Below are 72,089 nucleotides of genomic sequence, written 5' to 3'. Positions count from 1 at the left end.
TCAGGCGACAATTGTTCGCGACTGGTTTGAAGAACATTCTGGACAATTCGAGCGAATGATGTGGCCACCATACCACACGACACAAATCCAATCGAACATTTATGGGACATAATCAAAATGTACGTACGTGCACGAAATGCATCCATCACTGGGAATATTTTCGCAGTTACGGACGGCTATAGAGGCAGTATGTCCCAATATTTTTGTAATAGACTTTCAGTGACTTGAAACTTACTGGCAGATTAAACCTCTGCGCCACGTCCTGACAGATTTCTGCCACTACCTCGTCTCCCACCTTCGTGAGTCGTGCTTGAGTAGCTCAGATGGTAGAGCAGTTGCCCGCGAAAGGCAAAGGTCCCGAGCTCGAGTCTCGGTCCAGCGCACAGTTTTAATCTGCCAGGATGTTTCATATCGGCGCACACTCCGCTGCAGAGTGAATATCTCACTCTTTCAGTGACTTGTTGAGTTCATGCCACATCGACTTTATTGAGCTACACTTGGCATAAGGAGGTCCGACACGGTATTGAAATGTATCCCATGACTTTTGTCGCTTCAGTGTACTTCCATAGGCTCTGCCAAACCGTTAAAAGATTTACTACGCTGCTGTCAGGTTTTCCGCTACACAAACTTCGCAACAGCAACCGCACAGTGTCGCAGTGGATGGTAACGCACTTAATGCACCCATCAGTGAAATGATTAGCGGCGCGACCATCGCTTTCCACAGCGCAGACACACATCAAATGTGTTCCACCTGCTGATGCAACCACAACAGGAGACCTACAGCCCTCGTAGAAACGTCAATGGGATCGCATGGAGGAGGAAGGACACTATTACCAATGAGACAAAATGGAGAAAGTGTTACGTATCGGAGCCCACCCAAGGAGCAGCCATCACCCACCAACATGTAAGTGGGACTGCTAACTAACATGCAAGAAAAGGTCCTTTCATCTTATATATAGGAAGTAGAGACCGAAACATGGGAAGGCTCCAACCTCTGGCGCTAGGCAAACTTATTAGACGGGAATGTGAATCATTATTCAAGCACATGGTCAGCAATAGGGCGGCAGGAAAAAACCATGTGAAATTGCAAATGGCTTGGTTCAATATTTATTCTTAGGCAAGGCAAATCTGGAGGCATGTAGTCCGAAGCTTTTCGCTGATAAATAAGGCAACATCAATAATGTTATAACCTCCCTTACGGAGGAAGAAATGATATCGGAAAGGACTTCGTGTTGCGAATTTATTGACATTAGGCGTTTTGGTAAAAATATAAACTCGAACATGGGAAGGTAATAAAGTTTGTGTTGTGACATTTAGATCACATCGGCTCCCACACTTTGCACTCATGGAGTTCGCTGTCCAGTGGACGTTAATGTGTCTTCTGTCTTCCAATGTTATAATTGTTTGCGGTTTGGATGTAACCTCCCCCTCACTTATCGACCTTAATGACACTGAAAAATTAAACCGCGTGTACCTAATGGAAATTTGGGAAAAGCAATCGTCACCAAAGTTAATCTGTCGGTAAAGAGGGAGGAAATGGTTACATCTAAATGAAAGGAAAAATGAAAATGAAACTGGTGGAAATTAATTTTGAAAAGGGGTAAAGTTAACAAAGAAAGTCAATGTGTGGCCGTTACGTTAACGATTAACTGGCGGTCATTAGATATCTGAGATTTGGGGGAAATAACGGTCGCCAGTCCTATGGACAATTACTATAGTAACTGAAAAAGAAAGTTTATTACACATATAATTAGCACTAGAAGCGTATCAACTGAAGGTTGACACGTGTAGTTTGCAAACTGAAAGTTTGTCAGAAGTAATAAATTTCGCTACACTCTGACTTAATTTAGCAAAAGACTTAATAAAACCGGAAAATCGAAAGTTAATTTAGTGACTGAAGTTAATAGTAAGCTTTCTTTCTGAAGCACATCGAAATTCAGTAAAATACGGTTAGTCTTGGACTACCTCAACAATCATTTCAAAAGCTACTTGAATCCACGCAATTTAGAAATAAGAGATTTAACTTTGAACTTGAATTAAATGATTCTGAACAATTAACAATAGTAAAATTTAGTACGTACCAAGCTGAGCTGCAGTCACAGGTAAGCTAAAATACGGTAACAAAACTCGCACTCTTAATTTGTGCTTGTGTAATGTAAATATTGTAGCCAGGTATGAACACCTTAACTGAACTTTGAAATTAAAGCAGTGAAATCGAATGATGCTGGCGTTTGAATTTCAACGACAATCGGGTTCATTCCGGAAAAGGAAGGGACCCTGCTTGGTAATGCAATTGGGACAATGAGCGACAAATGTTCATGCTAAGTTGCTGTAATTATAGTTACGAAAATGGAACAGTTTGAAAAGCTGAGGTCTGCCATACAGTTCTAAAACTTTACGTGCTTCCATTCTTCCTTGTTGGTTGATTGAAGGTTTGAAGCCGTCGATCGAGGAGGTGGCGACAATCACTCATTGTCGGCCGTCGCTGTTGCAGAAGCTGGGTGTTGGCGCGCCTTCTTCTCGACACGGTCTCCAGCCGAAACGGGCTCTTGATGTGTGCCAGCTAACGCTTCCCGTCCGCGACACCATGTCAGAGTCTAACATAGCAAGTCGAGCGCAATTACATGCTGCCAAACCCCGAAAGCGCGGCAACTCGCGGGAGCGTCACACAACACACCTGTCCACTGCACTACCCCAGCCAGACTCTCTCTGCTCAGCCCGCGGTCCACGCGGCAGAGTTAACACTACCAAAGATCCTAAATACTTTCGTTCTCCACACGACCTATCGATGTATTCGTTCGATAGTATAGTTTTCCCTAGGCCAGACCCAGCGTATAAATACAAATAATATTCACAAAACAAACCAATTATACATCGACATAAATGCATGTATACACAAATAGTAAAACAATTACAATATACAAAGACACAGAAATGTTATATCTTCAGGTAACAAAATAAGGGAAAAATTTGCAGTGCAATAGATGGAAATAGGAGGATATGCATTTCCGGCGTTACATGGAGATGGCAGCAAACAGTGCAAAAGTGAGAAATGGTTTTAAGTTTTGTGTAGCCTGCTGGCCCACACAAAAGTGATGCTTGTGGTAGGGCCAGTCAACCATGCTGTATTCACTGTACCAGTGGTCACAGTGCCCTACCTCGAACCTGTTCAGTTTATCTCAAACACAAATAAATTCGGAAAATTATGTCTCTTAATTATATCACCATTTGACAAGCAGCAGCTGCGTCTTAGAACAGACCTTACGCAAATACAGTTACTTAACCCCCATACATTCCGATAGACTGTACAGACTTCTCTCCCCCTTCGACTCGACAGTGGCCAAATGTAAATATCAGCAACGCCACCTACGATCGGCAGTAACCCATGCCATGACGATAGTGCCCCAGACGTCAGCAAGGGTGACTCCAGTGGATTCACCGCTGATACCACCGCCCCCTCCTCTAATACAGCTTGCTCAACTACACCACCAGCAGCGTGTAAATTCTATGGAACATAGACGACCCCACCAAAGCGCAGTCCCCTGCGACGAGTTGTACCAACCAGAGCACTGCCTTCCTCTTGCTCCAAGGGTTCCTATCCCCGTCCAACACAATGTCACAGACTCGGCCAACAGAGTGATGTAGGGAACTAAGAAGCAAATAACATTATAAATATAATTACGACTTTGATGAATGATGTACTGTAACAGCCGGCTACTAATGGGCCCACTCCAGTACTACAAACAGCTACGATGCCAATGTCACTCCAAAATATGTTAACCCCCTTACACCGAAAAGTGGTCTATAAAATCATCCAATGGAATGCAAGGTCGCTAAAGGCAAACAAAGACAGCCTTAGACATTTTCTGCTCGAAACTGACGTACACACTTCTGCCATCACTGAAACATGGTTAAAAACGAAAGAACCGTTCGCACTCCAGGGATACTCTGTCAGTAGAGATGATGAGAAGATAGAGGTGATGGCTACGAAGGTGTAGTGTTGCTGGTGAAAGAAGACAGCCGGCAGCTGTGGCCGAGCAGTTCTAGGCGCTTCAGTCTAGAACCGCGCGACCGCTACGGTCGCACGTTCGAATCCTGCCTCGGGCATGGATGTTTGTGATGTCCTTAGGTTTAATTAGTTCTAAGTTCTAGGGGAGTGATGACCTCAGACACGGCCGCCTGTATTAGAGGCCGGAGTCGTCAAGCTGATAACGACGTAGCCTGTGACGTCAGTAGGCCGGCTAGCGTGACCAGCTAGGCCCAGACTGAAGTTTAGATTTCGTCGAATGGAGACGACGTGTCAGATATAAATACGCAATCACTTTTTTTTTGTAGATTTGGTCCCTATAAATAACACAGTAACCTAGAAAAGCTAATTTCTCGCAGTATTACGCCGACTTTATGTCGGAATTACGCATTTTATTCTCGCTTCCTTGCAAAGATCAACTTTTGAATAACTCACATGTTCTTCATATTATGACGTTTCTTACCCGAGATTTGGAGATACAAGTTCAGCAAACAAGTTTGTGAGTTGCCTACTAACATTATTTGCAGACTTGCAATTATTTCAGTCTGTTATTTGAAATGTATTATCATGTTCCTTCCTATATAAATGACAAACATGAGAAACACCTTCTTGGAGGCTGCACCGTGCTTAAATACGATGGTAACCCAGGGAATATTTTTGGCACAGCTTCTGGTAAAAGGTGGCCTTTGACCAGGAAACTCGTGACAGTTCCCATAAGAATCCTTGTAAATCTCCACTCTTGATACGTCACTTTCTTCAAAATGTTTAATCCAAACAACACTTCCATTTGATGGAGTCGAGTCCTTTCTGGGGATATTTCTTGTCCATCGTTTTCTGTTTTCCTCTTCAGTAGGGAATCTGAACACTGTTCATTACTGGATTTGAAGTTACTGTTGCAACCAGCAACACAACATTTTTCTGGCATCTGCAAATACAATGATGCATTAATTGCTAACATCTTAAATCAAAATACTATTATGTAAAAATAGCAAATGAGAATTTGAGTGGACTGGTATTTTTCTACTGCTTGGACATCACGAAACACAAGTCTACAATAGAATCAAATGTGTAGAAATATTCATAACATTAACACAAATCACTTAGGAGAAGATTCTGATACTAACCTTATGAATTCAAAACTTTATTTTCGAATTGTATCTAGAAAATAGTAGAACTTTTGTTGCAATTGTGTAGACGAAAGTCGTTCACGTAGCACACTTGCACATAAACAAGTAAAAACACTACAAACTTGACAGAATTGTATACTTACATTGTGTTATATCTTCTACTGTAGTCACAACTACCTGCTATAATTTTTGCAGAGTCCAGTATAGCATAATTACACTGTAATGTCGGATAAAACAGACACCGCGAAAGTACGTAAACAACTGCTTCCGTTCGCTACCTTGTAGCTACAGCCATGCGGTAGGCCTTAACATACCGTTGCCACAGTCCTCCGGCCTCTAATACAGGCGGCCGTGCCTCAGATGTTAAGTCCAATAGTGCTCAGAGCCATTTGAACCATTTGAACACTAATCGGGTCAACGTAGTAGCAAGCAATAGTCAATCTCTTGGCAATCAGTTCCCAAGCAGCTCCCAAGCCATGCTATCATCCAACCACATAGAAACGTATAAAATACTGCACGAGTTCGGTAACAGGGTCAAAACCCTGATACAGATCCCTGCGCTGCTAAACTTCTTCGCTTGGTAACTGGAATTCCAGGGAAAGACCGAACCACAGTAACTGACTTTATTCCCAGGTGCTGTTCAGCAGGAATGGAACTCTCAGCATGGCACCATGAACCTCCTATACGTAAGTGCCTGTACACTCGGGTATCGATATGTATGGCTGTAATACCCAAATCTGGTTCTTGTACACTTTTCTCATGATCTATCTACATAGTACTTACAGGTCTGCATACGTAACTAATATGGACTGAATAGGGGATATCCAAAATGTGTACCAACGGCGATTAATCATTTGTTATTGTGTTGCCAGCAGGATTTTTGAAGCATACTACCTCTGTGTATCCTGCGTTACATTTTCGTCTTCTTTACCCATTGCAGTATACTGTGGACGTAAAATTTATTTTACCTCGGAATCTGTCCTTTACTAAGCCTATGTAACTTTGTGCAGGGGACGACTTAATATACACTCTAAACTGTTACAACAAACAGTAGTATAGCATCTCCAGTGTTGACATGGCTATATGGGCACGTTCCGAAAGCCGATAAATCACAAAAGGAGTTAGAACTGTTGTATACCGACACCTTTCGAAACGCACTTTCAAAATCCTTTTAGGTGGATGCACTACTATACCCGTTTCCACGCCTGTTTTCTAATGCTTTTGAAACTCCTCTGAGTTCTTTTCACTTGGTTGAAAAGCACTTACAGTTCTCTGATCCAGTTATTCAACACTGATAAAGGAGTGCAGTACGCGACGATGTGAAAGTGATACCAAAATAAAAATCCTAAAGAACTCAGATAAGGTGATTCTGGAGGCTAATGTACCACGCCGTCTTCACCTATCCATAGTAGGTCATAATGGGCCCATGTAATTGTAACATAGAAGTATGAAAAGTAAGTCTGTAGTGTCTTGTCATAAAAACAAAAGTAAGTATACCAAATAAATCAGTATCGTTTCTTAAACACTATAATTTTCTTAACTACGACGACGTTCACAAATAACGAAAGTAATAAAATTAGCCGATGCTGGCAACAAAAACCTCGCAGTCATGTCGCAAACGAACTCACGTTTAACTAGATGTTTATACTGATTATCGAGTACTTTCAACTGTGTTAATTTTTGCTATTAATTAAGCTATATCCTGTATAATGAATGTATTATTTGAAAATCAAATGACAATCGCATATCCATAAAACATCTACTAATGATGTAGAAGGAACTTTCAAGCGAGAGTAAAGTGTTCTTATAAACGTATGATTCACTGAATTGGCAATTAACAGGCATACATTACCATAAAATTGAAGCAGACATACTGAATTTACAGTGTTATGGAAGCAACAAGAAACGGAATCGTTTTCGGTTGGTCAACAATTGCCGTCACACTAAGTTTACTTTCTCCTTGTACTTTCATATTGATCCCCGTGGTATACACCGGGCGTTTCGTTATCTATACGAGATCGACGTCTTACGTGCTACGTCCAATCACTGACTAACTTCCGTCTTTACGACTTTACGAATTTCTGTCTTGAATGCCATTAAGAAATTATTTTTTTGCCCCAGCCGAGTTTTCAAAAAATGGTTCGAATGGCTCTGAGCACTATGGGACTCAACATCTGTGGTCATCAGTGCCCTAGAACTTAGAACTACTTAAACCTAACTAACCTAAGGACATCACACACATCCATGCCCGAGGCAGCATTCGAACCTGCGACCGTAGTAGTCGCGCGGTTCCCGACTGAAACGCCTAGAACCGCTCGGCCACCAAGGCCGGCGGTTGTACGAAAGCTTATTATGAAGTAAGACCATTAGAAGCACTTCCCAGTGTTTCGTAACGATCCAAACCGTTTCATTACCGTAGGTAATAAACTGCGGCACCAATGAGGCTACCAACCACTTATTAAAGACGCTGATTCAGATTCTGACATCACAATGGTTAAACATGAAAATACACTCAAAAGTGTATTTACAGACAAACAAATCATTCGTTTCAGAAAATGTGGATTATTTATTCTAGAAAAAGGATTTCATAAATTGAGCGAGTCAACATCCGGTTTATCCACCTTTGGCTCTTATGGAAGTAGTTATTCGGCTTGGCGTTGATTGGTGGAGTTTTTGAATGTCCTTCTGAGGGATACAGTGCAAAAGTCTGAGCAATTGGCTCGTTAGATCGTCAAAATCCCGAGCTGGTTGGATGGCCTTGCGTATAATGTTCCAAACGTTCTCAATTGGAGAGAGATACGGCTAATTTGCCGGCCAAGGTAGAGATTGTCAAGCACGAGAACAATCAGCAGAAACTCTCGGAGTGTGCGGGCGGGCATTATCTTGCTGAAATGTAAGCCCAGGATGGCTTGCCATGAAGGGCAACAAAACCAGACGTAGAATATCGTCGACGTACCGCTGTTCTGTAAAAAGAACCTGCGACCGTAGCAGTCGCGCGGTTCCTGACTGAGCGCCTAGAACCGCTAGATCACCGCGGCCGGCTCCAGCCGAGTTTTACTGTGATGCTTGCAAGCGCGAGTTTACAACTACAGGTCTGTGAAGTGCTGGACATCTATCTTTCTTGGGCAGTGCGCCCCCGGTTACGTCACTTATGCAATAAGGGTCATTGCAAATTTTGGTGATAAACATCTTAGTAAATTAGCTTACTACGCCTATTTTCACTCATTGCTTGCATATCGCATCGTATTTTGGGGTAATTCATCACTGAGGAATAAAGTATTTATTGCACAAAAGCGTGTAATCAGAATAATAGCTGGAGTCCACCCAAGATCATCCTGCAGACATTTATTTAAGGATCTAGGGATATTCACAGTAGCTTCTCGGTATATGTACTCTCTTATGAAATTTGTTATTAACAACCAAACCCAATTCAAAAGTAATAGCAGTGTGCATAACTACAATACTAGGAGAAAGGATAATCTTCACTATTCAAGATTAAACCTAACTTTGGCACAGAAAGGGGTGAATTCTACTGCCACTAAAGTCTTTGGTCACTTACCAAATAGTATCAAAAGACTGACAGATAACCAACAAGTATTTAAGAAGAAATTAAAAGAATTTCTGAATGGCATCTCCTTCTACTCCATAGAGGAATTTTTAGATATAAATTAAGAAAAAAAAATTAAAAAAAAAAAACAAAAAAAAGTTGTTATATTAACTTAATTATGTTGTTAAATTAACTTAATTATGTCATGTATTGGAAAATTTGACTAGTTCCACATCATTACGAAATATCGTATTCATGATCCATGGAACTAGTATTAATCTAATCTAATCTAATCCACCCGAGTCTTTCTTGTACCGAAAAGATGGAGTGGGGGCGACGGGAAGTGGGGATTGGTGGAGGGGAAGGGATGGATGGATCTGTGAGAAGTTGGAACTTTGAGCAGTACTGGCGGCCTTACGCTTTATGAGACGGCACCTGATAGTTTCTGTGCCAAATGACGATTGCAGGAGCAAATCTTTAACCTTTCTAGTAGTCTAACCACTGATCCTCCTACGATTTTATCACATGTAACAGTCCTCGTGATTAAATACTGCATGATCTGTTATGATTACCTGCATCCATCGAGTGAAAACAGGATTGTAAGTATTGGGATTGTGGAGTGAAACAAATTAAGTTCGGTCCTTATTTGCATTCTTTGCATATCGTTACTGTAGGGAAATTCAAATGGGGCTGTAACAGGTGTAGAGAAGGGTGATGGGTAACATACTTCCATTTAAGTGGTAACGCCGTGTTAACCAACAGTCTGCTCAGAAACCTTCGTTGGAACTGTCGATAAAATTCTATACGTCTGTTATCATTCATGTACGTTACCATTACAGATGGAATGAAGGCGACACCAAACATGAAAATTGTCTTAATTTTAGACTCGTACAGCTGCCTTCAGTTCAGTTCTCCACACTTTTCCTCGTGCTGTGACGTGCCGCAGCAAGTTCTTTTGAACTCAGTCCTTATTTGCTCACCGGAGATGATGACGATGACATATCTGACAGTGGACAGTGTTAGATTTAGCCTCTATACTCGTCATGTTCGATGGACTTGTTCTTATGGTGTAACGTTCATTCCTCCCTTTCGCTGGCAACTTCAGACGCGTCCGTCTTATTGAAAATACACAAGTGGTCTGAAATGTGTATCTTCGACCAGTATATTTTTAGCAGAAGTCTTTATGATATTCCGTTCCTTAGCCAACGGTTACGACGTTGCCTCGTTATACGGTTCTACGAAAACGTATTATGAAATAAGACCATCAGAAGCTCTTCCCAATGTCTAGTAACGATCCAAATGGTTTCATTACCAGGGATAAGAAACTGTGGGACCAACGAGGCTACCAACCAGTCATTAAAGACGCTGACTTAGATTCTGACAGGCCGGCCGAAGTGGCCGTGCGGTTAAAGGCGCTGCAGTCTGGAACCGCAAGACCGCTACGGTCGCAGGTTCGAATCCTGCCTCGGGCATGGATGTTTGTGATGTCCTTAGGTTAGTTAGGTTTAACTAGTTCTAAGTTCTAGGGGACTAATGACCTCAGCTGTTGAGTCCCATAGTGCTCAGAGCCATTTTTTTTAGATTCTGACAACATTACAATGGAAACACAGAAAGATAACTCAAAAGTATGTTCACAGACAAACAAATCATTCGTTTCAGAAAAAGTGGATTATTTATTCTAGAAAAAGGGTTTCATAAATTGAGCAAGTCAGCATCCCGTTGGTCCACTTTTGGCTCCTATGGAAGTAGTTATTCGGCTTGGCATTGATTGATAGAATTGTTGAATGTCCTTCTGAGGGATACAGTGCAAACTTCTGAATAATTGGCGTGTTAGATCGCCAAAATAACGAGCTGGTAAAGAGAAGTGACACACCAGACCATCACTCCCGCCTGTCAGGATATAACACTCTTGTCCGCTACTGCTATACCAAAACCTTAAAGTTGGAGGCAGGTCGTGAAATAAAACTATCTTGTTAAAGCAGTTATGGTATAAAGCAACAGAGCAGTGTTACCCTCTGAGAGGAACTTTGTTGTGTTGACCGTGTTGTAGCTAACGGAGGTGGCTTATTGGAAGTGAAAGACAGAATTACGTAAATATTTGAACAGTAACAAACAATATTTTTGGCTAGCTATACTGTTTAAAGAATAAGGAAATCGGTCGCCAACCTAATTAGGCAAGAGAAAGATTAACGTTCTCGTTTAAGAAAGTAGGTATGAGTAACTATAACGGACAAACACAACCTAGTCTTGGCCACACGCGAGTGCAATGAACTCTGACACATACATATGTTTACGGTAAGATTGAAACTAACAGCTAGAGCAGCACAAATTATTGACAAAAATATAACAGATACCGAAACACACTATTACTTTCAGGGCTTGTTCAAACTGAATGGTCTTTATAACATTACTATTAACATTCACTGTAAGATCATAGATTGGACATAGGTTAAATATTATTTTTCAAACACTTTCCTAGTTGACATAAAATTATAAATGTTGTTCACTGCAAAATTATGAACTGGTCACAGGTTAAGTCTCTCTCAGTTAAATACTTTACTATTTAAAATGAAAGTTAATTGGATTCACTAACAGGTTACTTCTCACTGTCTTTTGAATAAAGAAATTATTGTTTTCATAAATAGTGGTAAAGGATAACCTGTGAATCGTATTACACTATTAATATGCACTTTCAATACCCGAAAGTAGCAAGAGCTTAGCAAGCATCCAACTTTCCACAACTGCAATTCACGACTTTTACTGAAGTGAGACACAATATTGACAAATTTGGAAGAAACTGACTCACCTTTTAAAATTTACTACAGGTAGCACTATGATCATTAACTAAGCAAAACTTTATAAGCCTCAGTTTTATGAACTTTTAATCTTTAAAAGAAACAGCAAATTGTCTTTATTACCACAGTCTCCTACTCTCAGATAAATGATTAAATTGGTGGTTTTAAAACTTTACAAAACTCTGGACTCGCATTCGGGAGGACGACGGTTCAATCCCGCGTCCGGCCATCCTGATTTAGGTTTTCCGTGATTTCCCTAAATCGCTCTAGGCAAATGCTGGGATGGTTCCTCTGAAAGGGCACGGCCGACTTCCTTCCCTGTCCTTCCCTAATCCGATGAGACCGTTGACCTCGCTGTTTGGTCTCTTCGCCCCCAAAAAAACCAACCAACCTTTACAAAACTACATTTACTGCTTCCCACAATTTCACCAAATCCACAGTAAACCTGAATATTCCCTTCTCATCAAAGATCAAACATTATGTAATTAACCGTCTAACTTTGAGGCTTTCATTTTTTCCACAAAATAGGACACTCGGTAAACATAGTTCAAATGGAGAGGAACCTGAGAGGAGTTGTGATAGGGAAAAAATGAAGGTAGGTACATAAATTCAGTTATAAGTTACCTTATATTTGTGCACACTAAAACACCCAATAAGCTGATGCTTGACTGTACATTATTATAGTACTCCTTTACAGTGATTGCGCAATGTGGTGGCAGCTGCATGTTGGTAGGTGGATTTGCAGACAAAATTGCTGGACTCTGGCCCTTCTTCGTGGCGATGATGAATACCAATTCCAGAATCGTTCCAGCTATTTATCCATCCATCCGAGGCATTGGAAAGTGGCAGTAAAAGCCTCTCTCGGAACCAGCACAATACACAACTTTTACATGGCAGTGCACAGATTGGTAGCTCGTCCCCGACTGACTCTTGTTCCACCTTTTCTACCTAGGCCAACCACAATTTGCGCGCGCTACATAGTTCCGTTGCCGAGGGGAACCATAACAACTTTTACATACAGAATAACTAAGAACCCTAAGTGAAGGTCAGCAATCTACATAACAGCAACCAACGCATTAAACAAAACAGAACATTTGCACATATTAACATTTCTACAAAAAAATTATTCACACAGAAATTACAGTTATATGTAGTAAGTTTTGTTCCCTCCAAATAGGACAAAGAATTTAAATGACAGATATACTACATTGCATAGAATCAAACCACGACATCAAAGTTTTAACAAAGAAAGGAGTATACAATTTTATGTTATCGATTCAAACACATTTACAGATACTCAATGTTATAACATTAAACCAAAGCAAAAGGCAAAATAAATCCGTACAGCATTAGAGCTATGGTGTTACAAGGACTTCGGCGGATGGTAGTCATGTTGGTATCCCATCTCTGCCCAGGGCGTCTCCGTATAGGCCTTCGTCCTGGAATCTTATTGACTGGAGTGGAATTGTCTTCAGTGTTGACTGACGCTTCGAACTGAGCCCCGATGATCAGCGAAAACGTGTCTCTTGAGGACCAGTACAGCGGGCGGATATCAACCTGACTGTCACCCGCTGTACGGACCAAGGTGGTCACTGCAGACCTCATGTTGTGACAAAGATGTTATGGTTCAAATGGCTCTGGGCACTATGGGACTCAACTGCTGAGGTCATTAGTCCCCTAGAACTTAGAACTAGTTAAACCTAACTAACCTAAGGACATCACAAACATCCATGCCCGAGGCAGGATTCGAACCTGCGACCGTAGCGGTCTTGCGGTTCCAGACTGCAGCGCCTTTAACCGCACGGCCACTTCGGCCGGCAAAGATGTTATGCATTTGATTCCTTGTATCGGGATGATATTCCCTCCATCTTGCCGTATTTTAAATTGGACTACCGATCTCTTGATGACTGAACATTTTTATCACAATTGGACAATTAACGTTGGGTCTTGTACTGGTTATCGTCCGAAATAAATTATGAAATAAATATGCGCCCCTGAAGATGTGCCTCTAAAGCTGCGAAACTAGCTGAATCGTAAATAAAGAATTGTCACACAGCTTAAGCGGCTTTTTCGTCATGGTACAATTCTACAGCTGTGGATGCTGGCAATACAAAATTTATGGAAACTCACAAATTGGCCTCCATGTGGCTAGTAACTCTTATTGGCTGGAAGAAAGAGATTTTACAATTATTAGGGACGTTTTTGGAGGTCATGTGCTGCCTGGGACAGCGCTTGTGTTTTAGAATGTATATCACGTCGGGCATCGACGAGTTAATGGTCCTTCGCGATGTGCGAGGTTGCTTTTGAAGTTCAGAGAGCGTCCAAATTGTTCGAATGTGCATTTCAGTGCGCGGGCGTCGAATTTTGCTGAGACACTTTTCTGTTTATCGTGGCGAAGGTCGCTGTGCAGCAAGCGTTGACACGGGTGATACAACGTAGCCTAATAGCAGAGCGCGGAACCAGCAGCTAGTTGGGCGGGAGTGAGGGTAAAAATGACAGACATAGCTAGTGTTAACTCGTGCTGATAAATTACATTTGTTTTCATGTAAATTTTAGTGCGTCGTTTTGGTGTGACTTTTTCCGTATTGTCTGTTCCTGTTTTGTTATTGTGGAGATTGTTGGCGGAAAGTGGTAGAAGCCAATTGGAGGCACTGCTTGTGAAACAAATCCGCTTTTTGCCTCGGTTTCATGATAATATTAAGATGACTCTGACGCGTATTTGTAATCAAAAGTACCGGACACCTATTAGTGGACATTAATATAGCGTTCCTACCTTCGACTTTGTGACGCCTTGAACTTTGCTGGGGACACTTTCAGTGAAGTTTTCTGGATGTCTGTGGAGGAATGGCAGTCCATTCCTCCTCAATATATGTAACCAGAGAAGGTGTGAGCTTATTTGTCCGTCGCTGACATTGAAAACCGCAAAACCTTCTTTCCTTCCCGTCTGGGCAAGCTGTGCAGTGACTAGAGTACGTGTAAAGTATACTGGGACAGGGTAAATGCTAGCTGCATTGAAGTCGATAATTCGATTGTAATACTGGCATTTTAATTAGATATCACCCACAACTGACAAAATTTACAAAAAAATGTGATTTTCCTTTTTCCACGCACACACTCCTGAGAATGGCACATTAACAGATTGTAATTTCGCGCCCATATTACCGGCAGCTGCGTTGATAAATACTCGGCACCTCTCAAGAATAACTACCAGACCAAGAATATTAGGTAAGTTGTTGGAAGTGGTTAAGCGTTGGTGAAAATCTCGCTTCTGAGCACACAAAGAGCTCTAACCGCAGAACTCTTCTCGGAAAGCGCGTTGGTGCAGTGCTGCGATAGAGCAATTTTCGCGTCTCCCACGCATACGAAAACGCGGCGGAAGAATACTCAGTTTCGGCCAATGTCGAACGCTCTATCATCGCCGAAATCCCCCTAACGGCATTTCTGAGATCTACCCAATGATCGAGTAGGTCGTAACGCCTCTAGGCAAACGAAATTCCCCCTTCGCCACTTTCTGCCCAGCACTGTTGGCTCCGGATGCCGTGCTAGCCCCAAAAGCCCCGTACTGTCCCGCGTTTTCTGTGAGCGCTACCTGCCGCCCACGGCGGCCCGGCGAGCTACGGCCATCTGCAGACTTTATACTCCACAATTCTCAGCTTCCGACACTTTTCACCAACGCCTTAAGGTAGTGACTTAATCATGCAGACATGCAGGGAATACTGCTCGAGAGTGCCTCATATTTATCATAATTCAATAAAGTCTTGATTTGATGCCCTTGCCTGTCCCTTTATTATTAATACTAATGTTGGTAAGCTAACGTGTAAATGCCCATGTCCTGCACCTTACAAAGGTATGGATGTTGGGCGCTTGTGACTCGAGCGAAATCGACGTTCTGTCTCATCCCAACGGTGTTCCGTTGGATTGACGTCGTGGCTTTGGGCTGGCTGGTCCATTTCAGTAGGCAGTGCGCAATGCTGTAAAGTATGTTCACATAATTCAGCGTTTAGAGTTTCTTAAGCGCAATACTGGGACCACACAGTAACAACCAGAAACACCCTGATACCGCAATACAACCTGATCCGTACTTTACTGTTGGGCCGGGCGCTATGGCCGAACGGTTATAGCCGCTGCAGTCCGGAACCGCACTGCTACTACGGTCGCAGGTTTGAATCCTGCCTCGGGGATGGATATGTGTGTGATGTCCTTAGGTTAGTTAGGTTTAAGAAGTTCTAAGTTCCAGGAGACTGATGACCTCAGATGTTTAGTCCCATAGTGCTCAGAGCCATTTGAACCATTACTGTTGGCACTGTACGTGATGGCAGGAAACTTTCTCCAGATATTCGCCAAACCCAAACCCTTCGAACGGACTGGCACAGGGCATAGTGTGAGTTGAGTCATAACTTCAAATCTCTCGTTTCTAGTCACATCCACCGTCCACTGACGTCACTCTCTACACCACCACCTCACACGTCGCTTAACAATGACGACAGAAATGTATGATTGATGAGGAACTGCTTGGCTTTGGTAGCCCATTCCTTTTAACTTCCCACGCACTGACGTTGTGGTAGATGGACAGCTGGTAGCACTCTGAAACCCAAGAATGATCCCTTCTGCTGGTTTAATGGGATTTCTTACAACCACCCCGCCCTATGCTCGACAGCCCCTCTTCGTCAGTACATGAAGTCTGATCTTGGTTCAGCTGTCGCCTTTCCTACGCGTTCCTTCTCCACAGTCACATCAACAAGTCATCTTGGGCAAATTCAGAAGGGTTGAAATATCCGTGATGGAAATGTTACTCAGGCTACATCCAATGACAACTTCACGTTCAAAATCACAATCTCTCCCGAACAATCCATTGTTACAGCGTCTCTAATGACAGCACAGTACTTCCCACCCGCTTTTACTCTGGCGATACTCGTGACATCTCTCAGTCAATTCTGTGTTACATAAGGATTACAGACATTTATGATCAGTTAGTATTATCAACATTTTTTGAGAGGACGCGGACAATTTTGATAAAATATGTCTTGCAACACTTCGTGTCTAAGGCAATGATAAATTTTTGTCTGTTACGAAGTCCACATTAACAGATTCGCATGGCGTTAATTAATGACGCTCAATGTATACTTGTTTGTAGTGCGAACGATTCATATTGAATTGAGTGAATGTACGAGGGTTGGAACTTTAATAGTGGCAACTATTTATTTACAGCTCGTGCAAAACAGATACGTGTTTCAAAGTTTTACTGACCTTCAAAGTGTGAGTAGCATTGTGTACAATCCGTTGCCAGCGATGTGAAAGTCGTAGGATACTCTTAGCAGTGCCAGTTGTGTTGACAGTTCGAGCGGCGCGGTCTATTGGCTCTGAGCACTATGGGACTTAACTGCTTAGGTCATTAGTCCCCTAGAACTTAGAACTAGTTAAACCTAACTAACCTAAGGACATCACACACATCCATGCCCGAGGCAGGATTCGAACCTGCGACCGTAGCGGTCTCGCGATTCCGGACTGCAGCGCCCTGAACCGCACGGCCACTTCGGCCGGCGGCGCGGTCTATTGCCCGACGAATTTGTAGCAGTTCTGAAGCGAATGCCGTGAAGTTTTTCTTTCAGTTTAGAAATCGAGTTGAACTCACGAGGGCTTAAGTCAGGGGAGTGCAGTGGGTGGTATAGAACTCAGCAGCCACATCAGTCAAACAAATCAGTAACTGCTTGATCATTGTCCTGCAAAATGATGGTCAGATCCTGCAGAAAGTGTCATCACTTCTGTGACTACGCTGTTCATTTTTGGAACACAACCCACGACCAGCTTAGAGACAGGAGTGATAACATTTTATGCACGACCTGACCATCATTTTGCAGGACAATGCTCAAGCACGTACAGTGCAAGCTGTTTCTGATTTGTTTGACTGGTGGGGCTGATAAGTACTATATCACCTACTGCACTCCCCTGACTTAAGCCCTCGTGAGTTCAAGTCGATTTCTAAACTGAAAGAAAAACTTCACGGCGTTGGCATCAGAACTGCTATAAATCCGTCGGGCAATAGACCGCGCCGCTCGAACTGTCAACACAACAGGCACTTCTAAGAGTATCCTACGACTTCCACATCGCTGGCGACGGTTTATACTCAGTGCTGGTGACTACTTCGAAGGTAAGTAAAACTTTGAAACACGTATCTCTTTTGCACGAGCTGTAAGTAAATAGTTGGCACTATTAAAGTTCCAACTCTCGTATAACAAATCTTTGTCAATACAGCTGTTTCCCCCAGCGATATTCTTTATTTTCCTGAAGGAAGTGCATTCTAACAGTTGCAGTAGCCGATGCTACGCTCCCATTCCTCGTTTAACGGTGTCATTTTGCAGAAATGTTTCGCACCTTCCGCAGCACTCTAAGTACTAATGTTAAATGATTTTCGGCTGGTTAGGGAATCCGGTGACAACAAGCAATAGCATAATCGTGTCCCCTCCGATAGTCTCTTCTTAAATATTCGATTAAGTCCGTTTTGCTCCAACTAACGGACGTTATTCTGTGTATGTGCTTGAGAAATTCTCATAGGTCCTAAAAATTGTACAGTGCATGACATGGAAGATTCAATCTGAGGAAGACTCCATTTACATTAAAGGATCCTAGCTGCATCTTTTGTAATTAATTTTTACGCTAAACAATCTTCCTTCTGCTTCATAATTACAGGCGATGCTTGGAGAACTATGTGCCTCTGCTCTTAATATTGTGGAAGTTACTGTTGTTGCCGCTTCATATCGTCTGATCCGTAACTGAATGGGCTTGCCAGGAAAGCGGTTTGAAGCAAATTCCATTTCAGTCATAAGTTAAACTATAGAGAGATGACTTTGGTATAGCCGTAGGCGCGGTATATATTTCAGTGTGGTAATCGGATCTCGGAACCTTTCCAGGAAGTACTTAGATGACTATAGGTGTTTTAATTATTGCCTATAGAGTTGTGAAAAGTTTAACCCTGTATCGCAGGTCAAAGTGTGGCTGGCGACCCTTACTAGACAGATTAGATAGTTTAACAGAGCAAATAATTAGCATGGGTCTGCCAATAAACATTTCCATCATACCTGCGAATTAGCGGATTTCGTTATTTGTCACGCGCGATGCGTTGCAAAGAGTGCATGGATTCTCACTGTTGCCGCGAACATGATTTCTTGCGACGCTACGGAAAGCTCGAAGTGCTAGCAAAAGTGCATAAGTTTACGTTTCGAGAGTCTGAAGAAAGCTGCGAATCTTCGCACGACTTTGAAACCTTACGAACTTATGTTTATTTTTGTAGCTAATCGTCAACACAAGATCTTGAAGATGATGTCAGCAGCGTTGTTGAAATAACGATCATGTACTCTCTTGATCATAAATTAAGAATAATGCAGGTACGTGGTGAAACAACGCTCTGGTGTGAGGTTTGCGGGTTTAAGTCACCTCGGGGTGTGACCATGCGGTGCATTTGACCTGCGGTCGTCGCACGGTGGCGCTGGCAGCAGTCCACATACGCAGAGGTGTGTTGGTGCATGTCAGAGTACGGTGCAGGTGGTAAGTGTGCAGACGTTTTAAGACGTGCTAATGGTGACTGTGTGTTGAAAACGTTTCAAAGAACACATATTGATGACGTTATGAAGGTTGAATACTAGGGCGACTGGAGGCTGGTCAAACACAGCAGCTCGTAGCACGGGCCCACCGTGTGGCACAAAGTGTGATCTGAAGATTAATGCAACGATTCCAGCAGACAGGAAACGTGTCGAGACGTACTGCAGGTAGCCATTCTCGGGACCTTGTGTCCAGTCTCAAGACGACTGAACAGACATTGTTTATTCGCCCGGAGACCTGAACGGTGCATTCCACTGAATCCTGGCCACAGGGGAGCCCGTAAAGGCTGGTGTCAAGAATATAGTACATGGTCATTGGAGGAGTGGTCCCAGGTTACGTTCACAGATGAGTCCAGGTATAGTCTGAATAGTGATTCTCGCCGGGTTTTCATCTGGCCTGAACCACGAAGCAGATACCAACCCCTTACGGTCCTTGAAAGGAACCTGTATGGATGTCGTTGTTTGATGGTGTGGGGTGGGATTATGATTGTGCAAGTACACACCTGCATGTCTTTGACAGAGGAACTGTAACAGGTCAGGTGTATCGGGACGTCATTTTGCATCAGTATGTCCGCCTTTTCAGGGGTGTAGTGGGTCCCACCTTCCTCTTGATGGATGATAACGCACGGCCCCACCGAGCTGCCATCGTGGAGGAGTACCTCGAAACAGAAGATATCAGGCGAATGGAGTGGCCTGCCTGTTCTTCATACCTAAGCCCCATGGAGCACGTCTGGGATGCTCTCGGTGGACGTACCGCTGCCTGTCTTCAAACCCCTATGACACTTCAGGAGCTCCAACAGGCACTGGTGCAAGAATGGGAGGCTGTACCCCAGCAGCTGTTCGACCACCTGATCCAGAGTATGCCAACCGGTTGTGCGGCCTGTGTACGTGTGCATGCTGATCGTATCCCATATTGATGGCAGGGTACATGCGCAGGAAACAGTGGCATTTTGTAGCACATGTGTTTCGGGACGGGTTTCTTAACTTATCAACGGTACAGTGGACGTACAGATCTGTGTCGTGTGTGTTCCCTATGTGCCTATGTTATTAGCGCCAGTTTTTTTGTAGTGCCTCGTTGTGTGGCACCACATTCTGCAATTATCCTTAATTTATGAGCAAGAGTGTAGAAGAAATGGAAGAGGAAAGTGGTGCGACGCTTCAGTGACAACGGGAGTATGTCGTAATAATTGGTACGGTGATAAGTATCTTCTGCCATGCACTTAACAGCAGCTTGATGAAATTTTATATTTAGCATTTGAGAAATGTTTCACGCAGGAGGATCGTACAAACATACCGCCGTTTGAGTCTCGTACAGATTCCCCTATGGAGGACAGTGATAGACATCCCTGGGGTTGTGAAGCAGCTGAATGGGTTGAAAATAAATAAATCGCCAGGTCCTGATGGGATTCCAATTCGGTTTTACAGAGAGTACTCTACTGCATTCACTCCTTGCATAGCTTGCATTTATCGCGAATCTCTGGCCCAACGTAAAGTCCCGAGGGACTGGAGAAAAGCGCAGGTGACGCCTGTATATAAGAAGGGTAGAAGGACGAATCCTCAAAATTACAGACCAATATCCTTAACATCGGTTTGTTGCAGGATTCTCGAACATATTCGCAGTTCGAATGTAATGAATTTCCTTGAGACAGAGAGTTGCTGTCCATGCATCAGCACGGCTTTAGAAAGCATCGCTCCTGCGAATCGTAATTCGCCCTTTTTTCACATGATATTTTGCGAACCATGGATGAAGGGTATCAGACGAATGCCACATTCCTCGACTTCCGGAAAGCGTTTGACTCGGTGCCCCACTGCAGACTCCTAACTAAGGTACGAGCATATGGGATTGGTTCCCAAGTATGTGAGTGGGTCGAAGACTTCTTAAGTAACAGAACCCAGTACGTTGTCCTCGATGGTGAGTGTTCATCGGAGGTGAGGGTATCATCTGGAGTGCCCCAGGGAAGTGTGGTAGGTCCGCTGTTGTTTTCTATCTACATAAATGATCTTTTGGATAGGGTGGATAGCAATGTGCGGCTGTTTGCTGATGATGCTGTGGTGTACGTGAAGGTCTCGTCGTTGAGTGACTGTAGGAGGATACAAGATGACTTGGACAGGATTTGTGATTGGTGTAAAGAATGGCAGCAAACTCTAAATATAGATAAATGTAAATTAATGCAGATTAATAGGAAAAAGAATCCTGTACTGTTTGAATATTCCATTAGTAGAGTAGCGCTTGACACAGTCACGTCGATTAAATATTTGGTCGTAACATTGCAGAGCGATATGAAGTGGGGCAAGCATCTAATGGCAGTTGTGGGGAAGGCGGATAGTCGTCGTCGGTTCATTGGTAGAATTTTGGGAAGATGTGGTTCATCTGTAAAGGAGACCGCTTATAATACACTAATACGACCTATTCTTGAGTACTGCTCGAGCGTTTAGGATCGCTATCAGGTCGAATTGAGGGAGGACATAGAAGCAATTCAGAGGCGGGCTGCTAGATTTGTTACTGGTAGGTATGATCATCACGCGAGTGTTACGGAAATGCTTCAGGAACTCGGGTGGGAGTCTCTAGAGGAAAGGAGGCATTCTTTTCGTGAATCGCTACTGAGGAAATTTAGAGAACCAGCATTTGAGGCTGACTGCATTACAATTTTACTGCCACCAACTTACATTTCACGGAAAGACCACAAAGATAAGAGAGATTAGGGCTCTTACAGACGCATATAGGCAGTCATTTTTCCCTCGTTCTGTTTGTGAGTGAAACAGGGAAAGAAGGTGCTAGTTGTGGTACGAGGTACCCTCCGCCGCGCACCGTATGGTGGATTGCGGGGCATGGATGTAGATGTAGATGAATGTACATGTAGATCTTGAAGTATTTATCTTCCCGCTACAGGTGTACCGAGGTGCAGATGGAAGCTCATTCTGACAGTTGTGTGTCAGTCGCGCTCCCTCTGGCTGGTCAGTGGACCCACGTACAGTGGTTGACCCCGCGACGCGGAGGCCGGCCTGCAGCGCAGGGTCCGCTGGCAGGCTGCCCGCCAAAGCGGGGGAAGGGGGGGGGGGGCGTGTCGTCAGCGGCGGTCGTGGGCGGCGGCAGGTGTCGCCCTGCCAGCCGCAAATAGAGGCCGCCGCGGGGTCTGCCAACACCTGCAGGTGGGGTGAGGGGAGGCGGCTGCGTGGCCCGTAGCGTGGGACAGACCGGCCGACCGCCGGCGCAGAGAAGTGGGTGGAGAGGGGCCGCGGGACAGACAGATAGGCCTGCAATGCTGGCGTCCAGCTGTCAGTGGGACAGACACCGCAGCGGAAAAACTGTATACAACACCCAATGACAGTTTTCCAACTCATTCAAAACGGATTACAAAAAAATGGCTCTGAGCACTATGGGACTTAACTGCTAAGGTCATCAGCATCAGTCCCCTACAACTTAGAACTACTTAAACCTAACCAACCTAAGGACATCACACACATCCATGCCCGAAGCAAGATTCGAACCTGCGACAGTAGCGGTCGTGCGGTTCCAGACTGAAACGCCTAGAACCGCTCAACCACTCCGGCCGGCTAAAACGTATTACACTGACGTTGAAAAAGTCATGGAATACCTGTACGAATATACACAGCTGGTGGTCGTATTGCGTAGATATGGTGTGAAAGAGCAGTCCATTGACGAAACTGTGGTTTGTACTCAGGTAACCGTGTGAAAAGGTTTTCGACGTCATTATGGTCGCACGATTTAACAGACTTTCAAAGCGGAATGGTTGTTGGAGGTAGATGCATTCAATATTCCGAGATCTACATAGAGATGCGAGGTACTGGGGCTAGCATTGTATTTAACACTAAATTCATCTAGAATCTTCATACGGAAATAGTGCTCTAAGCCCCCCTCCCCCCTTTTCTCTCTCCGACTTTTGCTGTTGCACATGGATTAAGGAGTAACGCGAACTGACTGTAATCGACCCAGCAAGTGGATGTTCGGCTGAGGTGATCAGATTTCTGCTGATTCAGCAACAGAGGATCAATAGAACAACCTGCTCCTGTAATTGTTTGCTTAGATCATTAGTATTGGCAGGATCAGTAAAGTATAGCAATAGATCATAGAGGCAAGTCAAAACAGTGATTGTAAAGAATTGTGGATGTATGAGTTAGCTGCTCATATTTGGTTCACGTAGACAACAATGTCCTAATTTTATGTTAATGGTGATTACTGAAGCAGATGTAACACACACCTGTGCAGGAGGAAAAAAATTTGGCATCAGAAAAGCAAATCTTTGTGATGGGCTCAGATGAATAAACAAAAAAGGCCAGTTCTTCCTGTGTGACATTATTACCAGCCGGCCAGTGTGGCCGAGCGGTTCCTGGCGCTTCAGTCTGGAACCGCGCGACTGCTACGGTCGCAGGTTCGAATCCTGCCTCGGGCATGGATGTGTGTGATGTCCTTAGGTTAGTTAGGTTTAAGTAGTTCTAGGTTCTAGGGGACTGATGACCTTAGATGTTAAGTCCCATAGTGCTCAGAGCCATTTGGACCATTATTACCAAAAGCTTACAAACAGGGTCAACATAATATTAACAGTATTATTCTTTGCATTGCTGCGAAAGGACAAACACTGGTAAACATCCACTAGAGAATCAAGAATGTGTATGGGGCAATGTCTGTCTAAAACCACCGTTGTGCAGTTTTGAACTACGTTCTGTACTGTTCGCGATTCGATCCAAGATGCTGGTCGATCTGGGAGGCTGTACACTTGACACTAGGACACTTCAGCACCTGCCCTGTAGTCCTGATCTCTCCCCTACAATCATCACACCTCCAGTTTTTAAAAAGGCTTTGTGGTGTCCAGTACTGTGGGACGAGGATTTGCAGCAGCCTGTTACAGACTTCTTCATAAAGAAGGACACAATGTTTTACCAAATGAGTATCTTCAGTCTGATGCGTTGGTGGGATGATTGTCTCAGTGTTTATGTCAGTTTTGCCTAATTTGCATACAGATTCTGGGCTATACGGCCTTTGAACAGAAAGTTCTTGTAAAATAAAATGATGTAATTTCACAGACCTTACTGCTCATATACAGATAATATTTTGTATGTATAGACTGAAGCATAGAAATTAATTTGATAAAGGAAAGTTTCATTAACGTAGTCAGAAATAAAAGGGTTGCTCTACAAAGCTACAGAATTAAAGTTCTGTCCAAAATAACAATTTGATTTATTATGACTAAACTCAAAACAATAAACAAAACACATGAAACATTTACATTACGTCAAATTGGATACTCAAATAAATGCTCTGAGGGTGAAGTTGACCATAAACTAGCTTGTGATATTTATGACGAAGTGGTATGTGGAGCCAATTCCTTGCAACTCAAATATTAAGAGAAACACTCACCCAACCCAACATTAATTGCTGCTACAGTAGTGACAACTCAGACAGTGAACACCCAAGACAGAAGCAAGATAGGGAGAATGGTAACAGGCGCACCCTTCTGAGCCCTGATTATCACACAGCAAAATTCCCTAATCTGCCGATGCTGCGGACATACATTACCAAGCTGTCTTCTTAACTGCGAGGATACGATCTGGCGTATCAGAGGTCATGGCTGGTTGCTTCGGCGGCCCGCCATGGTGATGTTAATGTCGCGCGTATAGCCAGAAACAAATTATCCTGGTTTGGTTATCCCGGATTAAGGACTTCCTAATGATTCAAACGCGCCTCTGAGGGAGACAAATAAGCCTCGCCACACAATCCCTGACGGTACAGCGATTGATTTTAACAAGCGAAGTCACACAGTAACTTAGATACCGTCAACTTTAACCAAAACTGCTCAAGACGGACAACATAAGCCGCTTGTTCGCAGAACGCTCACTTGCCAACTGTATTAGTAAAATTACGTTGAAGTCGAAACTTAAGCAACTTCGTCAAACGAGTATTATTAAACGAGAGTGTATTAGACCGCCAACGAAAAGCAGGCTGTCCAGAGCAACGAGAGCTCAATATTGTATCCTACTCCGACCGAAAAGCGAGACTAGACTCTCTCAAGAGCAACTGTACAAACCAAACACAGAAGATTACCGCCCTCACGACACTGTCTGTGCTTAAACGCGCCAATCAGCAACTCGAAAACCGGTGGAAAATTTCACTCTACTTCCGAAGCCCTACTATTCCACAAATGGAGAAATTTCTGCGGCGATTTTGCTAGGTCACGGAGCTATCCCCTGACCAAGCCAGCCGGCCGCAGTGGCCGTGCGGTTCTGGCGCTGCAGTCCGGAACCGCGGGACTGCTACGGTCGCAGGTTCGAATCCTGCCTCGGGCATGCGTGTGTGTGATGTCCTTAGGTTGGTTAGGTTTAAGTGGTTCTAAGTTCTAGGGGACTTATGACCTAAGATGTTGAGTCCCATAGTGCTCAGAGCCATTTGAATTTGACCAAGCCAAGCACAGTTATAATTTTTCTGAAAACCGCGAAATTTGCCAGCCAAGACTGCCTGGGAACCCAAGTCATTCCCACGCCTCGCTGGTAGCCCGCCAGAAAGTGTTTTCACTAAGTTTCTGCGAAGTAACAGAATCTCAAACCCCCACCACTCCTTCAGGCCCCTGTGGGCGTGTCGCCCCCGCTCTTATGACAATGCCAGTGTCTGGACAGCATCCAGTCGAGTCCCTCACACCTGCCGGCATAATCCTTTCACTCCCAGCAGAACATTCCTTTCTTTCCGGACCACACAGGCGACGAGAGACGCAGCGTGGGAAGAAATAGCAACTCTTCACAACATGCAATTAAAGAGGAAAATATTCAGATCTTCTGTGTTCTCAACACTTGCCTTGTAATGACAATACTCGGCTGTACTTCCTCAAATCGAATTACTCAGAGTAAGATATAAATATGAGAGGGGGCAAGTCACTGTGTGCATCGTAAAGGCATGCCACCTCTCAGAGTGTGCCACAAGAATACCAAATTCCAGACGTATATGAATATATGAAGATGGTATCTGTTCTTTCTGATATGTCCGAAAGAACAGATACCAATGGTGACCTGCGCCATTGATGTATATCAACTCCTGTCGACAGCGTAGGGTCTTGATTTAATTATCATTTAAATTCCAGACACTTTCACGACAGACAGCACAATGCCCAACGGTCTTCACTTAACGTCCTAGAGCAGCGGCGTTTGTGTGCAGTTGTCAGTGCTAACACACAAGCAATATTCCTTGAAATACCTGCAGAAATCAATGTAGGACGTATGAAGAATGTATCCATTAGGACAGTGCGACGAAATCCGGCGTTAATGGGACATGGCAGCAGACGACCGAAGTGTGTGTCTTTGCTTACAGCACGACATCGCATGCAGCGCCTTTCCTGGGCGTTCGACCATGTGGGTTGAACTCTAGGCAAATTGAAAAATCGTGGCCTCGTCAGTCCCTTGGTAAGAGGTGTTGGTAGGGTTTGAGTGTGGTGCGGACCCCACGAAACCATGGATCCAAGTTGTCAACAAGGCACTGTGGAAATTGATGGCGGCTCCATAATGGTTTGGGCTATGTTTACATGGAATAACTGGATCCTTTGCTCCAAATGGTTCGAATGGCTCTGAGCACTATGGGACTTAACATCTGAGGTCATCAGTCCCCTACAACTTAGAACTACTTAAACCTAACCAACCTAAGGACATCACACACATCCATGCCCAAAGCAGGATCCGAGCCTGCGACTGTAGCGGTAGCGCGGTTCCAGACTGAAGCGCCTAGAACCGCTCGGCCACTCCGGCCGGCGTTCCTGTGCTCCAACTGATCCAATCATTGAGTGGTTATGTTCGGCTTCTTCGGAACCATTTGCAACCATTCACGGACTTCACGTTTACAAACAACGATGGAATTTTTATGGATGACCATGCGTCATGTCACCAGGCCACAATTGTTTTGAAGAACGTTCTCGACACTTTGACGAAATGGTGTGGTCACCCAGGTCGCCTGACATGAATCTCGTTGAACATTTATTGGGCATAATTGAGAGGTTACTTCGTGCACATAATCCTGCATCGGCGACACTTTCGCAGTTACGGATGACTCTGGATGCGCCATGGCTCAATATTTCTGCAGGGGTCTTCCAACGACATGGTGAGCCCATGCCACGTCAAGTCGCAGTAATGCGCCACGCAAAAGGAGGTCCGTCATGCTATCGGCAGATGCTCCACGAGTGCTTTCACCGCAGTGTAGTTTACAGTGACCGTGTTTTACAATGTTATTATACTGTGTCCTTCAGACCTGCATGCACGCATGTTTGAAGGAGATTTCATAGTGACAGACAACGCTATAACTAGAATAAGGAATCTTTATTGACCATACATCATTTCACAATGCTATGGGTTTCGTCAATTTGATACAAGATAATGTATATACAATGCACAGTAGAACAATGTGTAGCATTAAATGTTAATTCTACAAAGTTTAGGCGGTACATAATAATACAATTAAAAGTAACAGTTAATAATATGGAAAATCAAAGTATTCTTTAATATAATAAAAAAGGTGATCTATTAACCAGTTGTACCATTTCTATTTAAAACTAATTATTTCCATGATTCGAGCAAAGTCTGGTAACTTATTGAAAATTCTGAGTGGGCTTACTTTGTGAGAATTTCCATTCATTGCTACCTGTGCCTAGGTACGAGGCGTGTTGTTTAAGTAAGTACCGTGTTGAAATTAAAAAAAGACGTGCTAAGATATCTCAATAATTTTATTTTACGCGAAAGCCTGTACCTTAATCTACTTTTCTACACAATTTCCATCAATATTTAGGCACTTGTCATAACGTTGTACCAGCTTTTGAATACCCTCCTCATAGAAGTCTGCGGCCTGACTTGTTAACCACTGCATCACCACTGTTGTGACTTCGTCATCGTCTTGAAGACACTGACTGCCCAGGTGTTTCTTCAAGTGCAGGAACAGATGGTAGTCACTGGGCGCAAGATCGGGGCTGTACGGAGGATGATTTCGAGTTTCCCATCGAATAGATGTGATGAGATCTTTGGTCTGATTCGCCACATGCGGACGGTCATTGTCTTGCAGCAGAACGATGCCCTTGCTCAACTTCCATGGACTGTTGCTTTGATTCTGGTGTGACGTAGGCCACCCATGTTTCATCGCCGGTAACAATTTGGCTTAAGAAATCATCACCGTCGTTGTGGTACCGTTCAAGGAGAGTCAATGCACTGTCTAAACGTTTGGTTCTGTGCACATCCGTCAACATTTTCGGTACCCAACGAGAGCACAATTTTCGGTGATTCAGTCCGCCCCCAGTAGCTGAGTGGTCAGCGCGACAGAATGTCAATCCTAAGGGCCCGGGTTCGATTTCCGGCTGGGTCGGAGATATTCTCCGTTCAGGGACTACGTGTTGTGTTGTCCTAATCATCATCATTTCATCACCATTGACGCGCAAGTCGCCGAAATGGCGTCAAATCGAAAGACTTGCACCCGGCGAACGGTCTACCCGACGGGAGGCCCTAGTCACACGACATTTCCATTTCGGTAATTCAAGTGCTCGGTCACACTACGAGAAATTTCAGGAAAGCCATCCCGCGAGGAGGAAAGCGTATAGCGTCTGTTTTCTCTCACTTTATTGTCGACTTCCTGAGCCAAACTTTCATTAACGACCGAAGAACGCCAACTCCGTTGTACATCATGCACATTTGTGCAGACATCTTTAAATGCTCTCACCCACTTTCTTACCATTCCATCACTCATAATGGTTCCTCTGTAAACTGCACAGTTCTCAAGATGAATATCGATCGGTTTTGACTTTTAGCGCTAAGAAATCTTATAACAGCCCGCACTTCACAGTCGGCGGGACTCACGATTATCGGAGGCATCTTAAACACTCAGTACACAACGTAAACAAGGAAGAATCAGACTGTAATGGCGTCAGTGCGTAGATTAAGGTACACGCTTTTATGTAGAAATAAAATTATTGAGATATCTTAGCACGTCTTTTTTTTTAATTTCAAAACGGTACTTATTTAAAAAACACGCCTCGTATATCTAACTTCGTCTTAGCCCTAATATTGTGGTCATGAACTTCCTCCCTGACAACAAGTTCTGTCATATTATTTTTAATGTGAATTCATATATATATATATTTACAACAGTACGTATTTTGAGCCTGGTGAAGAGTGGACGACAATGTTCCAAATGACAAGCCTTACAAATTAAGAGCAAAACTTTTTTTTGTATTTTTAAAATGTTATCGACATGGGGAGAATGTCGCCATATAATAAGGCCATATGATATCTGATACAACACCGTAAAACATAGACACTGTAAACTAATTTCTGTGACCTTGTGTTTGTTGATAACTGTATGGGTCCTTACTCAGATGCCAAATAACAAAGTTAAATAGTTAGTTGCGTTCGCGTGAGTGTGTGTATGTTGTCTAATTCCGATTAAGGCGTTTCTGGCCGAAACCTTGTGTGTTTGACATTCTTCTTTTGTGCCTATCTGCGACTCAACATTTCCGGTTTTCTTAATAATGTCGCTATTCCAAGCCGGATTTTCTGTAAACTGTGTTGTTTGCACACACGGCATAGAGCTTAGAGGTGGTAATTTCATTACAGTTACTCATCTCACCAGGCCAGGTTTATAATTCTTGACACGGCAGTAGCAGATTAGAATCCTGGTGGCTGAAGACTTTTTATCGCCAAAATAGTACAAGGAAATGGGAGACATGTGGCCTTCTAGCACTTCTCCCTTCGCAGTATGTCATGTTAAAAAATGTTCAAATGTGTGTCAATTCATAAGGGACCAAATTGCTGAGAACATCGTTCCCTAAGTATGTCTAGTAGTGAAGGCAATCGATGTTGTTAACCGTATTCCGTTCATCAAATGAGTCCGTTGAATTGGCGGCATCCTTGATGTCATCCTAGAGGAATTGCCTATATGCTCGCTTACCGAGCGAGGTGGCGCAGTGACTAGCACACTGGACTCGGATTCGGGAGGACGACGGTTCAGTCCCGCGTCTGGCCATCCTGATTTAGGTTTACCGTGATTTCCCTAAATCGCTCCAGACAATTGCAGGGATGGTTCCTTTGAAAGGGCACGGCCGACTTTCTTCCCCGTCCTTCCCTAATCCGATGAGTCCGATGACCTCGCTGTCTCGTCTCCTCCCCCAGACAACTCACACCAACCCACACTTACTTTTGCTTGCGTTCATCCTCACCAACGATGCCGCAGTACCCTTGCATATACACTCCTGGAAATTGAAATAAGAACACCGTGAATTCATTGTCCCAGGAAGGGGAAACTTTATTGACACATTCCTGGGGTCAGATACATCACATGATCACACTGACAGAACCACAGGCACATAGACACAGGCAACAGAGCATGCACAATGTCGGCACTAGCACAGTGTATATCCACCTTTCGCAGCAATGCAGGCTGCTATTCTCCCATGGAGACGATCGTAGAGATGCTGGATGCAGTCCTGTGGAACGGCTTGCCATGCCATTTCCACCTGGCGCCTCAGTTGGACCAGCGTTCGTGCTGGACGTGCAGACCGCGTGAGACGACGCTTCATCCAGTCCCAAACATGCTCAATTGGGGACAGATCCGGAGATCTTGCTGGCCAGGGTAGTTGACTTACACCTTCTAGAGCACGTTGGGTGGCACGGGATACATGCGGACGTGAATTGTCCTGTTGGAACAGCAAGTTCCCTTGCCGGTCTAGGAATGGTAGAAAGATGGGTTCGATGACGGTTTGGATGTACCGTGCACTATTCAGTGTCCCCTCGACGATCACCAGTGGTGAACGGCCAGTGTAGGAGATCGCTCCCCACACCATGATGCCGGGTGTTGGCCCTGTGTGCCTCGGTCGTATGCAGTCCTGATTGTGGCGCTCACCTGCACGGCGCCAAACACGCATACGACCATCATTGGCACCAAGGCAGAAGCGACTCTCATCGCTGAAGACGACACGTCTCCATTCGTCCCTCCATTCACGCCTGTCGCGACACCACTGGAGGCGGGCTGCACGATGTTGGGGCGTGAGCGGAAGACGGCCTAACGGTGTGCGGGACCGTAGCCCAGCTTCATGGAGACGGTTGCGAATGGTCCTCGCCGATACCCCAGGAGCAACAGTGTCCCTAATTTGCTGGGAAGTGGCGGTGCGGTCCCCTACGGCACTGCGTAGGATCCTACGGTCTTGGCGTGCATCCGTGCATCGCTGCGGTCCGGTCCCAGGTCGACGGGCACGTGCACCTTCCGCCGACCACTGGCGACAACATCGATGTACTGTGGAGACCTCACGCCCCACGTGTTGAGCAATTCGGCGGTACGTCCACCCGGCCTCCCGCATGGCCACTACACGCCCTCGCTCAAAGTCCGTCAACTGCACATACGGTTCACGTCCACGCTGTCGCGGCATGCTACCAGTGTTTAAGACTGCGATGGAGCTCCGTATGCCACGGCAAACTGGCTGCCACTGACGGCGGCGGTGCACAAATGCTGCGCAGCTAGCGCCATTCGACGGCCAACACCGCGATTCCTGGTGTGTCCGCTGTGCCGTGCGTGTGATCATTGCTTGTACAGCCCTCCCGCAGTGTCCGGAGCAAGTATGGTGGGTCTGACACACCGGTGTCAATGTGTTCTTTTTTCCATTTCCAGGAGTGTACATATCAGTACTCCATAACTGACAGGAAAACATTTTCTAGCTCTGAGAAGATCGGACATGTTTGTGAATGAGGGAAAGCTTTCCAGTATTTTAACTTTGAACCTATCGGACAAACCAGTAAACAATACCATGTAGTTATTGTGTGTCTCTATACACCAGTTCATTTCTGTAGTCACGTAACTGCGACTGTATAATTTACATATGCACTTGTTTGATCAGTCTTTGTGCAGTTTACAGTGATTTCCTTCACATGTAAAGTTTATGGAAACCTCTTAGCGCTCCCACCCCTCTAGTGTTAACGTCAGAGAAATTAAATTAAAAAGCGGTGAAGTTAATGAGAGTTTACGGTCTCCGCCGTCGCACACGCTGTGCGGTGTCAAGTGTCACGCGTGTCACGGCAGACACACGTCAGCTCTCGCCCAGGAATGCCGCCAAGTGCCTCTCACCACGCCTACTTGGGGTAATTAATGCCGACCTTGCTCTTACCGCGCTGTCCCCGCACCTGTTGTTTCACACCTTCCCCTTCGCTCCTGCTCGTGGATAACAATTAGTGCTGGCTTTAATCGCGATCCGGGCCGTAAGTCTCTGGGCCGCAGATAAGTTCCCGTTGCGAACAAGGAACGCGGTGACACGCGAGTGGGAAGACGGCGGTTCTGGTGCACGCGACACGACCATACAATCAAGTCAAGATAAATGTATAACTATGTTTATTGAGGAAGGGGTCGTGTACTTGCATCGCATTCCCGTCACATCGACTACTCTCAAACTCCTTGCTAAATATTCTGTAGGCTGTCCCACCCACTGTCAACTCATAAGGTCTCCGTAAATACACTCGTGCTTATAAATTAAGGATAATTGGAGAATGTGGTGCCACACAACGTGGCACTACACAAAACTGGCGCTAATAGCATAGGCACATAGGGAACACACACGACACAGAGCTGTAAGTCCACGCAATCGGTGAGAAAACCGTTCCGAAACACACGTGCTACAAAACGCCACTGTTTCCTGCGCATGTACCCCGACATCACTATGGGATATGACCACTATGCACACGTACACAGGCCGCACAACGGGTTGGCATACTCTGGATCCGGTGGTCGAGCAGCTGCTGGGGTATAGACATTCTGAGTGTGGAACTCCTGAAGTGTCCTAGGGGTTTGAAGACGTGCAGCGATACGTCGACCGAGAGCATCCCAGACGTGCTCGATAGGGTTTAGGTCTGGAGAACAGGCAGGCCACTCCATTCGCCTGGTATCTTCTGTTTCAAAGTACTCCTCCATGGCGGCAGCTTGGTGTGGGCGTGCGTTATCATCCATCAGGAGGAAGGTGGGACCCACTGCACCCCTGAAAAGGCGGACGTACTGGTGCAAAATGACGTTCCAATACACCTGACCTGTTACAGTTCCTCTGTCAGAGACATGCAGGGGTGTACGTGCACCAATCATGGTCCCACTCCACACCATCAAACCACGACCTCCATACAAATCCCTTTCAAAGACATTAACGGGTTGGCATCTGGTTCCTGGTTCACGCCAGATAAAAACCCGGCGAGAATCACTGTTCAGGCTATACCTGGACTCGTCCGTGAACATTACCTGGCACCGCTGTTCCAATGACGACGTACTGTGTTCTTGACACCAGTTTTTACGAGCTCTCCTGTGACCAGGAGTCAGTGGAATGCACCTTGCACGTCTGTTCAGCCATCTGTGGACTGCGTGTCTGGAGCAACTGTTCCAGTAGCTGCGGTAAGGTCCCGAGCAAGGCTACCTACAGTACTCCGTGGTCGTATGTGGGCACTGATGGTGAGATATCGGTCTTCTTGTGGTGTTGTACACTGTGGACGTCCCGTATTGTAGCGCCTGGACACGTTTTCCGTCTGCTGGAATCGTTGCCATAATCTTGAGATCACACTTTCTGGCACACGGTGGGCCCATGCTACGACCTGCTGTGTTTGGCTCTGAGCACTATGGGACTAAATATCTGTGGTCATCACTTCACTAGAACTTAGAACTACCTAAACCTAACTAACCTAAGGACATCACACACATTCATGCCCGAGGCAGGATTCGAACCTGCGACCGTAGCAGTCGCGCGGTTCCGGACTGTAGCGCCTAGAACCACGAGCCTGCTGTGTTTGACCAGCCTCCAGTCGCCCCAATATTCTACTCCTCACAACGTCATCAATATGTGTTCTTTGAACCGTTTTCAACATACAGTCACCATTAGCACGTCTGAAAACGTCTGCGCACTTTCTCGCTGCACCATACTCTGACATGCACCAACACACCTCTGCGTATGTGGACTGCTGCCAGCACCACCATGCGACGACCGCAGGTCGAATGCACCGCGTCGTCATTCCCCGAGGTGATTTAAACCCGCAAACCGCCCACGAGAGCGTTGTTTCACCATGTATCAGCATTATGCTTCATTTATGAGCAAGAGTGTATTCGTGTAATCTCCGCCGTTTACTACAGACCGTCACAGGAATCTGGAAATGTTTGAAACACTCTTTCCTCTTTGACAGGTTCTGTCAAACTTTGCAAAATACTAGTTGACTGGATCTATCACTTCCTCATTTGATGATAATTTCTTCCCAGCAAGATAAGTTAGGGAACAGCAAGAAGTCACTTGGGCAAAGTCTGGTGAACAGGGTAGAAGAGAAACCAATTCAAAGCACAATTAATGCACCTTCGCCAATGTTATGTTGATGTGTGGGATTATGTATTAGCTTGGTGAAAGAGCTTAAGACAATGCAACTTTGAAACGATCTAACGTTGAGTCACAACAGGATCCAGTCTTGGTTCTGCCTTTTTCCAAGTACTTAATCAGGATTACTCCTTGGGAATCCAGAAAACAGTTGATATCACCTTAAAAGCTGCCAAATGGTCTTGTTCTCTTCGGTGCGCTTTCACCAGTCTTTGTTCATCGTTTTGACTGCCGTTTTGATTCTGGTGTGTAATGATAGATTCAAGTTTCATCTGCAGTCACAAGACAGCAAAAAATGTCTTGCGGATTGCGATTAAACCTCGTCAGACACAATGTTGAAATGTTGTGCTGGATGCAGTTTCGGGTGACTGTGAGCAATCGCCGCACCTACCTCGCACACAGCTTGTCCATAGACAGTCCTGCGTGCAGCATATTATTCACTAGCTCAGCTCAGATGGCTACAGTCTTAGCAATCACAAGAATTTTAATTCGGCGGTCCCGTTTTACCATATCATGGATTTTGTCGATTGTTTCTCTTGTAGTGACCGTAATTAGACTGCCGGATCGCGCTTCGCCCTCGAAGCTTGTCTGACCATGTTTAAATTCATTATTCCAAAAGCAAATGGTCTTCAATGATGATGCAGAGTCCACGTGAACCAATACTGTTCTGATTTGTACGGCAGTTCAAACCTTCAAATGAAAAGTTTAACAACACGAAACTCGATTATCCCCATTTTCATTCTCAGTCAACTCACTGACCAATTCAGGTGGCTGTCAGCAATGAACTGCACGATGTAATTCAATAAAATCGTTAATTCGATCCTTGAAATAATGAGGCTCACCAACCATGGAGATGGAAGGAAAGTTCCAGTTTTTCTTGAAAATTTACAAGACTTATCAAATGACCCTCAGAAACTACATCATTATTTACAAATAACTTTTCACGAGAAAGCAATATAAATTAAACTTCGTTTTTTAGATGGCGTTTCCATCCACATATACGTTCATCCAATTTGCTGGTTAGATTTCCCGTTACTTGCCGTAGTTTCTCAGTTAGGATACAATGAAATTACCTTCAATTAGTACTTTCTGTTTGTACTGTGAAGAATGTGACAAATGCAACAATCCCGGAGGCTACGAAATATAAGCGTGTAACACCGAATCTGCTAAAACAGACATAAGCCGGTGGTGAAAGTCGAGTTCATGACAAAATAAATCCGAGCTATCTACGGCCGCTTTAGCCCTATGACTTGTTAAGAAAAATATATTATTCTTAAAGCATAGACTTGCTTAATTACACTACTGGCCATTAAAATTGCCACACCAAGAAGAAATTCAGATGATAAACGTGTATTCATTGGACAAATGTATTATACTAGAACTAACATGTGATTACATTTTCACACAATTTGGGTGCATAGATCCCGAGAAATCAGTACCCAGAACAACTACCTCTGGCCGTAATAACGGCCTCGATACGCCTGGGCATTGAGTCAAACAGAGCTTGGATGGCGTGTACATGTACAGCTGCCCACGCAGCTCCAACACGATACCACAGTCCATCAAGAGTTGTGACTGGCGTATTGTGACGAGCCAGTTGCTCAGCCACCATTAACCATACGTTTTCAGTTGGTGAGAGATCTGGAGAATGTGCTGGCCAGGGCAGCAGTCAAACATTTTGTGTATCCAGAAAGGCCCGTACAGGACCTGCAACATGTGGTCGTGCTTTATCCTGCTGAAATGTAGGGTTACGCAGGGATAGAATGAAGGGTAGGGCTACGGGTCGTAACACATCTGAAATGTAACGTCCACTGTTCAAAGTGCCGTCAATGCAAACAAGAGGTGACCGAGGCGTGTTACCAATGGCACCCCACACCGTCAACCGGGTGATACGCCAGTATGGCGATGACTAACACACGCTTCCAATATGCGTATATCGCGATGTCGCCAGACACGGATGCGACCATCATGATGCTGAAAACGGAACCTGGATTCATCCCAAAAATTGACGTTCTGCCATTCGTGCACCCAGGTTCGTCGTTGAGTGCACCATCGCAGGCGCTCCTGTCTGTGATGCAGCGTCAAGGGTAACCGTAGCCGTGGTCTCCGAGCTGATAGCCCATGCTGCTACAAACGTCGTCGAACTGTTCGTGCAGATGGTTGTTGTCTTGCAGACGTCCCCATCTGTTGACTCAGGGATCGAGGCGTGGCTGCACGATCCGTTATAGCCACGCGGATAAGATGCCTGTCATCTCGACTGCTAGTGATACGAGGTTGTTGGGATCCAGCACGGCGTTCCGTATTACCCTCCTGAACCCACCGATTCCATATTCTGGTAACAGTCATTGGATCTCGACCAACGCGAGCAGCAATGTCGTGGTACGATAAACCTCAGTCGCGATAGGCTACAATCCGACCTTATATCAAAGTCGTAAACGTGATGGTACGCATTTCTCCTCCTTACACGAGGTATCACAACAACGTTTCAGGAGGCAACACCGGTCAACTGCTGTTTCTGTATGAGAAATCGGTGCCGGCCGAAGTGGCCGTGCGGTTAAAGGCGCTGCAGTCTGGAACCGCAGGACCGCTACGGTCGCAGGTTCGAATCCTGCCTCGGGCATGGATGTTTGTGATGTCCTTAGGTTAGTTAGGTTTAACTAGTTCTAAGTTCTAGGGGACTAATGACCTCAGCAGTTGAGTCCCATAGTGCTCAGAGCCATTTGAACCATTTTTGAGAAATCGGTTGGAAACTTTCCTCATGTCAGCACGTTGTAGGTGTCGTCACCGGCTTGAACCTTGTGTGAATGCTCTGAAAAGCTAATCATTTGCATATCACAGCATCTTCTTCCTGTTGGTTAAGTTTCGCGTCTGTCGCACGTCATCTTCGTAGTGTAGCAATTTTAATGGCCAGTAGTGTATTAATCTTATGGGGTGGTAGTACCATTCACTGAATACGGAGGCTACGAAACAGTAAAGAACTGATAAAATCTTCTAGGATTATAAGCCGAGTGCTGTCGACGTCTTGTCGTAACGTTTAAATGAGTTTCGTACTCATCACATTTTGACCTCAAGGTCACCGGTACAGAACTCAGTGAAACATTGTGACGAGACAGTGTCACCCCTCGGTTGATTAGCCGAGAAGATTTTATCATCGGAATACGCCGAGACAGCCTGGAATCACACTAAGGGATTGCTCGTCACACTACCAGGTGTTACATTCGGCACCAATGTATTAACTGTCAACAAACGACGAAAATACTTAGGCTGGAACTTAAATAGTGGCAACACTGCTGTGGAATTGTCGCTGATAGCAGACATCGTTGACATACCTGCCTTACCTCCGAACAAATGGACTCGCCCGTCCCACGACACCGGCGTGCGCACAATCGATGGAAGGACAGTCACTTGTGAGCGAGCGGTGTAACGTAACGGTGTCACTATGTTTTCGAAACAGGAACAACAGCGTTGGATCAAGATTGAATGTGCCAGAGGTCGTACAGCACGACAGAGTCATCAAGGTCTTCAAGAGGCGTGCCGGGAATCGGCATTGCCGTACAGAACAGTGCCACGTTGGCTAAAAGCCTTCAACGAAGGTCGGTAAACTGTGGCAGATATGCATCGGGCAGGTCGTCCTAGGGTCTCCGAAGAAGAAGTGCATGCTGTTGCCGCGTTAGTGGACAGTGATCGACACCACGAAACCGGATTAGCACCTACGACTGTGCTTCGCATCCTGAAGGAACGCCTGGGCATCCGAAAAATTGCATCGCGATGGGTTCCGCATGACTTGGCGGGAATACAGAAATGGATGCGTTACGACGCTGCTCAGACGTACTTGGAGCGCTATGAGCGCGAATGAGAGGCTTTCTTACGCCGTACTGTAACGCTGGATCAGACAAGGGCCACATCTTACGAGCCAAAACTGAAACGCTAATCCAACGAATGGCGTCATTATGGGTCGCCGCGAAGGACGAAAGTGCGTCAGTCAGTATGGTGAAAGTTGTGTTGATTCTCGGGTACGACTGTGATGGTGTTATCGCAACGCATTACGTTCCTCCACGGTAGACCGTCAATGCACAGTATTACTGTTCGTTTTTGGGGCATCACCTGCTACCAGCTTTGCGAAAGAAGCTGCGACTCTTTCTGCGCAACCAACCCATCATTTTGCACGACAATGCACAGACGCATACAGCGCAAGCTATGGCTGCTCTGTTCGGTCGATGGGACTGCGAAGTACTGTACCATCCACCATACTCCCCGGACTTAAATCCTTGTAACTTTGATTCTATTCCGAAGATGAAGGTACCACTTCGTGGCATTCATTTCAGAGCTGTTCCAGAGATCCGACAGGCAGTAGACCGCTCCATTCGCACCATCAACTGAACAGGCTCTGCTAACAGTATACTGTGCCTTCAACATCGCTGACAACGGGTTCAACACAACGCTGGTGAATACTTTGAAGGAGTAACAGGTGGAAATACGTAACTCTTTTGTATCGGTTGTGAATAAATAGTTGCCACTAGTTAAGTTTCAACCCTCGTATATACGCACATAACCGTTTGAATTTCCATAACGGTTGACAAAATTCCTCTGACTGTGTTAGACTGTTACGGATATGGTAAGTGAGTTGCCGTGACAACAATTGAAACACAGGCTTTGTTCGTTGCAGCGAAAAACCAACATTGTCTTGGAATGGGAACAAAAATTTTTTTGACTCCCACCTATAAAGTGAGAAATGACCTTCATGATGCCTACGGAAATATTTAGATTTTTGTAATTCCGAAGTATTATTCGGTACTGAAAGTGCAGAGAGAGTCGAAAGTGGCTCCATATACTATCTCCCAGGTCTCTTAGTAATCATGCAAATGTAGACTTTGATTAAAATCCGCACAAGACAAGAAAGACAATATGATAGGCGGTTCAGAACAACGCTGCTGGATCACGTATTTAAATTAGCACCTTAAACAAAGCGGCATCATATTCTCACACTCACGTCAGCGTAGCTTTGGTTCACTCATACTAGAAATCAACTTGTGTTGCCTAAAACCCGCCAGCCGCTGTGGCCGAGCGGTTTTATGTGCTTCAGCCCGCAACTGCGCTGCTGCTACGGTCACTGGATCGAATCCTGCCTCGGACATGGATGTGTGTGATGTCCTTAGGTTAGTTAGGTTTCAGTAGTTCTAAGTCTAGGGGACTGATGACCTTAGATGTTAAGTACCATAATGTTTGAATCATTTGCCTGAAACTCGGGCAAGCGATGTGGATAATGAGATAGCGCTTTAACTTTACATCTTGCTTGTGTTGCTTTTCTGTTTTTTTTGTGGGGAGTACTTGCAATAGGAATTGTCATATTCTGAGGAAACAGAGTATGAAATGTGTTTTTCGAGCACCATCGAAGATTAAACGCTTTCTAGTGACTGTAAAGGTTGATCGTGCGTTACGTAAGATTGGTGCCTACCCTGTCCGCTACTGTTGTGACATGTCATTCCTCGGTCAAACCATGAGGAGCGTGTAGGACTGGAATGTAGAGCATAAGCGCCACACACCCTTACAACAGCGGAGCGAATCTGTTACAGTAGAAAATTGACTTGGCCGGCCGCGGTGGTCTCGCGGTTCTAGGCGCGCAGTCCGAAACCGCGCGACTGCTACGGTCGCAGGTTCGAATCCTGCCTCGGGCATGGATGTGCGTGATGTCCTTAGGTTAGTTAGGTTTAAGTAGTTCTAGGGGACTGATGACCACAGCTGTTAAGTCCCATAGTTCTCAGAGCCATTTGAACCATTTGAAAATTGACTTGACACAGATCATCCGATGGAATTCACTGGCCAGTCGCATTAAGGTGGACTACCTGTCAAAAGCATGAATAACCTCCTCTTGCACTTCTGACGTGCGGGAAGACAGTCAATAGAATTTCTCGGTTGAGAATCCATGGCGCCAACATCCCGATGACGTCGATCCTACAGATTCTCGATTGGGTTTAAATCGGGGAGTCTGGTGGACAGGGGAGCACGACAAACTCATCCCGAACTCATCTTCGAACATACCACGTACACAGCGAACTATTTGACACTTTGTATTGTCTATCTGGTAGCTACCATCTTGCTGAGGAAGCAACAAACTACACTTAGGAGTTGGCATGTTCCCCAAGGATTGATGCATACTTGCGTTGATCCATTGCACCTTCCAGAATGACGAATCACCCAGGAAACGGCGTGAAAACATTCCCCAGACCATAACGCTTTCTCCCCCGGCCTGGATCCTTCTGAGTATTGTTGCAGAGTGTTTTCTTTAAGTGCGATGGAGCATAAAACGTGATTCATCTGAAAAGGTGACCCGTAGACGATCAGTGGACATCCAGTTGAGGTATCAGCGTGCAAATTCCAGCCTTCGTCGCCGATGGACAGCATTCAGCATGGGTGCATGAACCACGGGCCTCTGCGGAGACCCGTACGCAACAATGTTCGCTGATCGCTCGTTGAGGAGACACTGTCGGTAGCCACTTTGATTGTTAGGGCAGTCAGTTTCTCAACAGTTTGCATATTTATTCGCCCACACGCATCTTCTGTCACTGTGGCCCATGTTGTTCCTGACTTCCCTCGACATCGGTTTTGGTCAGCGCTGTTTTGTTGTGCACGGTATACTTTAACGACTGCGGCATGTCAACAGTTCACAAACGTAACCGTTTCGGAAATGGCTTCCACTCTTGGCCACAAAGCCAATGATCTTGTCCTTTTTGACGTCAGATAAACCCCTCCGTTTCCACATTACAACGTCTGTACTGTTTGTTTCCCGCATTCCCCGGACACGCTCTATATACCCTCCACTGCTAGTGCTTCCAGCTGCCTTTTTTGAGTGGTTATTGCACGTTGATGTCGAACATAGGCAGTGGTCACATTAGTGCAGGGCTTCACAACATACCTGCTCGCGGAGCAAGCTGCGAGCAGCAAGGCGCGAGCACGGAGCAGCGCGAGCACGCTACCCCCACTACCTGACCAGAGCGGAGAGTGGGGAGAGTCACGTGGGGTACACAACAGCTGCCGCCAGTCGATGTAAATCCGCGGCCACCTGCAGGGATATGACTCACGAATTATTACTGCGACAAATGAAACAAATAAAGGAGAATGTACAGGTGCCACATAATTTTATTAGCTTAGTGTATGCCTCTACCATCTGTAGACACTGAAACTAAAGAATTCCACGACAATCCTATATTCTGAACACTTTCTTCAACACTACTTAAAATATCACCTCCGGTTGTAGTGTTGTTCATGGCTACTACATCGAGGAGCTCCTCCCTCACCTGAAGATCTCTATTAACACCTCTAATAAATATGGCAAGCTGCGCTGTTCCAGTGATATCAACACTTTCGTCCAGAGCTAGAGAATACGCCATAAAATCTTTACAGATATTTGCGAGCTGGCTCTGGACGTCGTCTGCCATGTCCTGTATGCGACGCATGATGGTCATGTCAGATAATGGCACAATACGAAACTGTTCAACTTGAGATGGACACAAATGTTCTGCTGCAACCACCAACCATTCTTTTATTAAATCGCCATCAATTAAGGGGCGCAGGGATTTTGCTAAAAGCAAAGCAATTTTGTAACCCACTCTGAGAGCTGCCTCAGTTGATTTTTCTTCGTCGTCCAGATCTTCTTCGGATAGCTTCCTTTTTTCCACGTCCTTAGTCTTTCGCGTGGTACGACATATAATGTCGCTACAAATTAAATTTCGTAAAAGAATTCAGCGTTTTGTGACATACTAAATATTTTGCAACACCATTTTTTTCTGTAACAGATACAATTCCTCCCAATGGGGGTTGAACTGCGAAAGCATGGTTGGCGTTACACAATGGCGACTTCACATGATTCTTAACCAGCGAAGTGACTGTTAAGAGCTGATCGTAGTACTTTAAACGTTACACAGTCGGCGCGAATTCAATAGGCACGCTGCGGCCCTATTCAAACGTGCGCCTCCCTCCCCTCCCCTCCCTCCCTGCTCCGCGACCTTGCACCTGCTCGCGAGCACGTGCCTGAGCAGTAGAGTTGGGCAACACGATTCTTCTTCCCGATTCGATTCCTACGGTTCAATCTCACACTGCGAATCGATTCCTACGATTCGTTCACGATTCTTTCACGATTCATTCTAGTCTGCGATGGCACGATTCTTACGGAATGCATAAAGTTCTACATCTTACTCACAGATGGCAGGACATATCTGAAATTGTCAATGGGGTTAGAATCGAACTGTATCATGATAAGATATGCCAGAAATGGTTTATTTATGAGTAAACATGCATATGACGTTACAAGTGTGATCTTCGATTTATACGTGTAATGTCTTAATTGATGAAAGCTGACGGCACGGTGGCTGATGGTAGCGATAGTAAATTGGAAATGCCTTTACGCTCGTTCCCGTCAGCCACCGCCAAGAGTCAGCTTGGTTTTCACGAGTAATATTACGGCCCACGAACTTCGTTTGTTCGTTCCGAGCTTCCTTTGTTCACACGCATCCTCCACTTGACTGCCATCTGGCGGTCGTAATCATTCGGCACGACTCGGAATTTGCCTTCGAAACATAGCGTACTAAGAATCGATGAATCGTTGGAACTTTGAATCGTCACGACTCGGAAACACGCAATTGTTCTTACGATTCTTTTGAACGACGATTCGTCCGTATCACGATTCGATTCTTACGATTCTTTATTCAGAGTCGTTCAAATGAACGACTCATTCACGAATCGCCACAACTCTACTGAGCAGACGCGAGTACTCGTGCTCAAAACCGGCCAGTTGTTAAGCCCTGCATTAGTGTGACTTCACAGTGTGTAACAACATAGAGATTCAGTCGTGTATTTCCAGCTGCTAGAGTACTGTTGCGACGTGAGCTGTTGAGACCAAACTAGCAAGTGACTTTATAAATGGAGAAAGACATTTGTCCTTAAATTCTGTCTGGAATCCTACTGCCTCTCGCTGGTTAGACAAGAGAGAGACAGAGTTTGCGCTACTTGCTTACCCCCTTCGTGATTAATATTTCACTTCCTGTAACGTCTGATGATGGTCATCTTTGGTTTTTTGGTGGTACAACTTCTTCACAGCGCGTTGTGTCTTTCTGCACACGCTGTCTTTTGATTCCTTATTGGTGTAGTCTCGTCCACCTAAAATTGCGCTCTCTCATTTTGTTTGTGTCTGGAAATGACGGGGTGTTCACTTGTCGAGATGTCGGAAGTCCTCGAGAATATCACCCGGCTGAATTCCTGTAAGTTACGTGAACGTTTCTGAGTCAGTGGCGATCTTCACGTTTAGTTAAACTTAATTATTTACCAAATTACTCATTTCATTAGAACAAATTTATTTAAAGCTAGTTTTATTTAGTAATTCGTTAATCGCTACTATCTTTCCCAGCAAATAACAATTGATAGACAGAGCGATATGGCGCAGTGCTTAGCACACTGGACTCGCATTTGGGAGGAAGACGGTTCAATCCTGCGATCGGGCATCCTGATTCAGGTTTTCCGTGGTTTCCCTAAATCGCTTCAGGCAAATGCCTGGATGGTTCCTTTGAAAGGGCACGGCCGACTTCCTTCCTCACCCTCCTCTAGTCCGATGAGGCAGATGACCTCGCTGTCTGGTCTCCTCCCCCCAAACCACACCCACAGCAATTGATACAAAAATCTCTTGACTCCCACAGTAATTAGGGATTTGAGATGACGATTCACTGGACACGTATAAACAGACTTTTCGATATCTGTTTCTTTATTTTTACGTGACGTATTCATTCGTACCATAGCTAATGTGATGGTAATTAAAAATTAATTAGAGATCTACTCTTTAGCAAAAGAACTTAATCAAAAGAACAATCTATCACAAACCTTGATATCAATACATTAGTATTCCCTTTCAATTAATAGTAGTATCACCGTTTTCATCCTAGACCTTAGTTATTCATGACTTTGAGTCAAATGAAACGGTAACAGATGGACTTTCGCAGGGCGTGTTTTAGTGCATAGTGTTACCGAACGGTGACCAGTGTGTTGGTGTCATCACCTGTCATGTGTTTATCACGCTGTGTATATGAGATTTCAGAATATGTAAATGGGAGCACTCTGAATTATGTGGTGTTCCCGTTGCGTTCTGTGAATTCTTGGCCTTGGCATACTGTTTCATTTCATGGTCGGCTCGAATTTTGAGTCCAGCTAATCGAATTACTTGTTAGCAGCTATTGTTGGACTTGAGTAACACCTTCTTGTTCCACTAGAATAAACATACCAAGAGCAGTTCTTTAACAACATCCCACAGTAGCACTTAGTTTGGCAATGTTTCTTCCAGCATATCTGAAAACCATGTGTACCGTAAGGTTTGAAACGTCCCCTTTGAACAACTGTACATGACTGTGCTTAAACTGACACACAATATTTTGTTAGCGCAACGCAATCTGACTTTCAAAATTCCCTACAAAAGAATGGCCCTGACTAACATTAAACTATACCTTTCACAAATCACTTACCTCACAAAAATCTTCGCTGCTCAAGCTACTGCAATAGAGCGAGCGCCACTACTGCCAGCTAAATAAAAGAATCAAACTATGGAAGGCACTAACTACTGATAGGGATAGTTAGCAAATGAAAGATATTAATAGAGAACAAACAATGTATTTACCTTGATATCATCATATATAAATATAGCAGTTCATGACAAATTTCAAAACTCCGCCATCTCTCTCCTCACATCCACCACTGCTGGCGGCTCACCTCCAACTGCGCAACGCTACGCGCTGTTCACATCCAGCTGCCGCTGCCCAACACTACAATGGCAGACAACAATGCAAAGCAGCCACAGACTGCACACAGCACAGCCAGTGACTTTCATACAGAGGTGGCGTTACCAATAAAAAAACCTTAACAGCCTACTTACAGGTTGTAACGCTGTAAGGACCCTAGTGGGAGCTCCTGCCGTACATAACTACAAAACAACTGTGTTGGTGCAGATGGAGGCTCATCGAGGGTGTAATTTACTATAAATGTTTTTATACTTATGTGTCAGATTCCAAGGATCTATCGAGCATAAGTTATTTGGTAATGGAACGAACCTGTACACAGTTTGTAGAGTTATGATAAGAAAATTTACAAACAAAGGAATCAACAAAATGGGAAAAAGTGTGAGAGAGAACAGGAACAAATTACAGATTGCAGTGAAAAATTCATAGCTCCAGTACTGAAAAGGAGTGTACCACATGGAAGCTTTTCAGCTTAGATTTGTAAGAAGAAAGTACTTGATACGTAGTACATCTGCAACTGAGTAACATATTCGTAAAGTAAGAATCGGTTTCAGTTGTAATAAAGATTTCTTTGTTTTCAATGCATGACCGATTCTGGAGCGTTACAGCCCCATCCTCAGGTGCTAACAACTATGAAGATAAGAGGGGATGGCTGGTTGTAAAGACCATGCAAGGAATTACAAGAAATGAGAAAATCCGGAGGAAGCTCTCAAATGGTGCAAGTGGCTCTGAGCACTATGGGACTTAACATCTGAGGTCATCAGTCCCCTAGAACATAGAACTACTTAAACCTAACCAACCTAAGGACATCACACACATCCATGCCCGAGGCAGTATTCGAAGCTGCGACCGTAACAGTAGCGCGGTTCCGGACTGAAGCGCCTAGAACCGCTCGGCCACCGCGGCCGGCAGGAAGTTCTCATGCTCGCTTAATTGAAAACAATCATAAATGCATGGCGGTCGGTCCAGTCAGTATGGAGAGTTAAGCCTGTGCTCTCCCATGTGTAAGGAAATGAAAACTACAGCTCATTCAGTAGCCAGAGACCGGAAGGCAAAATATCGTATAAAGAGCAAATGTAAACACCATTTATGCTAGGAGTAGCAAGCGGCGCACATCACTGAGGCCAGCAACGAACTGTGTCGTTCGACTTGCGGAAGGGCTAGGAAGGCAGGGCGACTCATACGTCGAGCATATAAACCAGTAAGAATCGCGGATGATAGCAGGAAATGATCCGAGAAAAAGGGGCTGACTGGCCCATGGGTTTACACTGAATGATAAATACGTACGTTAGAGAACCACAAGTAAGAGAAAGGCAGCCTTTCTTTTACTGGTGCCACGTCCCACGCTGACGCAGGGTCGGCATTGTTAGTAACGGATTTGGCAAGGTTAGTGGAAAGGGGTGGCTGGATGCCCTTCCCACCGCGACCCCGTACCCCCCCCCCCCCCCCTCTGGGACGGAATTAGTGTACCCATGCTGTCTGCGTCTAGTGTAATTCATGGAACAGTGCAAGCGTGTTCAGATATCTACGAGTCGTGGAAATGAGGCGGAACGTGGGGACCAGCCCGGTATTCACCTAGCGGGATGTGGAAAACCGCCTAAAAACCACATCCAGGCTGGCCGGCACACCGACCGACGACGGTAATCCGCCGGGCGGATTCGATCCAGGGCCGGTGCGAAGAGAAAGGCAGCCTATTATACCTATAAAAGACAGATAATAAACAAAACTTCATAGCATTGGTTGACTCTTCATCGGTTCTTGGTAGAATATGTTACACATTATGAATGCTGTTTGTTACACGAACCAGTTTTCGGCTGTTAAGCCATCAGCGTGTACAAAGATAAGTATGTGGTGCTGTGAAATTTTGTTGGATCAAATTTTTGAAACTAGTGCATCTACAGAGTATCTACATTTCCACAGATAAAAATGGTGATGTTACAATTAGGAATGAAACAAGAGTATTATGTCAGTGTAAATATGATGTAAGATGCAATATGTGACACATCAACTGTGAACTATAGACAGATTACTAGAGTTGTACATAGATAAAAATAATTGAACAATAAACTTTGGTGACAAATTCCAAAGATGCGGCTCGACAAAATAATTTTGCCTCTTGTAGGTTCTAAGCAACAAACAAACAAGATACAGTAGTGAGACGAAGCAAATGAGTGACGCAGCTGTGATTATACAAAGTAAATATTTTTAACACATCGAGAGAAATTAAAGTAACTGAAATAAAGGAAAGTGGTCGTTCAGGAAGGAATATGGTCTATCTTGAAATTTTGGAAATTAATAAACACATATTCATCAACCCAAGGTAGGAAGCGAATGGCCAGTCACAGTACCCGTACTCCCCACTTCTAACTGCAGATACTACTCATAATCGCGTCCAGGCCATGTTGTAAATTATCCCTCTTAGTCACATGTCACATTTTCCTTTATTTGAGATGTTATAGTTTCTCTAGTTATGTTAAAAAATTTTACTTTGTATAATCACAGCTGCTTCACTAACCTGCTTAATAACATTTTTATGTCTTATCTGTGATTCCTGAAATTTTCCCGGCGTAACGACTATTCTATGAAGTTTCGGGAATGCACCCGGATAACGTCGACTTCCTGTCACGATATTTCGGCTGACAACCATTCACCCGTCTTGAAGTGAGTGTTTTTCACTGGAGCTTGCTAGTTCATGTCGCTACCTTTGTGCCAGAAACAGGCGTGAAGGCGCTTAAAGCAAATGCAGCCGCTACATGAGTGACGTCTGTGGAGTTTCGCGCTCTCTTCGAGCACTCCTCCATCTATGGCACACTCTACCGGAATATGCACGCGCGTATTTAATATTCAAATGTCAGAATTAATAACATTAAATGTCACTAGACGTGTCTGCCATTTTTGGACATTTGGGTCACACAGAAAGTGGACGGATGACTGGGGCATTCCGTCTAACGTAAGCCCGCACAAACAGACCTGTATTTGTAAACATCTAGCTGGCACCACACATCACTCACTAAAGACGTCTTTCGAACGTCTGTGCACCGGGCACATGTTGTGTCTGGTGGAGACAGCCTTGCAAAGGCGCTAGCAAATCTACAGTCAGTTACAAAGATGATCGATATTCTCAACATCAGAACAGCACACCTTTAAAGAAAAAGGTATGTGACCACCCACAAGAGTAAGAGGAGAAAGAGCGGTTTAAGTCCAGAGCTTTTCTTCCATACATCGGTAATATTTCGTCGAAATTAGGCAGAATATTAAGAAAACATAATGCCAAAAGTAATCTTTCGCCCACCTACTGAGATTTCTACGCTTCTCGGATCGGCAAAGGCTGATCTGAGATGGCGGAGACGTGGAATCTGCACAGTACCTTGGCAGTGTAACAATTCCTACATTAGTCAGCCAACGCGTCCCTTGCGTGAAGGGTGCGTTGAACATGATCGCCACATTCGCTTTTCGCAGGCCAGTAGGTCAGCCACAGCCGAACATTGTATATCCACAGGACATTTGTAACCTCCCCCTTACTTATCGTCCTTAATGACAGTGAAAAATGAAACCGCGTGTACCTAATGGAAATTTGGGAAAAGCAATCGTCACCGAAGTTAATTTGTCGGTAAAGAGGGAGGAAAGGGTTACATCTAAATTGAAAGGAAAAATGCAAATGAAATTGGTGTAAACTAATTTTGAAAAAGGGTAAAGTTAATAAAGAAAGTAAATGTGCGGTCGTTACGTTAACAATTAACTGGTATTAATTAGATATTTGAGATTTTGGGAAAATTACGGTCGCCAGTCCTATGGACAACTACTATAATAAATGAAAAAGAAAGGTTATTGCAGATATCATTAGCACTAAATGCGTGGCAACTGAAGGTTCACACGTGTAGTGTGAAAACTGAATGTTTGACAGAAGTAATAAATTTCGCTACACTCTGACTTAATTTAGCAAAAGAATTAATAAAACCGGAAAATTGAAAGTTAATTTAGTGACAAATTAATAGTGGTTCAAATGGCTCTGAGCACTATGGGACTCAGCTGCTGAGCTCATTAGTCCCCTAGAAGTTAGAACTAGGTAAACCTAACTAACCTAAGGACATCACAAACATCCATGCCCGAGGCAGGATTCGAACCTGCGACCGTAGCGGTCTTGCAGTTCCAGACTGCAGCGCCTTTAACCGCACGGCCACTTCGGCCGGCGAAATTAACAGTGAACTTTGTTTCTGAAGCACTACGAAATTCAATAAAATAAGGTTAGTCTTGGGCTACCTCAACAATCATTTCAAAAGCTACTTGAATCTACACAATTTAGAAATAAGAGATTTAAATTTGAACTTGAATTAAATGATTTTGAACAAGTAACAATAGTAAAATTTAGTACGTACCAAGCAGAGCTGCAGTCACAGGTAAGCTAAAATATGGTAACAAAACTCGCACTCTAAATTTGTGCTTGTGTAATCTAAATATAGTTCTGTTTGGACATTGTGGCCAGCTATGAATACTTTAACTGAACTTTGAAATTAAATCAGTGAAATGGAATGATATTACTTTAATGCTGGCGTTTGAATTTCAACGACACTCGAGTTCATTTCGGAAAAGGAAGGGACCCTGGTTGGTAATGCATTTGGGACTGTGAGGAACAAAGGTTCATGCTATGTTGTTGTATTTTAGTGATGCAAATGGAACAGTTTGAAAAGCTGAGGTCTGCCATACAGTTCTAAAACTTTACTTGCTTTCAGTCTTCCTTGTTGGTTGACTGAAGGTTTGAAGTCGTCGATCGAGGAGGTGTTGCAGAAGCTGGATGTTGGCGCGCCTTCTTCTCGACACGGTCACCAGGCGAAACGGGCTCTTGATGTGCGCCAGCTAATGCTTCCCGTCCGCGACACCGTGTCAGAAACTATCATAGCAAGTCGAGCGCAATTACATGCTGCCAAACCCCGAAAGCGCGGCAACTCGCGGGAGCGTCACACAACACACCTGCTCCACCGCCCTACTCCAGCCGGACTCTGCTCTTCCCGCTCTCCACGCGGCAGAGTTAACACTACCAAAGATCCTACACAGTTTGGTTCTCCACACGACCTATCGATGTATTCGTTCGATAGCATAGTTTTCCCTAGGCCAGACCCAGCGATAAATACAAATAATATTCACAAAACAAACCAATTATACATCGACATAAATGCATAAATAGCAAAACAATTACAATATACGAGTATAAAGACACAGAAATGTTATATCTTTAGGTAACAAAATATGGAAAAAATTATAATACAATAGATGGAAATAGGAGGATATGCATTTCCGGCGTCACACATTCCATGAATTACTCTGCCACGGCCGGCTGTAGTAGCCGAGCGGTTCTAGGCGCTACAGTCTTTAACCGCGCGACCGCTACGGTCGCAGGTTCGAATCCTGCCTCGGGCATGGGTGTGTGTGATGTCCTTAGGTTAGTTAGGTTTAAATAGTTCTAAGTTCTAGGGGAGTGATGACCACAGCAGTTAAGTCCTATAGTGCTCAAAGCCATTTGACCCATTTTTTACTCTGCCACGGAAATCTTGGCCTGGACGAGGTCCTTCCGTAATTCGGTTACTAAGAAATCGGTTTATGCAAGATGTTGTTAATCCTTATGGCGGCTTTCAATGGGTAAGGCGTAAAACCCGGTGATATCTTTAATTTTTTCAAAAAGAAAACATTTTACGAACAATGACACTTCTAGTGCCATTTAATTTCATTATTGTTGACATGTGAATTTAACTCCGCGAGTGCACATTCCGACAGAGAACGCTCATGTAGTGTCACGACACGCAGCCCGCCCAGTTAGCCGTGCGGTCTAACCCACTGCTTTCCGGGCGGTAAGGAGCGCCTGGTCCCCGGCACGAATCCGCCCGGCGGACCTGTGTCGAGGTCCGGTGAGCCGGCCAGTCTGTGGATGGTTTTTAGGCGGTTTTCTATCTGCCTCGGCGAATGCGGGCTGTTTCCTCTTATTCCGCTTCAGTTACACTGTGTCGGCGATTGCTGTGCAAACAAGTTCTCCACGTACGCCTACGCCATAATTACTCTACCACGCAAACATTGGGGTTACTCTTATCTGGTTTGAGAAGTTCCCGGGGCGGTCCACTGGGGGATGAACAGCACAATAACCCCGGGATAGGTGTGGGGCGGCAGGGGGATGAGTGGACTGCTGTAGCCTGTTGTGGGGTTGTGAACCACTGAGGGCTACGGCGGGAACCAAACCTCTCCTTCTTTTCTAGGTCCCCAGTTCAATACAATACAATACAATCACAATACGGATGCGCCTGCGCGCCATTCGTAAAGATCGCTTAACTCGACACAGATATCTCATGTAGCGGCTGTCTTTGCGCATGCGTCTCCACGTTAATTTTTGATATAAGGTTGGTGGTGTGAACTAGCAATACCCAGTGCAAAACACTTGCTTAAAGGTGATTGTTAGCCGAAATATCGTGGCAGCAAGTAGACGTTATCCGACTGCAATCGGGAAACTTCATGGAGTATTAAATCTTATCTGCTTGTAATTTAGGACCTATTCAAGATAAGATTATTTTGTTCACTCACATCTTTGGAATATGTCAGCGAAGTTTATTGTTATGTTATTGTCTTCTATGTACAGTTGTTGTAATTTGTCTATAGTTCATTAATTGATGTGCCTCATATTTTATCTATGTTACATAATCTTACATCACATTTACACTGAAATAATCCTCCTGTTTTATTCCTAATTCTAACATTAACATTTTCATCTGCGTAAATGTAGATAGCAGTAGATGCACTACATTAAAATCTTTGATTCAACAAAATTTCAGTGCACCATACGCTTCTCTTCGTACCTGATGATGGCGTAACATCCGAAAACCGGTTCGTGTAACAAGTAACGAATATTGTAGAATATTACACCTGTGTTGTGTGTGTTTCATCCATAAATTTTGTAGATAACACTGAATCGGTTTCTTACTTTATCAATTAGATTCGGAGACTTGCAGCTCATCATTCCACTTTTTTTTAGTTCTGTTGAAAGGTTATTGTAAATTAAACGCGTTGAATAGTCCACACGTTCCTGTCCGAGGCTTCAGGAAATGTTCTGCAGGAGTTAATCGCTTTCCTGGCTAACGTTCACTGAATTTTCTTCTGACTGACTCGGTGTTGTCAACAACACGCCACATGATTAAGGATATGCACAGGTATGGCAGAGCTAGAATTTCGATGGTACCTGAGCAAACCCTATGCTAAGTTCACGAAGTCACGCCGCAGATCGGTCTGACAGTCCTTTTCTAGGCTGAGAATATCCTCGGCGAGTGCACTGTTTCCCCACACTATGATGTCGCAGGAGTTGACAGGATGAATCCTTCTGGAGTCAACATCAAAAGGAGTGGACATCATTCTTGTGGTGGAGACCGCAACATTTAGTTTCTGCGCATGATCCTGACAGTGATACTTCTAAGCATGCGTTTTATGTTCCATCAGTCCTAGGAAACAAACACTGTCGATTTCACTCTATCAAAATCTTGAGACACTAAAATTTCTCTTCCCCAAGAGTTTCATGTCAGAAACTTCATATACTACTTGTTTTTCTTTTCTCAGTTAAAACTTAATCAGCTCTCTGAAGTTACGTGTTACCTATGTTACCTACTAAAGGTATGCCATTAGATGGATGATTTGCATCACATTCCCTATAAACAGTATCGTTTTTTTGCTATTTGAGAAGAAAATTTGTTTTTAATCATCTGTCATGTTTACTGGCAGATAATTGATAAACATACGGAGAGTGGAAATGTCAAATGTTCGAAGTACCAAATCTCACATTTGTCAGGACACTCAAAGCAATGTATTTTTTTTTTGCACATATCTTATTTGTATCTAAAAAAATGAGACGTTATTCTGATTCTACAGATGTATGCTGCTCACCTCGTCAATTAAAAAAAAGCAATGAGAGAAATTTGAAAATAAATAACTTGTTAAGACCTTTCTAAATGCCGGACGAGGATTGTGACTGGTTATGAGTATCAATAAGGAAGTTTCTATTTCAGGTACGATTAATATTGAGGCGCAACGCTTTATTCATGATAATTCATGTACAGAAATACCGCAGTAATGTTTTAACTAGTATAAAACAAAAATTATGTCCCACAACTTTTAAATTTATTTACAAGAGAATAATAAAATTAGAGCCAAGAAAAAATCTCTCAGTATTCATTTCTGATTCGCACACAGCTCTAATCTAGGGAAAGTTTCCTATAGAACTCGGTGTGCTGTTGAGGGAGAACGGCAACACGACCAGCAGGGCTTCCCGTTCTGCACCTGATAAACGTGTCTGCTGTTTCAGATGAATCACGGCATGGCATACGGCAGTCGTGTTTTTCCTAGTTTGAATACGCTGTCATTGTTCCATTCTTCCGTTTCAGAAAAGAATTTGTAAAAACTATTTCAGAAGGGTGAGTATGAGACGCTTTGATCACACTGCATTTGGAGAACTCACATGCTTGCATTGACCATAGTGTTTTAGCAGCATCTTTTAGAATGAAAGAAGTAAGTTGTACACATTGGAGTTGTGTAGACTGGCTTCATAGCTTCAGATGATTCAACAATCCTGTGTAGGTCTTGTGGCATAAAGGCCTTGCTGGCCTTCCTTCGTTTCCCTGTATCTACGAAATGTCAAAAATCTGTGCCTACTCACCAAAAATGTGTGTGTTACCTCTTCAAACAACGTCAGCCTAAATGTAGAAGAGCTTTATGATAGCCCTTGGAAGTCCAAAGGTAAGGACTGCGTGATACAAAGACTGTACGCCGTCTTGTAGTGAATGTTCAAACATTTTCTCCATGATTCGACGTGTGTATTAAGTCTAGGGACATACAACGGAGTGCCGAGAACACAACAGCACCGAAATCGACTTTGTGAAAAAAAAGGAACTTAGAATTTATGGGATACCACTCATCATGTTTCAAGAAAAACAGTGGGCCTAGAACAGAACCCTGTGGCACCCCCACAACACATTATAACGGTCGCCCAATCGTTGATATTCCTATATTTGCACTATATCACTCAAATATACGAAGCTTGTTAGCACTTGATGTAGAGAATTGGGTTGGCGCCGTTAAATTGTATTGTAGTAGTTGCTGCTGCTGCTGGCTGGTTCACTGCTGTATCTTGATGTTAATGTTGGTCCAATAAGTATTCGTCTAGGGGTAAAAAGATGAGGTCCCGTGTTGTTGATGTGCTTGTTGATAAATAATGAACGACAGCATAAGTGAACCTCAACAACTTATTGGCATGGTAGCCATCTTAACTCCGCTGACCACCCAAACATGTTGCCACAGTACAGAGTAACACTTCTTTTAGAATATCTTTGCATTGTTTTTCCACATATGACAATAACATACACGCTTTACAAAAGCTCTATCATGACTGAGCTGACGAGGCTTCTTGCTGCTTGTATTTATAACCTTGTCAAAGAACTACTAAGAAGAGATGTGGATTATAAGTCGGGCATTCATCTGTTATCGTAATTTGTGCAAAACAGTTATTAATTTACACCAAGTGACATACTTTAACAGGTCAACTTGTCAGAACAATTCTTTGTTACAAAAAGGCAGTTTTCTTAAGGTACATCTATTGACTTCTCTCATTTGCATACATAAGTAAATAACGTGAATTATTAAAAATTACAGTGGTTCTCGTTTAAAATTGATGTGTTTACGTGAATAGTGAGTGAAAACAGTTCTGGTGAATAAATAGGTTTCACTGGGTAATTTTTATTTAAGGAGATCCAAAATACGTAAGTTGACCAATATTATTCATATTTCATATTAATTATTTCAGTTATATCTAGTGTTTTTACATAATGACATCTGCTGTATCAGCGTTCAAGTGATGTTAACTTTTGTGTGGGTGAGTTATTAATGATATTTTAATGTGTTGACTGCTTATGTAGACATGTTATGCAATCACTGCTAACATACGCAATTACTTTTCTATTATCATAATTGCTAGTTAAACTCGTTCAATTAGGAGGGTATCGCATACTTCGTTATAATAAAGCCTTTAATAAGTTCCGTTACAGCATGACGCAAATGACATTCAAATCCCTTCCCCGTTTGTTGATGCTGGGAGGCAACCTTCCATATAACAAGTGACCCGTTATTAGGCTTTTCCCGAATCCCATAGTTTTCAAACTTGTATAGAAGAATAGCTCCTCTCCCTACCTTTGGACTCTCGACGTACGGAGGCTTATAACAGGTACCTGCTGCGGCGCTCCGTCGGCGGCGGCTGCGTGGCGCCTCGTGTACAACAGCAGGCAGCCCACGGGTTAATGGCGGCGCTATCTGGCGCATCTGCCTGCGCAACACAGCGCAGACCCGCTCCTAATTACCGCCCTATCTGCGGCGCCCGCCGGCCTGCTTGCTCCGCGGCGACCCACACCGCTCCCTGCCGTACCTCCAAGGTCTCCCTACAAGCGAGGCTGCGCCGCTAAACAAGCTGACCCGTCCCTAACACTCCGGACTCGCCGTACCAAGCAAGCGGCCTTAAACATTCCTGATTTAGATTCTGTACGCTTCAGAGGTTCGCCGATGACATTGTAATTCTGTCACTGACAGCAAAGGACCTGGAAGAGCAGTTGAACGGAATGGACAGTGTCTTGAACGGAGGGTATAACATGAACATCAACAAAAGCAAAACCAGGATAATGGAATGTAGTCGAATTAAGTCGGGTGATGCTGAGGGAATTAGATTAGGAAATGAGACATTCAAAGTAGTAGATGAGCTATTTGGGGAGAAAAATAACTGATGATGGTCGAAGTAGAGAGGATATAAAATGTAGACTGCAATGGCAAGGAAAGTGTTTCTGAAGAAGAGGAATGTGTTAACATCGAGTATAGATTTAAGTGTCAGGAAGTCATTTCTGAAAGTATTTGTGTGGAGTGTAGCCATGTATGGAAGTGAAACGTGGACGGTAAATAGTTTGGACAAGAAGAGAATAGAAGCTTTCGAAATGTGGTGCTACAGAAGATTGCTGAAGATTAGATGGGTAGATCACATAACTAATGAGCAGGTATTGAATAGAATTGGGGAGAAGAGAAGTTTGTGGCACAACTTGACTAGAAGATGGGATCGGTTGGTAGGACATGTTCTGACGCATCAAGGGATCACCAATTTAGTATTGGAGGGCACCGTGGAGGCTAAAAATCGTAGAGGGAGACCAATAGATGAATACACCAAGCAGATTCAGAAGTATGTAGGTTGCAGTAGGTACTGGGTGATGAAGAAGCTTGCACAGGATAGAGTAGCATGGAGAGCTGCATCAAACCAGTCTCAGGACTGAAGATCACAGCAACAATAAGCTTCAGATACTGCACCCCAGGCTATTGTCAGCACACACCTCTGCAGGAGCACCACGATCCAATACCACAAGTTAAAACGTTACTATCTGTCGAACGTTATCAGTTATATCTAGATCCAGAAGGTGTAAGTCTCATGTGGTGTAGTTGTTGTGAGCATTAAACTGTTCGATACACCCTTCCATGGTAGTCTATCCTTCATCTGTACATAACTATTACAATCTAACTTCCTCCATTACTCCATTAACAATTCATTTGAAACTTCCTCGCAGATTAAAACTATGTGCTGGACCAAGGCTCTAACTCAGCACCTTTGCATTTTACAGGTAAGTGCTCTAGCAACTGAGTTACCCAAGCACGACTCCTTCCTCTAGTACCTCGTCACCTACGTGGGTAAGTCAATTATTATCCGCAATTTAGTTATAGTTTTGTTTATTTCGGTAGTACTGTCGTTTGACATTGATGACGCATGCTTTGTTTATTTGATGTTATATCTTTGCTATTTTCAAGCCTCTAAGTTAGTTCCGTTATCGCTCCCGTGCTGTTAATCACGGCTGCTCCGCTGTCTATTTGCACCAAAGAAGAGCAACGTTCAGTGATCCGTTTCTTGTGGTCGGAAGGTGGGGCCGAAATTCACCGAACACTTTCGGTGCAGTACGGGAACAGTGTTTTGCCACAACGGAGTATCTACGAATGGATTGGAAAATTCCGAAATGGTCGCACAAGTGTTACGCACGATGAAGGAGCCGGACGACCGTTTACCGCCACAAATAAAGAAGCCATTGAGCGTTCACGTGAAATGATTCTCTTAGACGATTAACTATTGACGAAGTGGCACATCGCCTGCAAATTATTCACGGTTCTGCCTACGAAATCATCCACAACAGACTTGAAATGATAATTGAATCAAGACCCTAAGCTGGCGACAAGCGTGGATATACCGGTAAATCAACGGGGACAGTTGAAAATGTATGCCCTGACCGGAACTCGACCCCGGGGTCTCCTGCTTACATGGCAGACGCACTGTCCATCTGAGCCAACGAGGACATAGATGAATAGCGCGACTACAGGGATTTATCCCTTGCACGCTCCCCGTGAGACACACATTCCCAACTTAACGTCCACACATTACATTCGTAGTAGCCCTGCCCATTACACTCATTACTCGCAGCAGACAATATTACCGAGACCCGTAAGAGTTCGGGCAATACGTGTGCATCCACCGCAGAAGAACAAGGTCAATGGCCGGTTAGCCTTAACTATATGAAGATGGTATCTGTTCTTTCGGACATACAACAGACTTGGGTTTCATAAAGTTTGTGCAAACAACTCACACAGTTGTACTAACAAACGCGTTTGGACATTTGCAAAAAACATTTGGATCGCTATGATAACGAAGAGGACAGCTCCTTGGACAGGATCATTACTGGTGACGAAACATGGATCCATTATTATGAGCCGGAGAGTAAACGGCAGAGTATGGAATGGAAACATCCAAATTCGCTGTGCAAGGAAAATTTCAAGACCCAACCGTCCGCAGAAAAACTACGTTTTTTTGGGATGCTCAAGGTCCAGTACTGGAACATGATGGGGAAAGGGGCACAACAATAAAATGTACGTTACAATGAGATGCTTACTGCCAGGCTAAAGCCAAAGCCAAATTTGAAGTACTGGGTCATCCTGCATATAGTCCCGATCTTGCCCCTTCTGACCATCACTTGTTTGTTCCACTCAAACAGGCATTATGGGGAAGTGGATTTGCCTCGGACGAAGCAGTGAAAGAAGAGGTGCATTCCTGGCTCGCAGCTCAACCGTGAACCTTCTCTTATGAGGTCGGAATTTACCATGACGGGAGCAGACAATACGCGTGCACAGGGAGACGCTCGTAGTTGGAGGAAAGCAGCGCACGTGGTGCCCCCTGCTGGGAGCCGCAGAGAGGCAATCAGCGCGTGCGCTATGGGCAATGACTGTGCTGTCGGACGCTCCTGCGGTTGAAGTCTGAACTAAATCTCAGTTATGCGTTGCGTCACTTGATGAATCGGAAGTTCTTGTTGAAACGTCCCCTTTGAAAAATTATACAGGACTGTGCTTAACCTGACACACAATATTTTTAGCGCAACGCAATCTGACTTTCAGAAATCCCTACAAAAGAATGGCCCTGACTAACATTAACCTATGCATTTCACAAATCGCTTACCTCACAAAAATCTTGGTTACTCGAAGTACTGCAATACAGCGAGGGCCACTACTGCCAGCTAAATAAAAGATTCAAACTACGGAAGGCACTAACTACTGATAGGCATAGTTAGCAAATGAAAGATTTTAATAGAGAATAAACAATGTATTTACCTTAATAGTCATAATATATATAGCAGTTCATGACAAATTACAAAACTCCGCCATCTCTCTCCCCACATCCACCACTGCTGGCGGCTCACCTCCAACTGCGCAACGCTACGCGCTGTTCACATCCAGCTGCCGCTGCCCAACACTACAATGGCAGACAACAATGCAAACTAGACACAGACTGCACACAGCACAGCCAGTGATTTTTATACAGAGGTGGCGTTACCAATAAAAAAAAACCTAATCAGCCTACTTACATAGCCCCCATGCTCCCCACAAAAAAATTTTACAGATTGTTTTGGGCAGTGGCCAATAATGATTTGATAAAATTTCTCGTAATTACAATAACAAAGATATCAAATGCACACACTTATTGATACAATGTTGGTCAAAAGCTAAACTTTCTCACAGTCCATAAAGACAGTCCTAATCGTTCATCACAGTAACGTTGCAGTGTTTTTCTCAAAGTCTGAGCAGTAAAAGAAAATGCACACGTAATTAGTGGATTTCCAAGGAATCTTGAAGTAGTAGTGTTGTCCTTCCAATGGAAAGACAGTGCTGACTCTTGACATGCAGACAGGTATTGGTCCACAACAGAGCAAACCCACAGCAGAGTCAGTCGACGTTTTGAAGAATATTGGTAGTTAGGTCATCACAGAGCAGACCCACTGTAGTCCTGGTAGAGATGGCCAGCAGCCATCTGTTGTGACTGTGCAGGTGCACAATCACCATCAAAGAGTCTTGCGGAGAATGTAGCAAGTCCATAAACCACCACTTGTCCATTCACAAAAAATTTGTTTGAAATGTCTTTAGAACCAGCAATGCTGTTATCCAGTCCCTTGCTGAATTATTAACACACGTGCAAACACTTCTCACATATTGTCCATATACTATGACCAACGGAAATGTATGCAGTTAAATGAATGCTTACAAGTTACTTAGTTTGATAAACTGGTGTCAATTACAATTTTATAACATGAGAATACAATTACAAAGGAACAAAATACATCATTAAAGAACATTACAATACAGATAACTCTGTAGTAGTACAGGCTTTACAAAAGAACCGAAATAACATATACATCAGTGTTACAGGAATTATGACATAAGTAAATATATAAAAGATCAGAATAAGTTTTGAAACATCAACTTCACACATGAGCATTAAAAACAGAACAGAATAAATAATGTCTAAACATCTTTACAAAGAAAATAGCATATTATAAATGCAAATTATATTTGAGGATAACAGTATTCCTCATCATAGTGAATGTAGCTTAGTACTAGCACAGAAAATTTTTTCTATGAAACAGTACACAGAGACAGGAAGAAAAGAAATACACAAGGGTACACAAACACATAGCGTAATAATACAAAAGGAAAGGACAGGGTTTGTCTTACTGCAGTATTTTGCAAACAAAACTTTCTTTACTTCTTGGAGATCTCCCTTCATTCATCATTATTCCCAAAAAGTCCTATCTATGCCTGCTTTCTGTATTCTATTCATATTTCTTTCAAAATAATTATTTCTCAGTGCACAATACTCATTTTTGCCAAATCTGTTTCTTATATCTTCTCAATGTGCTTCTTCCAATTCATCGCAACTCATTCTCTTATATAGTCTACCGCCTCTTAAGCTAACTTAAATCTATTGAGCTCAGATGCTAAACTAAGGGACGAGGCAATGCAGCAGCACAAAACAAGTAACACAAACAGCAAGGACAAAAAAATTCAAATTTGCAAAGCAAGCTACAGTAAATCTAAATTACCAAGCAATTCAACATTACAACTAATATGAGGCAATGCACAGCAAACAAGAAAAATAAATCAGTAGTAAACTGGCTTAGCAAAGTAACACAAATTCAAATTCAGTAACACTATGCCTGGCAAACAGCAGCAGGAAATGAAATACCAAAACATGACATAGCTCAAGCAGAAAAAATAGTACACTATAGATAACAATGCAGATAAGGGAAATGTATAATCACATCTTAATGTCTAAGTAATTAAAGTGGTGCACCACAAAAACTAATTCTACAAAAAATTACCAAGTACTCGAAAAGTAAATTAAGTATGCAGTTCCTGTGAAGGGAAATCTCTTTGTGCTCCCTCATTTTTTTTTGAAAAAATTATTATTTACTCCATCTGTAGACAGAAAATATTTATATTAGTGCATCTATTAAATTTTATAATAAGCAATGCTGCAGTGCAGCTAGAAACTAGATATGAAAGAAAATGAGCAAATATGTACAAAGGATGGCATGAAACATCATTCATTAGCCATATGGCATTTCATAAGGTAGTAAAAAATTCTATCAATTCTCGAGAAAGACGCTTGTCATAATCAGGTGTGCAGATGTAAGTATCTTTCCAAGTAATGAGCGTGTCGTATTTGCGGTGCTTTCTACAAAGGAATGTCAATAGCGAGGATAATGGCCTCCCTTTTTTTTTCCCACCTGCGCTCTGGAAGGCACACGCTAATGGCTTTTTTCAAGGTGACTGTCGCCCAGCTGGGTGCCCACGACACATTAGGTGCAGGTGGTCACTTAACTTTCTTACCGAAATATTTACGACACCAGTTTCTGCTACAGTGACCGTATCATATAAAAATTTCACAGGTCGAAAATTTACGTTACAAATGTGTAGAAACAAAATCCTGTAAATATAATAGTGTCCAAAAAATTTTCGTCGGCATTGTGGTACATTCAAGCATTTACACACATTTCATAACTCTTAAAGTACGATTCTTGGTTTCCAACATCCTTTTTCACAACTCAGAGTCCTTAACCACTACTCATTATTCCTTACCTTATTACACATATACATATTCGTCGTCGTAAAAATAACATCAAAACACCTCAGTCAAATCTCAAAAACGTCGTAGCTTTATGCAATAATTTCAAACCCTAAAAAATATTCTCTGCTCATTTCAACAGTGTCATCTACCTCAAACGTACTTTAAAATCATGCTCCCTTACCAAATACATCATTCAAAGCTCTCACAGTATCACAGTGGTTACAAAAAAATATGAACAGTTCACAAAGTACAGACAAAATACAATTTCGTAAGTGTGAAGTTATCCAACTGTGTAATTGCGTAAACATGTGTCACTGATGTAGAAAAAAAATGTTTATCTCTCAGTTAAATGATCAGATAGCTGTGTAATTTGTGTGTTAGAGAAATATGGTACCGATGTGTAAAGTTGTATAAGCAAATACCATATTAGCTAGGGCTCCTTGTGCTTGCCAAACATACGGTACACAAAGTAAGCGTGTACCCCCCTGAGGATTAATGTAATTATACCCTCAGGTGTTACAGATTACAGCAATGGAATGAAATGTATCACGGAAAACCCTTGTATCATTCTACTTCAAATATCTTAAAAAATAAATGTTTTAAGTACAAAATTAATCACTCAAATACGTGTCCTATAGCGCTAAATGTGTGTCTTGCTGTAAGATGGTCTCTGTGGAAGTGTCATAGTTATTGTCCTCCGAAAGCTAAGTTCTGCAAAAGCCAATGTACTTACCTCATGATAAACAAAAGTGAAATGCTTTGCGTATAGATATCGTAGTTATTACATACAGTACCGTGATCAAGAAAGTACTACACTGTAACTTATTGTTGTGATAATAAAAAGAAAGGCTGTCTTATTGTAGCTATACCACACAGGCACTATTAAACATGTTTTACTTTCCAGAAGAATTCAGAAAAACTGTGCAGATATAAAGCTGATACAGCACAAAAGCAACAATGTAAATTGTGTCACACATTAGTAGCGTCGTGATATAATTGTGTAGCTGTCAAAGAAACCAAGTGCTAAGTCATCTTTAATCCCACAGAAAGTACTTCAAATAAAGAATGTCTTTTCAAGTAAACCAAAATGTTGTATGAAAATCTCATTAGCAGTGCCGGTATATGTTCTAAGTATGTGAGCCTTATAGTCATTATGTAATCGTGCAACTAACAAGCAAGAATGCACACACACAATAACACTGTGATGTCTGTTCACTATAACAATGCATTCGTAATTTCTGTTTAAAAATGTTCCCTAGGTTCTAGACTGGATATTTAACTTCAAACATTGTTGCATGTTAACAGTTTCTTAAGTCTGACAAAGCATACTAGAAATGGGAAGTGAAAAGTTTTATACCAAAGACTAAGTTAAAAAGCAGATTATCTCTCAATAAATGGTTTTACATGAGAAACGTGGTGCAGTCCTTTACTCTTCCTAGTACTCAGAGTTTCAACTTGAACGGAGTTATCATGCGGTATACGTTGGTGAGAAGTGCTAAAATCTTTCTCAAGGTTAGCGTCTATGTTATTTTTCTCTGATCCAGCCGGCGCATGCGGCTGCCTGCGGTGCGAGTCATTGTCTGTTCCTTTGTTGGCGCGCGTCGTTATTGGGATTTGGAGGTCTAACTTCTACAAATTCACCTTGCCCAGAGGGCTCAGCCCTGTTTAAATCCCGCCAGTTCTGATGAAATTCAGGTCTGTCGTTATGATTATATCGTCTGTCGTCATGTCGGTAGTTCCTGTAGTTTCTTTCTTGTCGTTTAAGTGGTGGAGCATTTCTAGCTGAATTATCACTGCACGGTGGACCGTTGCGTCTGAAGTTATTCTGTCTCCCGTGATAATAATAGTTCTGGTTGCCAAATTGTCTGTTTCTATGATTGTCTCTGTCATATTCATTACTACGGAAATGCGGTCTTTCTCTGTAACTATTACTCTGCCAGTGGTTGTCATATGGGTGGTGTCTGTTTTGGTCACGATTTACATTGTAAGAATAGGCTTGTCGTGTCCAGTTATTGCTTCTGTCGTCACGGAATTGTGACGGATGTGATCTGTAGTGATTGTTTTCCTGTTTTTGCATCCCGCGACTGTCTGTGTCAATTTCTAATTCTTGTAAGAGTCCTTGAAAAGCTTCAATGTCGTCTTTGCAACGCCCTGCCAAAATAATATTTCTTAAATGTTCAGGCAATTTCATTAAGCAAATGCAGATGAGTTCTGAAGGGCTGTATGGGTTTGAAAGATATTGATTCCTATGCAACATGTCTTCAAAATATTTCACAAGACTGGAAAATTCAGATTGTTCGAAGTGTTTCATCATCATGATGCTATGTTTCACTCGGTCTTGTGTGGCTTGAGACCAATATGCTGAGAGGAAGGCACGGTAAAACTCTCCTTCACTGTGGCAATCGTGAACGACCGATCGCATTCTTACAGCTGGTTCATTCTCCAAGTAGCCACACATAAATTCTAATCTGTGCTCTAACGACCAGTTGGGAGGAAAACAATGAGAGAATTGATGGAGCCACGCTTGTGGATGAATGTCGTTGCCAGAATTCTTAAATGTTTTGAATTTACGTGTAGTAATGAACAGCTTATTGTCAAAATCATCATGTCGGCGAGTCGCACATCGCTCATTGTTACTTCGTTTCGGCGGTTCCATTTCAAAATTCGGTGCACCTTGCCAATTTCTTTCATAATTTCCGAAATGCGCTGTGTTATTATTTTGTGGTTGCTCCGTATTTCTAAGTCCCTCTTCCCGTACTGGAGCGCGAGTGTCCTCTGAAATATGTAATTCTTGTATTACTTGTGTGAGCTGATCGTGTACTTCCCGGATTTCTCTTTTGTACTGTGTATTAATTTGATTTCGATTTTCTTTGAATTTTCTAATTTGTTCATACTCTTCAGTGTCAGTGAAGGCTACAGGTCTTGTGTCATTCAGATTATCATCTACCTTCGTAGATAAATTATTTAGATGATCCGAAAGTTCAATTACTTTCTCTGATAATGAACTAATTTCCTCCATGTGTCTTTCTGAACCAATTTTCAGAGTATCTACTGTGTCCTTTAAGTTTTCTTGAGTTTTTGCAAGTTGCGTAACCGAATCGGTAGATGCAACTGAGTCAATTTTAGCTTGCAGGGTCTCATGATTTTGATGAACAATAGTTTGCAGTTCTTTTATGGCTGCTTCGTGATTCTGTAATGCACTTTCATGCCGCAAAAAATAGGTTGGAAATGCTCACAAATTTGTGTTTTTACGTCATTACAGACTTTTTGACATTTCGATTCGATGTTATGTAACTCAGTAGTTAAATCTTCACGTGTTTGTTCAAGCGCCGTGTCTAACTTTTGAAGATTTTGTTCCATTGTGTCTAACTTTTTAAGACTTTGTTCCACTGTGTCTAACTTTTGAAGCTTTTGCTGTGTTTGTATCTGATTTTGTTCCATTGTGTCTAACTTCTGAAGATTTTGTCCGATTTGTTTCTGATTTTGTTCAAGCATTGTGTCTAACTTTTGTAGCCTTTGTCCCATTTGTTGCATTAACTGTAATAACAACGCACTGGTGTCTGAAACATGTTCCTCAGTGCTTTTCGGCAGTGAAGTTGCACCGGCAACATTTACATTTTGACAAGCAGAAAATGTGTCTTGACTTATTTGCGAAAACGGTGAGGACCCAAAACCTGAATCTACAGTATTTGCAAAATTGTGTCCTGTCATTTCGGATTCCTGAGGCGAGCTGTTGCCGAGCGATCGATCGATAATGCTTCCCTGTTCACTAATTGTTTCACTGCCTACGCCATTGTTTGCCGCCCGCTCCATTTCCCTATGCACTATTACCAAATTACTACTTTGAACATTAGTTAATTCATTACACAGTGGAGCTAACACACTGCTTTCGTCTTCACTGTAATTTCTCAGTTTACTTTGGAGCATAGTATTACGTTTTTCACACGCCATTATTGTCACAATATTTCACACGACAACACAGAAAAGCACAATTTGAAGAGCAAAATAAGAAAACACATTAACATAGCATTGAAAATGATATCTCGTTAATTGCAAGCGCAGCTGCGAAATACTTGGTGCAAATGTACATGCATGCCACAACTGTTTTACTGTACAAGAATGAAAAACTACAACTACAAAGGAAATTCTCTTTACAATTACGCGCTAGCAATAAACAAAAGCTACACTAATTACACAAACTACAAGAAAAAATCAGAAGGGTCCAGTGAGGTATCCTCGGCTAAGGATCGACATCTAAAACGTCCCCTTTGAAAAATTATACAGGACTGTGCTTAACCTGACACACAATATTTTTAGCGCAACGCAATCTGACTTTCAGAAATCCCTACAAAAGAATGGCCCTGACTAACATTAACCTATGCATTTCACAAATCGCTTACCTCACAAAAATCTTGGTTACTCGAAGTACTGCAATACAGCGAGCGCCACTACTGCCAGCTAAATAAAAGATTCAAACTACGGAAGGCACTAACTACTGATAGGCATAGTTAGCAAATGAAAGATTTTAATAGAGAATAAACAATGTATTTACCTTAATAGTCATAATATATATAGCAGTTCATGATAAATTACAAAACTCCGCCATCTCTCTCCCCACATCCACCACTGCTGGCGGCTCACCTCCAACTGCGCAACACTACGCGCTGTTCACATCCAGCTGCCCAACACTACAATGGCAGACAACAATGCAAACTAGACACAGACTGCACACAGCACAGCCAGTGATTTTTATACAGAGGTGGCGTTACCAATAAAAAAACCTAAACAGCCTACTTACATTGTTTTCCCTGATTTTGAAATCAAAATCAGGGAAAAATGTAAATAGTCAACAAGGCTGCTTCGCTGCTGGAGATGGATTGCCCACTGATTTGTCCAAGCACAACTGACGACCCTTGCACACAGCTCTTTTTCCGACAGTACCTCGTCTCCTACGTTCCAAATTTCACAGTAGTTCTCCTGGGAAACCTGAGGGACTAGCAGTCCTGGGAGAAAGGATGTTGCGGAGACATGGCTTAGCCACAGCCTGGGGAACGGTCACAGGATGAAATTTTCACTCTGAAACGGAGTGAGTGCTGATATGAAGCTTCCTGTTAGATTACAACCGTGTTTCGGACCAAGATTCGAACGCGGGACCTTTGCCTTTTGTGGACAAGTAGTCTACCAACTTTTTTTCTTAATTTCTTATTTTGTGTATCCAAAGCAACCTTCCTGGTGCCTAGAGGGAGGGGAGTGGTCAAAATGGGCAGTGGTCACAGCCTGAGGCCTGGCCACTATGTCCTGTTCCTTCCCCAGGTGATCAAGGAAAGCGTAGAGAATGTGGCTTATGGGTACAATGCACATCAATGACTTATTATTTATTTATTTTGTTTACTAAATTTTTAAAATCGAGCATAGCAAGAAACAGGTGTTGCGAGGAGGAGGGAGTGGGAAGTCGTCATACTCGGTGGGACTATTGACATATTGTTCTCCAAAGAACTACTTTCCAGTTACCACCGAATAACCGGTACCAGGAGTAAAAAAGGCGTGGATCAGCGCCTCATTGCAGAAACACCCCAACTCTGAGGTAGGTTAAGAAAGACACTACAAGAAAACTTGGAGAAAAGCTGTTTACATCTAGGACTCTTCAAATGTTCATATGTGTGTGAAATCTTACGGGACTTAACTGCTAAGGACATCAGTCCCTAAGCTTACACACTACTTAACCTAAATTATCCTAAGGACAAACACAAACACCCATGCCCGAGAGAGGACTCGAACCTCGGCCGGGACCAGCCGCACAGTCCATGACTGGAGCGCCTTAGACCACTTGGCTAATCCCGCGCGGCTACATCTGGGACTGTGGGCAATTCTCGTTCATTAAGGTGTAAGACGTCGTGGTCTCCTGACCGTCATTGCTTACATATTCCGCCCTCACAGTCATATTCCGCACATTAAGACGCTTCATTCGAACCCAAACTCGATAAGATAAAGTCAGTGTTGTATGAATTCATGAAAACGATATGCAAATAACTAGTAAAACGCAAATGCGCTCCGAGATTGAAATACTCGAGGCTGGCGTACACACACACACACACACACACACACACACATTCAAGACATGACGGTCACAGGAGCTTTTAGTTCTAGAGAGGCAACCGCACGCCAGGAGGCCAGTATCAATTTTTCTACGTCGGCTGGTGAGCCCATAGAGCAGACAGCGTTTGCCCGAGTGAAAGGGAGAATGACGCCGTGTTCGGCTTAAAAGCAAATTCCGTTGCATTGTGTGGGAGCGCCCAGCCTACGCATTCTTTACACATAGAATGCAGTTTCAGAGATTTTCACAGGGAGACAGCAAACGCCAAACGCGGACACTACATACACTCCTGGAAATTGAAATAAGAACACCGTGAATTCATTGTCCCAGGAAGGGGAAACTTTATTGACACATTCCTGGGGTCAGATACATCACATGATCACACTGACAGAACCACAGGCACATAGACACAGGCAACAGAGCATGCACAATGTCGGCACTAGTACAGTGTATATCCACCTTTCGCAGCAATGCAGGCTGCTATTCTCCCATGGAGACGATCGTAGAGATGCTGGATGTAGTCCTGTGGAACGGCTTGCCATGCCATTTCCACCTGGCGCCTCAGTTGTACCAGCGTTCGTGCTGGACGTGCAGACCGCGTGAGACGACGCTTCATCCAGTCCCAAACATGCTCAATGGGGGACAGACCCGGAGATCTTGCTGGCCAGGGTAGTTGACTTACACCTTCTAGAGCACGTTGGGTGGCACGGGATACATGCGGACGTGCATTGTCCTGTTGGAACAGCAAGTTCCCTTGCCGGTCAAAGAATGGTAGAACGATGGGTTCGATGACGGTTTGGATGTACCGTGCACTATTCAGTGTCCCCTCGACGATCACCAGTGGTGTACGGCCAGTGTAGGAGATCGCTCCCCACACCATGATGCCGGGTGTTGGCCCTGTGTGCCTCGGTTGTATGCAGTCCTGATTGTGGCGCTCACCTGCACGGCGCCAAACACGCATACGACCATCATTAGCACCAAGGCAGAAGCGACTCTCATCGCTGAAGACGACACGTCTCCATTCGTCCCTCCATTCACACCTGTCGCGACACCACTGGAGGCGGGCTGCACGATGTTGGGGCGTGAGCGGAAGACGGCCTAACGGTGTGCGGGACCGTAGCCCAGCTTCATGGAGACGGTTGCGAATGGTCCTCACCGATACCCCAGGAGCAACAGTGTCCCTAATTTGCTGGGAAGTGGCGGTGCGGTCCCCTACGGCACAGCGTAGAATCCTATGGTCTTGGCGTGCATCCGTGCATCGCTGCGGTCCGGTCCCAGGTCGACGGGCACGTGCACCTTCCGCCGACCACTGGCGACAACATCGATGTACTGTGGAGACCTCACGCCCCACGTGTTGAGCAATTCGGCGGTACGTCCACCCGGCCTCCCGCATGCCCACTATATGCCCTTGCTCAAAGTCCGTCAACTGCACATACGGTTTACGTCCACGCTGTCGCGGCATGCTACCAGTGTTAAAGACTGCGATGGAGCTCCGTATGCCACGGCAAACTGGCTGACACTGACGGTGGCGGTGCACAAATGCTGTGCAGCTAGCGCCATTCGACGGCCAACACCGCGGTTCCTGGTGTGTCCGCTGTGCCGTGCGTGTGATCATTGCTTGTACAGCCCTCTCGCAGTGTCCGGAGCAAGTATGGTGGGTCTGACACACCAGTGTCAATGTGTTCTTTTTTCCATTTCCAGGAGTGTGTTTCCGGATTGGTCGCCTTAAACGAAACGTCATTCTCCCATTTTAGAAGAGCAATGCTGATTGGCAGACGATATTTCTGACGCCTTGAGCTGAAGGAGTAATGGAAGAGACCGAAAGATATACCCCTTTACCTCTGGCGTGGAGAGGCGCCATTCGGTTGCCGCTCTTGGAGTGAGAACACATAACGAGAGCGTGCGCACTCGTACGTGTAGTCAAAGACCGAGGAACAAGTCTCTCCTCAGTACTTCACTTGGAGAGCACCTCTGTCGAGAGCGAATCAGAGTGTGACTCTATATTGAGTCCTTGCGATTAAGCATTGTTCACTGTGTTGGCCGCCACACGTATTGTGTGGTGTGAATGGAAAGAGTTATAGTTAAACGCCTGCAAGCGAATTTTTGAGTGGCATCGCAGTGGACTGGTTATCTGACTGGTGTACCACGCCAATAGTTAGACTAGGGGTGAATAGGAGTCCTTGACTTCATCAAGGCATAGGGAGAGTTTGATTGGTGAAAGTCAATCCAGATAGAACGAGAGTTATCTTATTTGTCACCAGCGAACGACGCAGACAGCAGTCATCGCAGCTTATGGTATTGTGCGCTACAGCTCTTGCGAGCCCCATATTTCCTCCACAACTGTACCCTTCACTACATTTCACACGCAACAGCCTCGACCATACCTAGCAACATTCTAAAGGATGATTATTCAAGTTCAGTAGGTGTGGCTCTCATCCATTCTGCCAAGTCAATAACAATCTTAAACTTTGTATAGAAATTTCATTAGCGAATCCTATCCTTAAAAGGTAACTTCACATTCCGAAAAGAACCTGGAAATAACGTGTCAAGTACATAACCAAAAGTGCCATTGTGATTCATCAGAATTTTTGCAAAGAAATAAGTAATAATTTTCGTTAGTTACATGTTTTTCTTACACTAACTAGCAGTACTCCAGTACCCAAGTATCCCACCAGTTACGTAAGAAATTTCGTGAATTTTTGTGTCATTTCCTTACAGCGGACGACTCCAGAAGATATTTATTGCTGAAAGTTTTTCAGGCATTTCTCTTTGGAATGTTAGGAGCGTCTGTCTGACTTCTGTAGAAGTGTGGGGTTGGAAATTGCATCTTGCAGGAGCCACAGGGTAAAGGGTACATCTCAGATTAATCCATTGTGCAGAATGACTGAATAGCAGCACCCACACGCTCACAAAGGAAGTGCCAAAAATCAAGACATTTTTCTCGCCATCAACGAACAAGTAGTCAACTGCGTGTCCACAAAACATTTCATGAAGTTTTTCATCGTTTATGGGACGTATCCCGAATCAAGAAAGAAGAGGAGGTGGGGAATTGTCTGATGAGGAGCCGTATACAAGTAATTAAGGCCAGAAACTTTTGCACCAAGATGCACACACATATCGCCAATGTCCACGCCAGCCAGGGCTTCTTGTGTCCATAACATCACAGGCAACACACAACAGGGTGTCTCCAAGGTGTATTCCGTGAAGGTTTGACTGGCATACTTCCTTTCCATTGACTGTAAGGTACCGTGCAGACTACACGCCGATGGCAAGGCAAGGAGTACACACTGATCGTCAGATGGCACGCCGTTGACGAGGGCTTCTTCCCCCCAACCACATTCGATGACCTGTTCTGTTGAGGAAAGCCATAGACCGCCTTCATGGACATCAAGCACGTTGCCAATATCGCAGTATGGACGTAGCACAGTACGAGGAAAAAAATTTTGAAGTAAAAGGAGGATGGCGGGACCTCTAAAAGATGGATAGAGGCTGAGATTGAGAGTGGTGAAAGGCTGGTAAAGCATGAGGGAGAATGGCGGCCCAACACCATTGGGAGCTCACAGAGAACACAACTGGAATCACTCAACAGAGAAAAGTCCACTGGACCTGACGGGATACCAATTCGATTCTACACAGAGTACGCGAAAGAACTAGCCCCCCTTCTAACAGCTGTGTACCGCAAGTCTCTAGAGGAACGGAAGGTCCCAAATGATTGGAAAAGTGCACAGGTAGTCCCAGTCTTCAAGAAGGGTCGTCGAGCAGATGCGCAAAACTATAGACCTATATCTCTGACGTCGATCTGTTGTAGAATTTTAGAACATGTTTTTTGCTCGCGTATCATGTCGTTTTTGGAAACCCAGAATCTACTCTGTAGGAATCAACATGGATTCCGGAAACAGCGATCGTGTGAGACCCAACTCGCTTTCTTTGTTCATGAGACCCAGAAAATATCATATACAGGCTCGCAGGTAGATGCTATTTTCCATGACTTCCGGAAGGCGTTCGATACAGTTCCGCACTGTCGCCTGATAAACAAAGTAAGAGCCTACGGAATATCAGACCAGCTGTGTGGCTGGACTGAAGAGTTTTTAGCAAACAGAACACAGCATGTAGTTATCAATGGAGAGACGTCCACAGACGTTAAAGTAACCTCTGGCGTGCGACAGGGGAGTGGTATGGGGCCATTGCTTTTCACAATATATATAAATGACCTAGTAGATAGTGTCGGAAGTTCCATGCGGCTTTTCGCGGATGATGCTGTAGTATACAGAGAGGTTGCAGCATTAGAAAATTGTAGCG

Source organism: Schistocerca serialis, chromosome 4 (assembly GCF_023864345.2).
Source record: "Schistocerca serialis cubense isolate TAMUIC-IGC-003099 chromosome 4, iqSchSeri2.2, whole genome shotgun sequence".
Lineage (NCBI taxonomy): Eukaryota > Metazoa > Arthropoda > Insecta > Orthoptera > Acrididae > Schistocerca > Schistocerca serialis.
This window is presented reverse-complemented; position numbering follows the sequence as displayed.